This window comes from Lathyrus oleraceus, chromosome 3 (genome assembly GCF_024323335.1).
Source record: "Lathyrus oleraceus cultivar Zhongwan6 chromosome 3, CAAS_Psat_ZW6_1.0, whole genome shotgun sequence".
Lineage (NCBI taxonomy): Eukaryota > Viridiplantae > Streptophyta > Magnoliopsida > Fabales > Fabaceae > Lathyrus > Lathyrus oleraceus.
The window spans coordinates 371,436,517-371,508,605 of record NC_066581.1 but is presented as its reverse complement, the minus strand read 5'-3'; the positions used below and the strand labels follow the sequence as shown (position 1 = coordinate 371,508,605).

The window sequence follows — 72,089 nt, the reverse complement described above, 5'->3', positions numbered from 1 at the left end:
GCCCTTTTCACACTTGTTGTAAAAGATTGTTATTTGTTATGACATAAACATTGTGCAAACATGATTGGGATGATGAGACAAGAATATACAATTTTTATTGGGTTTGAACGGATAAACCCGCTGCCTACGTACCTTCCATCAAAGGTAAGGATCAAAACGCCGTAGTTCGGCTAAAAGATTTCCGAAAGTTAGTTGGGTTCAATTTTAAACACAAACCCTAAGGTCTTACGTTATCCACAGGAGAAAACTCAACCTTATACAAACAACAACGTCCACCATGTGAGAACAGCTTCAACTTGCCAGGGAGGGGTTAACCCTATAATAGGCAAGGAAGACTTACAATTCAATCACTAAAGACAGAAGGTGAGATTAACATCAACCACTAAGATAAATCAAACCTCTAGCTCATGTATGAAAAGATTAACAATGGACAAAGCCAAAACAAGTGAATGAGTGAAGTTAATTGATTGTGATTATGAAAATGGAGTCAAAGTATGATTAAGATTAATTCAAAGAAGTATTATGAAATGAAGTTTGAAAAAGTCAAGGACTTGGGGTCCAGGTTTTTGGTTTGAAAAGCATGAAAATGTCTGCACAATATCTATCTCAAGTTTGAAAGTAAAGTGTGAAAAGGTTTAGGACATAATGGGGATGAATGGATGAAGATGGATTGTAAAACTTCTCAGGAGGTTCACTTCTTGAGATCATATAGAAGATGATTCAAGGGTGTCCTTTGGAATAGGCAATGAGCAATAATAATGTAAGCAAGCAAATGATACCGGATGCCACTCAATGGTCTTACTCCAATCTCACAAACAAAAAGCGGATACCGGATACCAATAAATGGATTTACACCAGTCTCCTAAAACAGAAATGGATATCAGAGGCCACTCAATGGTCTTACACTAATCTCCTCAAAAGAAAACAAGAATGAAATATGGAAATCAACTGCCAATCTATCTGGACTTAGGTTAACTCCACATATGATCATAGGAAAACAAATGCCAACTTACGGGACTTACAATTGCATCCTCTCATAAACAAAGAAAGCAAAACATGGATGTCAGATGCCAATCAGTCTGGGCTTACTCTGACATACACAGTATGATCCTAGGAAAACAAATGCCAACTTGTGGGACTTACAATTGCATCCTCATATACAAACAAAGCAACAAGCAAAGATAAGATGAGTGGCCAATGTGATGGTCTTATACTCACTTCCATATCATAGGAACAAATGCCAAAGCAATGGACTTACAATTGTCCTCAATGGGTAAACAACAATGACAATGTCACACAGACAAAAGAGATGATCATGCATTAATGGCAATTGATGATGATAAATTCATAACATACAAGCAAACAGGTGCATATGAAGCAATCAATCAATCAATGAGAATCAAACAGCACACTCTATAGCCAAACAAGGAGGCTCACATAAGAGGGTTAGGCACTAAGGCCAACTGGAATAGGGTCAAAGATTTGCTCTTAACCTTGCCATTGAGAGGCTAAGGTGAAGCAGATGAAAGGAGATGAGGGGTGTGCCTCATTGCTCTTATCCCTGATCAGGGAGAGCATATCAGAAAGTGTGGGAGCTCAGAAAGATGGAGCTCTCTCCACATTATTGACTCGATAGATCTTGGGTTTTGATCTCAATGCTACAACCATGTGATGGGAGCAAGGAGAAGACTCACTGAATAGTAGGGGATAGGCTACTTATCCCTTTGATCTACCAATTGCCTTACTTGAAGGACTTTTCCTGCTTGGGACAATTTTAAACACACACAAGCATTGCCTCTTAAGGAGGACTTCAAACAGTTTGCCCGGCCAAATAACAGGCCGGGTCTCCAGACTACATGAAGAAAAAGGAATTATACCTCAAGCAAGTTGCTAAATAGCAAAGCAAAGCAAGTTCAAAGAACTTAAGCAACTAAGGGTACCTGAAATAGTCAAACTAATCAGTACACATTTCAACAGTCAAAACAAAAGGAATTGGGAAACAACAGTCAACACAGAGAGACCAATGTGCAAAGCACAATACTCAAACTATATGAATCACACCACCTACAAAACAAAGGTTAGCACATGATATGTAATCAAACTCAATCAAATTTGTATGATCTTTGAGGCATTGTTGCTTAACCTGAAACATGAACTCAATCATAAGTCCAAAAGACCACTAGGACAAGCCTAGGGTCAAAAACAAATGGGAAAGTCAAAACAGCAAATGAAAGTCAACCAAAGTCAAGTTCAAACATTCAAGAAGCAAACACAATTGGATTCATATTCATATCATGCATCATCATCATTTCACAAACCAAAGAAGGCAAGGCATAGCAAATGAAAGCACAAAGAAGTCAACAGAATGACTTGCATCAAAAGTCAACCCAAACATTTTCAAAAATCATAAAATAATTCATACTCAATCCTAACATCTAGCATGGTAAGCATGTAAAATTTCATCACAATTGGACAAGTGGAAGGCAGTCAATGAAAATCATGAAGTCAAAGCAAATTTGAATATGCTCAATGAAGTCAACAGCAAGGCTTAGCTCAAAACCAAACACAATCAATTCCAAAAATTATCAAACAATTCAGGGTCAATCACAATCCATAACATGGCATGCATACCAAATTTCAACTCAATTGGATCATGGGAAGATGGTCAATTAAAATCAGGAAGTCAAACAAGTTTCAAGCATGCACAAAAAGGTCAAACATACATGTGTCATCTTCAAAAAATCATAACTAAATGAAAACAGATGAGAAATGGATGGGATTAACACCAATGCAAAGCTCAAGATGTCTAGTATGCACATGTAAAGTTTCATGATCATCCAATAAGATATGAGAATTTCACAAAGGATTTGGCAAGATGTGTCACACAAAGTCAACAATTGACTAGGCAGAGAAGAAAAATCTCAAACAAATAGGAAATGGCATAATTAATTCCAGGAAAATTCACACATAAACTAGACATATGAGAGATGATTCATGCAAAATTTCACATTAATTGGAAGTCAGGAAGCATGTTAACAAAAATCATGAAATTGCATAACATTGGTGTGACACAAATTGTCACACCCTACTTCAAAAATTCATATCTCAACAACCACATATGATAAATTCAAAAACTCTACATCAAAACAAGCATGAATGAGTGTAGAATAACCACAAAAAATTTCAGAATCATTGGATACATCATCATTATTTCACAAAAGAAATGGCAAAAGGTACAAAATGTGCATACATGTCAAGAAACCTAGAGCCATTAAAAATCCAGCCAACCAAAAATTCAGCAAAAATCATGATAAAATAGTAGACATTCATGTGATCATGATGGAAAAAATTTCATGAAATTTGGATGTGAAATGCACGAGTTATGAATTTTGTAAGTTGAGGAATGAATTTGGAATAAAATGAACAAGATAACATGTTGATTGGTCAAAGTGGTTGACCGAGTGGCACAATGGTAATTCCTGCAGTCACTTATCAAAACACAGCGTTTCAGACCACGAAATAAAATGTTGTGATTGGCTAGTGGCTTAATGAAACAGTGATTAGGGCATGCAAAACACACTTACATACAGCAAAACATGTTTCTGGGAAATTTCTAGGGTTTTAGCACATAGTATTCATCATCATCAACCAACCAAAATCGTGAATTTCAAACATGCCCAGAAACATCCATCAAGCATACCATTCGAACAAGTGAAACAAGCACACGCATAATCCAACATTCATCATCATTAATTCGAGCTCACAAAAGAGTAATCAACAAAAACAAGTTTGAACATAGAACTTCAAAGTCAGATTTCTCTTAACACAGTTAATCATTTTCCATGGTTCAAGGTTCATTGGAATCAGCATCAAAGGATCTATCCTAAATATAGCATAACTTGGTAAATGGTGAGACTCGAACACTTACTTGATTTTGAAGAAAAGAGTGGAGCAGTTGTTATTTGTATGTTTCAAGCTCCAACAGATCCTCCTTAGGCTTTGGTATGATGGATACTTGAGGTAGATTAGCTCAGCAAGGCCTGGAAACGTTCAACTCAAGAATTGCCATTGTTGTGCTTGGAAGAAAACAGAACGATATGCTGCAGCACAGTTGAGGTTTGGTGCTCGAAAACACTTCCAACTGATGTCCAAATGAAGAAACAATGAAGATGGCTCGTGGTGTTTTGGGAGTTTTGTGCAGAAAAATGTAAATCGTGAAATTGCAAGTTGAGAGAAAATGAAGGTTTTCTGTTTTGTAAAGGCTGCTGCTAGGTTTTGTTTTGACAGAAAATTCCCTTATATATGTCTGTTTAGCATTGTTAATGAAGTGCTTAAACATAATTAACACAAATGAAGCCAAATGCCAAAATTGCTAAGTTTGACACAAGTTGCACATGGAGGTGTGGTCCTGCACGATTCTGGGCCTTGGCAAGTTGCAAATACCATATAAAACAGATCCCAAATGGCCAAAGTGAGTAAAAGTGTTAAATTCAAAAAGTCAACTTTGGTCCACACTTGAAATTAATAAAGTCAAGTCCAAAAATGGCATTTTGCATGGTGAGGTTTTGGTAAAAGATGAATGCATTTTTGGAAAGAGGGGAACAAATGGAGCTTGTAGGAAAAAACCCCACTAAAATTGGCCTTGTGGTTCATGAGATATGGCTCTTTGAAGTTCACAAATTTTGAAATTGAATTGATCATATCTTGCAAACCATACATGGGAATTGAGAGTTCTTGGACTTTTTGAAAATGGGAGAACAAGATCTTCAACTTTCATGTTGGGCAAAAATCCATTTGAAGCTTGTATCATGATGTAAGTTTGGGATCAAGAAGTTTCCATTTTTGGCAGTTAAAATTACAGGTCCAGTTTCTATTTTTGGAAATTTTCTGTTTGGCTTCAAATTCTTCAATGATGTTGATTGCCATGATATATGAGGCCTATTGAGACATTAATAAGCTCTCTCAAACCAAATCCATCCATCAAAATCATAAAATCAACCACAGTTGACCAACTTTGACTTTCTAGGGTTTCTGACTGATTGTGCATGGACTGATGACCTCTGAACCTCCAAACCTTGACTTAAACATTTCAAATGGACCTCAATATCATGTGAACTTGTGGGACAAACCCTAGGGCCTTTGCTCCTTGAGAAACACCCTTGCTTGCTTCTTGACTGATCTCCTGATCAGTTTGACCTAATTTCTTGCTTGCTTGCTCTTGAGGCAACTGGGGACAATGCAATGCTATGCCATGGATCATGATATGCTATGACTTAATATGAAAATGTATGTACAATGATAGGTCAAAATTTGAGGTGCTACAAGGGGGAACTACATCGCCCTGATCCTCGTTCCAGACGAGGTATGTAGGCAGGAGACCGTGCGAGGTCTCTCCGGGCACCTTTTTTCTTTTTGTGTGTGTTTACTTGTTATCTGATTGTGTGTTTGGTTCGGATGCTGACGTAAGTCCAGTGATTGGCGGTCGGGCTCCCCGTTTGTCTCCTTGTGTGCGTTTTGGTTCGGATGCTGACGTAAGTCCAGTGATTGGCAGTCGGGCTCCACGTTTGCCTCCTTGTGTATGTTCTGGTTCGGATGCTGATGTAAGTCCAGGGATTGGCATTCAGGCTCCATGTTTGCCGGTGTGTTTATTTGCTTGTTTGGCGTGCGTGAGCCGAACTACGGCAACTCTGATTCTCGTTCCAGACGAGATACGTAGGCATAGGATGCGACGTCCTATCGAGCTCTCTCCCCCTTAACCCCACCTGTGTTGTCTTCGGTGCGTGTGTATGTGGTGTTTTAGCAACCTTTTCTTTTCTTAGAACGTGGATCCCGTCGAGTACGACGGACGTGAGGGGTGCTAATACCTTCCCCTTGCGTAACCGACTCCCTTACCCTTTCTCTTTGGTCGCGAGACCATGCTTTTTCCAGGTTTCTCTGAGCGTTTCCTTTCCCTATCTTGGGATAAATAACGCGCAGTGGCGGCTCTGTGTTGTTTTTGTTTCAGCCTCGCCGGTTGTTTTTTCGCGGATGCGACAGCTGGCGACTCTGCTGGGGATATTAACGGATGTAGACCTGTGCTGGTCCATCTTCCCTAAGCGAGTCTTTCCTAGCGTTCTAGGATAGTTTAGGTTGCTTGTGCTTTATTTATTGCATTTATTATTCTAACAGTGTATATATTTGCATAAATACTTGCATGCATCATACTATTACGTTGCCGTCCTCTGTGCAGGTGGTTCCTCTGTTTGGGGTGGGTGTTCTGAGTGGGGCTAAAAGCCAGGCCCGAGTATACACCTAGGATTAGCGTGGTCTCACGTTCCTCATTTGCTATATTAGTATGATGTTGCAACGTGACATACCACAAGCCGGACGAGGTTCATTTGATAGTGCTTTCCATTGTGGAATATTTCACTTTGGTTGAGTTACTTCATCTGAGCTATTGACTCCGGTGACCGATCATTTCCCGGATCTTTGGTTTAGACGATCTTAAGGGAGCTACAATGGCACACCCGAAAGGGCAAACCCATTGAGTATCTCCGCCCGATTGTCAAGACTATTATCCGCCTTAGGGTGACCTGATTAGAATTTACCTGTGAGGGGAGGGTGATTCTTTCAGATGCATGTTCAGATGGTGACTCAGATGGTGACTTTTTGTTCCGTGGATCAGAGTCATATTTATAAGTCGGATTTATGGCCATTTATTTCCAAGACGCCGGAGTGCCGTCCGCGGTATTTATCAGTGGGGATCCGTTTATTTTAGGATTCCCCGGGCCGATTTTATCAGTGGGGATCCGTTTATTTCAGGATTCCCCGGGCCGATTCAGATGGTTATGGGTATCTACTCAGAGACTGATGATGATGATGTATCTGTCTTCCGTTTATTTCGGAACCCTTGATTCGGATTTGGGGTCGCATATTCCTTCAGATGATTGTGATCGGTTCAGAAATCAGGGTTGTGGTTCAGTGCAATAGATGATCAGATGACTTGGAGGATGGCACAATGCATTGCATTCATTCATCAGCATCATTAACATTGCATTTACCTGCATCTAACACATGTTTATCCATATGCAGGGACCCCTTTTGATCGAGATCCTGGTTGAGAGACTTTCTGTTCAGATATGAGGACCGGTCTGAAAGACAACGTTGCCTACAGTTTCTTCAACCCAGAGATTGACGAGTTGAGAGATATGATAGCATTGATTACACCCGACCATGTGGGGATGTTCAGAGAGTCATACGGTAGTATCCTAAAGATGGTTTTCAGACTCACTAATAGTGACAGAAGTGCCATTCATACACTTCTCCAGTTCTATGACCCGGGGCTGAGATGCTTTGTATTTCCAGATTATCTGTTGGGACCTCTGATGGAGGACTATGCTAGCATTCTGGGTATGCAGATCCTCGATCAGATTCCTTTCTGTGCTATTAGGAGAGAGCCTGATGTCCTTGGGATTTCCCGTGCTCTTTATTTGAGTCCGGAAATGACCAAGGAGGGTTTGAAAGAGAAAGGAAAATTACCGGGTTTTCATTTGAGTTTCTTGGAGGCTAAAACCAAGGAACATGCTGTAGTGGGTAATTGGAAGACGGTTTGTGCCTTGATTGCTGTGAGTATTTATGGTGTTATCTTGTTTCCTAATCAGAAGAGCTTTGTGGACCATAATGCTATCAGGTTGTTCATGCAGAGAAACCCTATTCCTACTCTGATCGGAGATGTCTATTACTCGATTCATAACCGGAATGAGAAGAGGCGTGGGGGATTGATCCGATGCTGTGCTCAGTTGCTATTCAGATGGTTTATGGGGTATTTGCCTTCCAGAGGTGCTTTTGCTCATCTTGATCCTTCGGTCAAGTGGTCCTTCAGGTTGATGGGTTTGCGGGCTGATGACATAGCATGGACTCATAATGGTTTGGCTGGACGGGATTTCATATACAGTTGTGGGAGATTCCCCAATGTGCCTCTCATAGGGGTTCAGGGTTGCATTAACTACAACCCGACACTTCTTAGGAGACAAATGGGGTTTGCTATGGAGGTTCCTCCTCTCGAGCGAGAGATTCAGGAGTCCTTTTACTTCTCAGCTGAGGGTGATCAGGCCAAGTTGGTGCAGGTGTTTGGGGCATGGCGTAACATCCAGAGGAAAGGAAAGGTTCCTTTTGGCAAGGTCAACAGCCGATCTTTTCCTCCATTTGATGATTGGTTGCGGAAGAGGATAGAGCTCACACTTCTACCATTTCCGGGAGGTGATCTTGGGCGTCCTATGATTGAGGGTCCGACTTCCACCGTTAGTATGGAACAGTTCCTTGAGATGAAGAGAGCCAGAGATCAGTTGCTTACAGAGAAAGCGGAATTGGAGATGACTGTTGCTCGGGTTCAGATGGCCAACCAGGAGATCAAAGTAAAGATGGAAGATCAAGACAAGCGACATGCCTTGGAAGCAAAGCGCTTTGAGATGGATACTTCCTATTATGGGAAGGTCAGCCAAGCCTTAGCGTCATCTACCAGAGAGCACGACATCACTAAGGAGAAGCTAGCCAGAGCTGCAAAGGTCATTGAGGATGAGAAGAGGAGGCAAATCCTTGTCAAAGATCAGAGGGATGACAGAGTCAGAGTTCTCATTACTGAGTGGGAAGCCAAGCTGAAGGTTAAGGAGGCGGAGAATTTGAAGATCATCGCTGAGAGGGATCATTACATGGCCGAGAGAGACCACTACTTCAGGCAGATGAAGATTCACCAGAAGGAAGTAGGGAGATTACAGCAGGAGAACACCGAGCTCAGGTTCGCCGCAGAGTTCGCAAGGATGGGTGATGATATAGGGCCGTCTGTAGGACCCTCATCAGGCTAGCCTTTCATTTGTGTGGATTACCGTTAGGCTTGTTGACAGAATTCAGTTGCTTGTATTTCTTTCCCGATTCTGGGGATTTATATCAGCTGATGTATGACTATGGCACTTATTGTGCATTTTTCTATGTGATGTTTGTTTTCATTCATTGATCGATCTTCAAGCTTTATTTGCTTTTCTGTATGCTCTCGCACTGCACACACATGGTTGGGGGTGTTTTTGCTAAATCATATATCTCTGATCTGTATGATGAATCAAATGCTGAATATCAGAATATTGCTGCCAGGTTATTATTTGTCTCGATGAAGCCAGGATCAAGAGACAAAGTATTCCTCATGTGGATAAACACTACATTCATGCATAATCATAATAACTTGTGTTTTATTTTGCAGGTATTGGTTTCTGACGTGCTTGGTTGTTTCAGGAATTGTTGCTCGTGAACGTAGAGTCATTCCCCTGCACGCAACACGTCCTCACAGATACTTCCCCAGGCTCAACAAACTCAGGCCAATGGAGCCACATAAAGCCGACATCCTCGAACTGAAAGAGATGATGAGAGAGTTGTTCAAAGTCGTGCAGGGGATTGCCTTGGGGCAGAAGGTAATTGCTGAGAGGGTGGGGAAGATTGAGAAATGGCTGGTAACGGAGAAGATTCAGGAAGAGGCTCTGTCGTCTGCGGTAAAGAAGACCCCTGACAATGGTCCTCTCAAGAAGGAAGTTGAAGCAGGTGGTGTGAAGGCCAAAAGAGAACGTGGTAAGGATCGTTATCACCCATATGCTGATACGGCAACGATCCCTACTAGTAGTCAATCTGTACCACAGCGGCAACCACCACCTCTACAGAGGACACAAAGAACTGGGGGCCAAGTGAGAAGGAGGACGACAGACCGTCATTTCAATAAGCCTCATGTGACTTACGCCTCTCTGTTTAAAAGGTTGAAAGATCTTGGGTTGGTGCAACCGAGGACATTGGTTCCAGGGAAACCGGATCAGAGGGTTGCTAGTTACGATGAGAATGTCAGGTGTGAGTTCCATGCTGGGGCACCGGGACACCATGTTGAGGATTGCAAAGCTTTTAAGCATGTGGTCCAGGACTTGGTGGATTCTAAGACAATCAGCTTTGCACCGACGACAAATGATAGTGCTAACCCCGTGACAAGGCTTGGTCTTGTAAAAGTGGAAATGATGTCGAAGGACAAGAAGGGGATAGAGGTGACTGAGAAGGATCAGTTAAAAATGCCAGTGTCTGTGGCCCTAAGACGTCCGACGAGAAATGGAGATTCCCCTTGTGTTGATGATCGTTGTGCAACCATCGCTAAACATGGGGGTGTAGTAATTGGGGAATCGGTCCAGAGAATGATGGAAGCAGAAATGGACGATATAAGATGTAAAGCACCCAGTCGGGCAGTTGAAACCGTCAGGGTGGAGAATGCCATTGGTGTTGAGAAAGAGAAAAAGCCGTCCATTTCTTCTTACAAGCAGGCATTGGAAGTGGTGAGAAATGGGGGGATCCCAGGCTAGGGACAGATCATAGGCATTGTGGTAAAGGCGGATATGTTTGGGATTGGCTATCAGCCAAATCAAGACTCGTCTGAGCAAAACAGAGGACGTCGTCCGATGTTTACATTCATCAGTGCGGGAATGCTAGACTCATGTCACACCGGTGCGGTGAGTAAAGAAACTGACAGTGACTGGGAGATTGATCAATGGATAAGATCGTGCGTACCAGGCAACTGGAATGCCTAAAAAGATCAACACGGTCACTCATCCTGAAGAGTAATAATTTCTGTTTTCAGTTTTTATCTGCATGAAAGCCATACGTGTTGCCCGACACGTAATGGTTCATTGTAAGGGCCACCTCATGTTTACATTTGCAACATTTCTGCATCATTAATAAATGGATGTTTTTCAGTCAAAAAGCGGTGTTCCCTGTTTTTCATTTATTTTTGCAGTTTAAAAATGACTAAAAATGGCAATGTTTGTTTTCATTTTCCCCTTTTTTGATTTGTCTCGTCTCAACTTTAAAAATAATTCTCCGGATCTCGTTGATAACGATTTGGTTACACCTCATATGACTTCGACAATCCGATCTATCATGCCGAAGAAGAAGGCGAAGAAGACTGTGATCTGCTGGAATTAGTCAGGGTGTTAAACAAGAGGAGAAGGTGATTCAGCCGCATGAAGAGTGGGTTGAGATCGTTATTCCAAGCACCGCCGAGGTCAGGAAGGAAGTAAAAATTAGGGCCGCTTCAGAGGCAAGTCAAGAGCAGAATGATAGTCCTGTTGAAAGAGCCTGTGGATACCTTCGCCTGGTCATGTCAGGATATGCCAGGGGCGGATACTGGTGTCGTTGTGCACAGGCTACTATGGAGAGAAGATTGTCCTCTAGAGAAGCAGAATGCCAGTGACGCGTATCAAAATGGCTTTGTTTCATGATATGATTCATCGTGAAATCGAATGCTATGACATGATAGCAAAGTCCCAAACAGAAGAGGGGCATCTGGCAGATCTGGCCAAGCTATTTGACAGGTTGAGATAATTCAAACTGAGGTTGAATTCAGATAAGTGCACTATCAGAGTGCAGTCCGGTAAGATGTTAGGGTTCATTGTAAGAGAGGAATCGAGGTCGATCCTGCAAAAAAAAAACATAAAACATAAAACAAACAAAAAAAAAACAAAAAAAAAAAGAGGAGAAATGCCTGAACCGAGAATAAAGAAAGAGGTTCGTGGTCTCTTAAGCAGATGGAACTACATGTCATGGTTCACATCTCACCTAACAGCCACGTGGGAACCCATTCAAGAAAAAAAGCAAACGGTCAGGCAAAATATTGATTGCCAAGGGGCATATTGAAAAATAAAAGAATAAGTTGCAGGAACTTCTGATTCTGATACCTCTTATGGAAAAAGACTGTTAATCTGGTACTTGACAGCCTTCGAGGGGTCTACGAGGTGTATTGGGTCAGCATGACGAGTCTTGTCGAAAAGAGCATGCAATTTACCTTAGCAAAAAGTTTATCGACTGTGAAACAGTACATTCACTGTTCGAGAAAACTTGATGTACTTTGGCATAGGCTGCTCGCCGACTGAGACAGTATATGCTGATTCATACCACTTTGTGGATTTCGAGATGGATCTGATCAGGTAGATTTTTGAAGAGCCAGCAGTGACCGGACGGGTTGCAAAAAGAGCAAAAGAATGTTGACTGATTTGTGATACTCTCAGAAAGCAATAAAGGGGTGTATTGTCTGATTACATCGCCCAGCAACTCGTGGAGGATTATCAACCGATGAAGTTTGAGTTCCCTGATGAGGACATCTCGAGGTGCTCTAATCGAAAGATTGAGAGTAATCGATCCCGGAGGAGGGGCCTGACCCTGAATCCGAACGGATTCTGATGTCTGATGGGGAGGTTAAGGTGAATGAGCTTTTGTTGCCCGGATAACGTTTGCATGCACCGACGGTGTGATTGTGCATAAAATGGTGGTAACCTACAGAGGTTGGCATGAGATGTTGCCGTTTGCATTGCATGGGTATCGGACATCGGTGCGTACATCTACTGGGGCAACGCCTTTCTCATTGGCATATGGAATGGAGGCTGTATTACCTGTTGAAGTTCAGATTCCCTCTTTGAGAGTCCTGAGGGACGCGAAATTGCAAGAGGCGGAATGGGTAAGGACCCGGTACGAAGAGTTGAGCCTGATTGAGGAAAAGAGGCTAGCAGCCATCTGTCATGGGCAGTTATACCAACAAAGGATAAAGCGTGCTTTTGACAGGAAGGTGCGACCTCGGGTATATCACGTAGGTGATATGGTACTGAAAAGGATCCTTCCTCCTCAAAACGATCGAAGGGGCAAATGGACACCCAATTATGAAGGTCCATTCGTGGTCAAGAAGGTTTTCTCTGGTGGAGCCTTGTTGTTAACGACCATGGATGGCGAGGATTTTCCATCCCCTGTGAATGCGGACGCAGTTAAAAAATACTTCGTATAAAGAGACCCGCTGGACGAAAAGAATAAAATAGTCTAGGCAAAAATGGGCATCCTGGCGAACCAAAAACAGAAAGAAAGGTTCGGGCAAAAATTAGGGATAAAAGAAAAAACTGTACACCCGGCAAGTCGAAAACCTGAAAAGGCGACTTGGGCAAAAAAGGGTATCCCGGTGGACTGAAAACCCGAGAGGGCGGTCCAGGCAAAAGAGGGATTGAAACGAACAATTGCGTCCAGCATGATCGTTTGCGCTTTGGTTAAAGCATCATGGATAATACCCGGTAGGGATCAATCGGAATCGTCTTGTTCAGAAGGCAGAAAGCACGGAGAGTCTGAGGACATATGGGGTGTAACCGAGTTGGAACTCGATGAGATCACGGGTTTCACATTGCCATTAGGATAGATTTTTCCTTTTGTGCGCAATTACCTCTTTTCAGGAATTGCTTCCTTTGTATTGCTCATTTGAGCCACACCTTTTCCATCAATAAAATGCATGTTCAGTCAAATAATTTTGTTTTTTGTTTTCATTACTGCTTTGATTGCAAAAACATCCAATTATTTTTGATAAAGAATCTTGCATTTTAATACAAACAGGTCCCTTCCAATGCATGTTTATAAGATTGAAAGCTTGAAATCTTATTCAGAAGGTTGAGTGACTCAAGTGTTGAAATCTTGACACGCCTGGGGCACGGTTTTATCTAACGATCTGTTTTGCAGGAACTGTTGGATATTTTCACTCACTTGCAGGTTGTGATGTGGAAGCTGTTGGAAAACAAATCCCCAGGGAGTCCAATCAGGGACGAATGAATATGAAGGGATGACGAAGGGACGTTGAGACGTACGACGATCCCTGAATGATATCAAGAAGACTCTTCAAAATCGGAAGATTGGAAAGTCTGTAGAAATTCCCCGAAGGGTTCGCTCAGGGACGAATGAAAGCGATGAGAAGACGACGAGAGACGTCCGACGACCTTTGGAATTAATCAAGAAGACTCTTCAAAGTCGGAAGATTGAAAAGTATGTATAAGTCCCCATGAGTACGCTTTCCGTCGAGAGCGGCGCGACCTTGGAATACAAGATGATGGAGCAGAAAAGGTCCAGACGAGTCTGGGAGTTCTCAAAAGTGGAAAGCTGATGCGGGATTGGGAGGTGGATACCGTGGTTCGATGAGTCGAGGGGTGTTCTGTATCGACTTCTCTCATTTCCCCAGCGAGATCCCCAAGCAGAATTAGAGGACCAAATCCCTGGCAGATCCAAGGTCTGTGACTTCCCCAGCCGAGTCAGGATGGTTATCCCCGGCAAGTTTAGAACGGTGTTTCCTCAGCAGCCAGGCCTGAAGGTTGCTATTCCCCGAGTGGAGCGGGTTTCAATGAAATATATCTCCAGCAGTGTTCATCCTACCAGTGGATTGAACGAGTTTCCGTAGTAGACGGATATCTGCATCCCCAGCAGTGTATTCTACCTATGGATCGGATGGGTCGTTCCCAGCAGAGTAGCACTCATTTCCCCTAGCAGGGTTTGGATGGTTATCCCCAGCAGGTGTCAGATCGATGTTTCCCCAGTCGCCAGGCCTGGAGGTTGCTGTTTCCCAGCAGAGCTATCTGTGAGCATTTCCCCGGTGAAGTCGGCAGGTATCTGTGAGGGTTCCCCAAAGCAGGTTCGGGATTGATATCCTCAGCAAGTCGAAGATTGTTGTATCCCCACAGAGTGTTGGTGGTTATTATCCCCAGCAGTTTCCCGAGCGGATTGAGTGCAAAGGAGGTTCTTCCCCAGCAAGGGTTACCTTTTCCCAGCAGCAGTGCTATTCCCCAGCAGGGTGGTGATCGGAGTATTGTCGAGTTCCTTTCAGCAGGGTGTCTCGAGCTCCCCAGACGAGTCCCTTGAGGGGGATGCTTTTTATGCATTCTTCATGTAGAATAAGCATAGCATGTTGCATAGAAAATTAAATCGCGTAGCATTTCCATAATTATGGAGCATTAGGCAGAAAAAGTCATGCATCATTGCAAGCATAGGCTAGTCTCAAGCTGTGGATACCGTTTGAGAGGTGGTTTCGCCCGAATTTGGAAGGAAGATGTTACTCTGATGGGTTTAGCATCATGATGTCAGATCAGCAATATTCCCCAGTAGTGCAATACTGGAGGACACTTTTCCGTCAGACGAAGATGGAAATGTTACGCGATCAGCGCGACTCGAGCCGTGGTTACCGCTTGGGGTTTGGTTTCGACAGAAGTTGGAAGGTGTTACTCCGAGGAGTTCAGCATCGGGATTTTGGAGCAGCAGTATTTCCCAGTCATCAGTAAGTGTCTGGTCAAGCTTTGTTTGGTGTCAGTAAACATCTTCATTCGATGTCCAGTAAACATCGAGTTATTTCCCAGTCATTGTTTAATGTCTGGTCGATCATTGTTTGATGCCTGTCAACATCATTGTTTGATGCCTGTAAACATCATTGTTCGATGTCCTGTAAACATCATTGTTTGATGCCTGTAAACATCATTGTTTGATGCCTGTAAACATCATTGTTTGATGCCTGTAAACATCATTGTTTGATGCCTGTAAACATCATTGTTTGATGTCCTGTCAACATCATTGTTTGATGCCTGTAAACATCATTGTTCAATGTCCTGTCAACATCATTGTTTGATGCCTGTCAACATCATTGTTTGATGCCTGTAAACATCATTGTTTGATGCCTGTAAACATCATTGTTTGATGCCTGTCAACATCATTGTTCGATGTCTGGTAAACATCATTGTTCGATGCCTGTAAACATCGAGTTTTCTCCCAGTCATTATTTAATGTTTGGTCGAGTTTTCTTTGATGTCCTGTAAAACATCATCGTTCGATGTCCAGTAAACGTCGAGTTTCTTCCCGGTCATCAGTCAGTGTCTGGTTGAAGGTGTACCCTCTGATATGTCGCCATCAGAGTGGTGATTGGTGTTATTTCCGACGATTGCCAGCGGAGTTATCACAAGGAAAGAAGATTCGGGGTTCAAATGCAGTGATCTGGGATCATTTGCGCGAAAGAAAAAATTTGGGGTTCAAGAAAAGCATAAAAAGAAGAGAGAATAATAATCCCGAGCGGATGGGGTGTTCAGACCATAGTTATCCCTGCGTTACCATTTATTTTGGTATCCAGGTCGACGTTTTTGTTTCGGTATTCAGGCCGACTTTCTCCGTTCCAGACGGATTTTTGTTTCAGAGATTGTTTCTTCGCCGATTCTGACAGGCGTTGTTAATTATTATCCCATCAGAGTGCAAATTGTTTGTCTGTTCTTGGTATTCAATCACTCTTCATCCTGATCATCTGAAAGCCGAGGCTATTCATATCGACAGGTTCACAGTGGATTGAATAGGGGCAGCTGTAACACCTCAAAATTTGCCCTCCTCTCTTGGGACTAGCTAACATATTACATATCATTTTTAGGTCATTAGGCATTGCATATTGCATATCATGTGGTTACATTGTGCAAAGTCATCCTCTCAAGTCTTGATCAGGAGATGGAGAGGTCATGATGCAAGCTAGGGTTTCATTGGACTGGTCATTAATCATCTGAGGATGTGGAGGTCTAAATTAGGGTTTTGTGGTTCTCAAGGAGATTGGTCTTTATCTTGATTGAAATGATTCATCATCTTCATCATGGTTTGTCATCATCAAGTGTTGAAGCATATTCCTTGGGATTAGGGTTTTGACCACTGGTCAACCCTAATCAATTGCATTGGGCCAATCAGGGCATAGCAAGGAGATGGGGTCTATGATGGATATGGGGATCATTTTATGATTATATGGAGCTTATTAAGGCTAGGGTTTCATCCTTGAGCCATTTCATCAGAAGATTGGGGCTCAGATTGATCAGTGCATGGCCAGATTCATCTATCAATTGAAAAAGTCAACTGTGGTCAACTGTGCTTGATTTTATGGATTTGGAGGTGGGAGAGAGTTGGATACACTTCATTCATGTCGGAACAAGTGTTATTTGACATGTCAAAGCTCAAGAATGAAGAAAATCAAGTCAGGACAAAAATTGCCAAAAATAGAAAGTGACTTGTAATGGAAGTTTCCAAAAATGGAAAGTTTTTTACCACAAAATTACATGTCCAAGAAAGCTTCAAATGAAAATTTGTTCAACATGAAAGTTGTAGATCTTGTTCTTACCTTTCCAAAAAGTCCAAGAACTTGAAATTTCCATGTATGGTTGACAAGTTATGGTCCATTCAATTTCAAAAAAGACCTATAATCAAAGTGGCATAACTTTCACATGGAGTGTCCAAATTGAGTGATCCTTTTATGAGCAAACTCCATTTAACATGCACTTTCATGGTGCATAATCAAAATTCATCAAAAATGGTCAATGCAAAAGGTTATTTTTCAAGTGCACAATTAAAAATCCAAAGGCAAAATGGTCCAACTTGAGAAATAATGGGAATTTTGGAATGGGAGTTTTTGCAACACCTCACATATGCCAATTAGAGATGGTTTCAACTGTCATAACATTTCAAGGTGCAATATTTGGCTAAGTCATTTTGGAACTTCACTTGAAAATGCATTTTTTGGCATAGCATATGGAAAATGAGAATGACAAAGCCAATCAACATGGAACCAAAGCCAACACATCACAAATGATAATTGGAAGATGTCTGAGCTGTCATACAGCTGTCACAGAGCCCTATGTGAAATACCAATTTTGCCCTTGCCTTAAGAAAATTGCATTAAGCTAATCACTTTCATTTTTGGTTAATGGATGATTAACAAAGTGATTAAGTGGAAGTATAAGAGCTTAATTGTAACTGAATTTGGATCATAATCACAATTCACAAAAGCTTGTAACTGTTTTTCCCTCCAATTCTCCAAATTCATCAAGAAGCTTCAAGAACCAAATTCAACCAAACTCCTTCAATTCTTCATCAATTCGAGTGATTCTTTTTGCTTTGTGCTCTATGAACATGGATCTTCAACTGTTTTGAGGAAGCATCACCATAACCTCACGAATCAGGATTGTTCATCTTTGGTTCAACAATGGCAATTTGCGATTTCTTCCAATAGAAGCATCCTCGAGCTAACCTAACATCTCCAGTCAACTTCCTGAAGCTTCTCTTGCATCTGTTTTGGATCATTGCGCGCCAAGGCTTCAAGAATCATCACTGCCATTGCAAGGTGCATAAATCTCGAACCTCATGATTCTTTAAATTTCCATATGCGTTCTGTAGAGTGTTCCATGTAGATGATTGTGATGTGTTCAGTTTTTGAAATGATTAATGAATGAATGAGATATCGTGATTTTTTGTTGTGATGTCAAAACCTAAATCGCTCGATCCGGATTATGTAGTGAGAATTAGGCAATTTAGATTACGTATCCATGATCATGGCACTTAGACCTTTCCAATGGTTACCTGCTTGCAAATTTTGGTAAAGTTTCGTAGATTTGGATTTCTGGAAAATTGATGGAAGACGATGATGAATTTCTGGAAAAACTTCTCGTTTGATCCATTGAGCGCCTGGTTTTTTTTAAAATTGTTGTTTGCCGCCAAATCCGGCGAATAGGAGCGAGACACTGAATAAGTGAAACGCCTGCGTTTTGGCATGGCTGGTGTTATTTACGAATGTGCCACTGAAGCTTAATAAATCAATTTAATTCATCTCCAAATTAAATAATTATTTCACATAATTCATTTAACTTATAAAATTCATAAAAAATTAATTATTAATCCAAAATTAGTGAGAGTTTTTTTGTTGGATCCCAAATTCTCTCTAGTTTTTTATAGGCATGATACCATAAGTTGTGCATGGAGAAATTTTGACCTTGCCTATTGATCTTTGACATGTGTGCATATTTTGTATGTTTTGCCATTTTTAACATGAAATGCTCACACTTGTAAATAAATGAATGAAAATTTTTGTGCTTATTCTGGACATGCTGATGTTGATTTTCATGTAAAGTTTATGATTTTTGGATACTTGGTGATGGAGATATGATTTTTTGAAGTAAGGTGTGACAATTTGTGTCACACCTAGCTAGGTCAACTTTCTGAATTTATTTGCATGGCCTAGGATTGTTGAATTGCTCTAATTTTTTGCACGAATGATCAGTGATGTGTCAAGATAACATGTGATTTTTGCTGGAATTTTTGATGGAGTTTTCAATTTGATTGATAATTTTCTTCACTGTATGCTCATTTGGTGACATTGTGTGATACATGTTGGTATATCTTCTGTGAAATTCTCATATGGTTTTGGATGAATGTGAAATTTGGTATGCTGGTTATAGACACATTGTAGGACATCATGCTTTTGGTCCCATTCATTTCTTAATTGTTTTCACTGTTTTATGAATTTTTGAAGTGGATGCTTGCTTGAATGTCTTGAATTGGCTTGAATAATTGTGTCTGGATTTCTTGATTTTCATTGACCTACTTTCTTTTGTCCAATTGAGCTGAAAATTGACATGCTACTTGTTGATTGTGTCCTGTTTAGGTGTGAATTATTTGAGGATTTTTGGAATTGTTTTGGTATGCTTTTGAGTGAAATAGTTCTGTTTGGTCTTTTGGTGTTGCAAATTGCATGTTTGATGTTAAATTGTGCATGAAATGAATATGGTGAAGGATATGAGCATGGGACCAATTGCATTTGCTTTTGAATTGTTTTAATTTGATTTTGGATTGGTTTTGCTTGCTGTTTAGATTTTTTTTTCTCCCTTTTGGACCCTAGGCTTGGCCTAGTGGTCTAGTTTCTCACATTTGGTTTGACTTTTCAGGTTAAAAGTGCAAAAGGCTTAAGAAGGAAATTGAAAAGTGAAAATTGAATTTGTTTGATGTTGTCCACTAATTTGACTTTGTTTTGTAGGTTGTGAAGCTTGAGCTTGGGCTTATAGCTTGCACTTACGTGCATTAACTTGTGTTGCTTTGTACAGATTAACTGATTAACATTTGCTGTTTACTGTTTGTTTGTCTGAGTACTGATGATACTTGATTGATTTCAGGTACATTTAGTCGCTTACAGTTCTTTAAGAACTTGCTTGCTGCTGCTTGGTTTTTAAACCAGTTGAGGTAGGACTTCTATTCTTCATGTAGTCTGGAAGACCTGGCCTGTTACTTGGCCAGGCAACTGTCTGAAGTCCTCCTTAAGAGGCGATGTTTGTGGTTGTTTACATTTGTGCCCAAGCAGGTAAAGACCTCTATGAGGCAATTGGTGGATCAAAGGGATATGCAATCTATCCCCCACTATTCTGTTGAGTCGTCCCTCTGCTCACACGGCTGTGTGTTGATGCATTGGGACACAAACCCAAGATCTTGTGTTGTTGCACAATCGAGTCAGAGTCTTTGAGCGTAGAAGGGTCCCTCCATTCTGGACCCACGCTCCTTTGTCTGAAGCTCTCCCTGGTCAGGGATAAGAGCTGTGAAGTCTAATCTTCACTCACCTCTCATCTGCTTCACCTTAGCCCCGCAATGGCAAGGTTAAGAGCGAACACTACCCATGTACAGATGACTTGCTTCGGCAGTCAAACCCTTTGTTTGAGCCTCACTTGATTGGCTATAGTGTGTGCTTTGTGAATATTTGTTTGCTCTGTTTGCTTGTATGCTTGTATGCTTGCTTTCTTCCTGGATAGGATTAGCTTGCAGTTGTGCAAGTAGGTAGAAACCTCAATGTAGGGCAATGATGCATGACAACACTAGGCTCGAGTCCAGCTCCCTGGTAGTGTGTCTTCCCTTGGTTTCTGGCTAGATTTTCTTTCCCTTTAAGGGGGAACTACATCGCCCTAATTCTCGTTCCAGACGAGGTATGTAGGCAGGAGACCGTGCGAGGTCTCTCCGGGCACCTTTTTTCTTTTTGTGTGTGTTTACTTGTTATCTGATTGTCTGTTTGGTTCGGATGCTGACGTAAGTCCAGTGATTGGCGGTCGGGCTCCCCGTTTGTCTCCTTGTGTGCGTTTTGGTTCGGATGCTGACGTAAGTCCAGTGATTGGCAGTCGGGCTCCACGTTTGCCTCCTTGTGTGTGTTCTGGTTCGGATGCTGATGTAAGTCCAGGGATTGGCATTCAGGCTCCATGTTTGTCGGTGTGTTTATTTGCTTGTTTGGCGTGCGTGAGCCGAACTACGGCAGCTCTGATTCTCGTTCCAGACGAGATACGTAGGCATAGGATACGACGTCCTATCGAGCTCTCTCCCCCTTAACCCCACCTGTGTTGTCTTCGGTGCGTGTGTATGTGGTGTTTTAGCAACCTTTTCTTTTCTTAGAACGTGGATCCCGTCGAGTACGACGGACGTGAGGGGTGCTAATACCTTCCCCTTGTGTAACCGACTCCCTTACCCTTTCTCTTTGGTCGCGAGACCATGCTTTTTCCAGGTTTCTCTGAGCGTTTCCTTTCCCTATCTTGGGATAAATAACGCGCAGTGGCGGCTCTGTGTTGTTTTTGTTTCAGCCCGCCGGTTGTTTTTTCGCGGATGCGACAGATCCCTCCAAACATTTGAGTTGGGAATGAGTGATGGATCTGAAAAGATAGTCAAAAGCATAGCCTTCACGTCAAACATTGAAGAGAAAGAGGAAGAAAGTGGTCAAGATACTGATGAAGATCTGGCAAATGATGTAGCATTATTAGGGAGACAGTTCAACAAACTCCTGAAAAAGATGGATGTAAGGTCAAAGTCTAATGTCAAGAACAACTCATTTGACATCAGTAGGTCCAATGATGCTGGAAGAAGAACAAAATCTGATGAAACGTCCAAACAAGGAAAAGGAGTTCAGTGCCATGAATGTGATGGGTATGGACACATTAGAGCTGATTGTGGGACCTACCTCAAGAAACAAAAGAAGAGTCTTGCTGCTACTTGGTCTGATGAAAGTGAAACAGAAGGAGAGTCTGCCAATCTTGTGGCTGCCTTGACTGAAAGATGGGGTTCTGATGAAGACTCAAGTGATGATGAAGTAACCTTTGATGAGTTAGCCACTACCTACAGAAAGTTATGTTACATAAGTGAAGAAGTGTGTCAACAAGTGGAAAATCAGAAGAAATTGATAACACAACTAGAGGATGAGAAGACAGAACACTTGGAAACCATCTCTAAGTTGAAGATTGAAGCAGTGTTCTTGAACTCTAAACTGGATGAGATGACAAAGTATGTCATAATGCTGAACAGTGGATTTGACACCTTAGACAAAATCCTCTAGACTGGAAAAATGGCAGGAGACAAGTCTGGCCTTGGGTTCAATGAATCCACTCCTGAGTGTAGTCACACTGGTAGCAAACCAAAGATGTCACATCATGTGTCACAACATCATAAGGAAAGACAACATAAAGGAAAACACCAAAGATAGAGATGTCATTACTGTGGAAAATTTGGCCACATAAAACCATTCTGCTTTAAGTTGTATGGCTACCCTAGTCCTTCTCATCATCAACCTAGACCCAAACACCACATCTCTGTCAATAGAAAATAGTGGGTTCCTAAGACTGGTGCTACTAACCTGATAGCTCACACTTCCTTCAGAGTTTCAGCCAAAGAAGACTGGTATTTTGACAGTGGATGCTCCAGACACATGACTGGAAGCAAAAACATGCTAATTGACATTCATTCTCATGCCACCAGCTATGTAACCTTTGGTGATGGAGCAAAGGGTGAAATCAAGGGGATTGGAAAGCTAAATTGCCCTGGAGTCCCTAACCTTGACAATGTGCTACTTGTTAAAGGATTGACTGCAAACCTAATCAGCATCAGTCAACTGTGTGACCAAGGTCTAAATGTAAACTTCACAAAAACTGAATGTCTGATTACTAATAAAGAAAATGAAGTGATCACGAAAGGAGTCAAGTCTAAGGACAACTGCTATATGTGGAGTTCTCAAGAAATTGGTTATTCATCAATGTGTACTCTAGCCAAAGAAGAAGAAATGAAGTTATGGCATCAAAAACTTGGCCATTTGCATCTTAAAGGAATGAAGAGGATTATATCTGTTAAAGCTGTCAGAGGAATCCCAAACTTAAAGATTGATGAAGGAAGAGTTTATGGGGAGTGTCAGATTGGAAAGCAGACAAAGATGTCACATCAGAAGATCAAACATGACACGACATCCAGAGTGTTGGAACTTCTCCACATGGACTTCATGGGACCTATGCAGGTAGAAAGTCTTGATGGGAAAAAGTATGCTTATGTGGTGGTGGATGACTTCTCCAGATACACCTGGGTAAATTTTATAACAGAAAAATCTGTTGTATTTGAGGTATTCAAAGATCTTTTCCTAAGACTTCAAAGAGAAAAAGAAAGTCAGGTTATCAGAATCAGAAGTGATCATGGGAAAGAATTTGAGAACAGTAAATTTGTTGGATTCTATTCACCTAAAGGAATTAGTCATGAGTTCTCATCTCCCATTACCCCTCAGCGAAATGGTGTGGTAGAAAGGAAAAATAGAACTCTCCAAGAATCTGCCAGAGCTATGATTCATGCTAAGAAATTGCCCTACCACTTCTGGGCTGAAGCTATGAACACAACCTATTATGTTCACAATAGAGTAACCTTGAAGAAAGGGACTCCAACTACTTTATATGAAGTCTGGAAAGGAAGAAGACCTATTGTCAAATACTTCCATGTGTTTGGTAGTAAATGTTATATGTTGACTGATCGTGAACAAAGAAGGAAGATGGATCCCAAGAGTGATGAAGGAATATTTTTGGGTTACTCAACAAACAGCAGAGCATTTAGGGTCTTTAATTCCAGAACAAAAGCAATGATGGAATCTATCAATGTTGTTGTTGATGATCAACAGACTGATGTCATAGACGATGCTGAGACATCTCTAAATGATGCCCCAGCTGATTTCCTAGACAAAATTAATGAGAGTGAACCCACTCAAGCTGAACCTGAAGCTGACAAAATTAATAAGGGACCCTCTATCAGAATTCAGAAGGATCATCCTAAAGATCTCATTATAGGAGACCCGGAAAAAGGGGTCACCACTAGATCAAGGGAAGTGATCTCACATGGTTGTTTTATGTCCAAGATTAAGCCCAAAAATGTCAAAGAAAGAGTTAGGCAAATTCAAGAGAAATGAAGTATGGGAATTGGTTCCAAGACCTGAAGGAGTAAATGTTATTGGAACAAAGTGGGTTTACAAGAATAAATCTAATGAGTAAGGGGTGGTTACTAAAAATAAAGCAAGATTGGTAGCACAAGGATACACTCAAGTTGAAGGAATTGACTTTGATGAAACATTTGCCCTTGTAGCTCGCCTGGAGTCCATTAGACTACTGCTCGAAGTAGCATGTATTCTGAAGTTTAAATTGTTCCAAATGGATGTAAAAAGTGCCTTCTTGAATGGTTACTTAAATGAGGAAGTGTATGTTGAACAACCTAAAGGGTTTACAGACCCAAATCTTCCAAAGCATGTGTATAAGTTGAGGAAAGCCCTCTATGGTTTGAAACAAGCTCCTAGGGCTTGGTATGATAGACTCACAATGTTTCTTATTGATAGTGGATACAGGAAGGGAGGCATTGATAAGACCTTATTTGTCAAAAATGAAGTAGGAAAACTCATGGTGGCTCAGATATATGTGGATGATATTGTGTTTGGTGGGATGTCAAATAAGATGGTGGAACATTTTGTTAAACAAATGCAGTCTAAATTTGAAATTAGCCTTGTTGGAGAACTAACCTATTTTCTTGGGCTACAAGTCAAGCAGATGGAGGATTCTATCTTTCTATCTCAAAGCAAATATGCCAAAAATATTGTCAAGAAATTTGGCATGGAGAATGCAAGTCACAAAAGGACACATGCTCCTACTCATCTGAAAGTCTCTAAAGATGAAGATGGTGTTAGTATAAATCAAAGTCTCTACAGAAGCATGATAGGGAGTCTGCTATATCTCACAGCATGCAGACCTGACATTGCTTTTGTTGTAGGTGTATGTGCTAGATATCAAGCTGAACCAAAAGTGAGTCACATAAACCAAGTGAAAAGGATCCTGAAATATGTCAATGGCACTAGTGACTATGGGATGTTGTACACTCATGGATTTGGATATGTGTTGATTGGATATTGTGATGCTGATTAGGCTGGAAGTGCTGATGATAGGAAAAGCACATCAGGAGGATGCTTCTTCTTGGGGAACAACTTAATATCATGGTTTAGTAAGAAACAAAATTGTGTGTCTTTGTCCACTGCTGAAGCTGAATACATAGCAATAGGAAGTAGTTGTTCTCAACTGGTATGGATGAAACAGATGCTGACTAAATACAATGTCACGCAAGATGTCATGACATTGTACTGTGACAACCTGAGTGCTATAAATATTTCTAAGAATCCTATTCAGCGCAGTAGGACAAAACATATTGATATCCATCATCATTTTATTAGAGAACTAGTGGAAAATAAAATTATAGCCCTAGAGCATGTTGCTACTGAAATACAGTTAGCTGATATTTTTACAAAGGCCTTGGATGCAAATCAATTTGAATTTCTAAGAGGGAAATTAGGGATTTGTATTTATGAGAATTTGTAGCAATTAATTTGGAGTGGAAAAGGTAATAAAATTATTGTCTGCTTTCTTAAAATAAAGTCTCCCATTTATGGTAAATCATCACCTAGTATTAGAAATTCCATTTATTACCTTTTCACACGCAACCTCTACTCAAACATTTCCAACTTCCTGCGTCTTCCTCAAACTCCTCTGCTAGGGAAATTGAAACCTTTCCACAAAAACAACAAGATGTCACAACATCAAACACCATCTGGTTCACAAATTCCTAAGCCTACTCACAAGGATAGAACGCCTTCAATGTACTTTCTTGATGAAGATATTTTAGACGTGATTCCCCTGTCTGTCATTCCAGGCGAAGCTCCTGACTCAAACCATCCCATGGATGCATCTGCCACTGCATGCCCTACTCAAGGTAACAGCTCTAGTATCCCTTCTAGCTCTACTCATGCCACTAGTTCTAAGGATGACATGCATCACATTGATCGTGTCATAAGAAACCTAGTCACTAGAATCCTCAATGAAGGACATTCTGTAAAGGGAGTTTCTACTCCTTTATCAAGAAGTGACCCCTCTCCTGAGGTTGGACCTCATAATGAGAAGGATGATGATTCCTCTAGGTCTGAAAAGGATATGGCTGCTGAAGGTTTGTGTTCTTTAGGGCAAAATATGTCTGGTAAGAAATATGTGGCATCACCTACTGCCAATGCTTCACAGTCTAAGAAGCATGATTCTGCAAACAAGGTGATTGACCTAGAAGATGATAGTTCGGATGATCAAGATGATAGCTTGCTTCATCACTTGAAGCCTAGTGTGGCTAAAAGGATGAAGACTAGAAAAGATAGGTATGTGGCTGAAATGATGTCAGCCAAAACTGCTAAGAAGACTACTGGTGTAGGCCCCTCAAAATCTTGGAGCAAAGTTGATGTGAAGAAGAGGAAAGTGAGAGAAATTTATGAGTCAGATGAAGATGTTGAAGAAAATGTCCTTGACATCTCCACTGTCAAAAGGACAACTGTTAGGAAGTCTCCTATAAAAGTTGTTGTACACATAGACAATATTTCTTTCCATCTTGAAGATGGAGCGGCAAAATCGAAGTTTGTGATCCAAAGAATCGTGGTTGTGGAGAGAGAGTTAGGCAAGGATGTTATTGAGGTCAAAGAGGTCATGGACCTAATTAAAAATGTTGGATTAATGAAGACTATGGCTGGGTTATCTCAGTGCTATGAAGGATTGGTTAAGGAATTTGTTGTCAACATTCCTGAAGACATTGCTGATAAAAACAGCAAGGAATTTTGTAAAGTGTTTGTAAGAGGGAAGTGTATCACATTTTCTCCAACTGTGATTAACAAGTTTTTAAGAAGAGGAACTGAAGGTGCATGTGAACTGGAAGCCACAGACAATGAGGTCTGTAGGGAAATTATAGCAAGACGCGTGAAGGAGTGGCCTAGTAAGAAGCATCTCCCTGCTGGGAAGCCGACTGTGAAATATGCCATATTGCACAAGATAGGGTCTGCAAATTGGGTGCCTACCAACCACATTTCCACAATTTCAAATGCCCTTGGAAGGTTCATCTTTGCTGTTGGAACCAAGCTAAAATTTGATTATGGTAGATTTATGTTTGAACAAATTGCCAAACATGCTTCTACAAATGCAGTAAAGCTACCCATGGCTTTTCCCTCAATGATTTGTGGGATTATCCTGAGCCAACACCCTGGAATTCTGAGTACAAATGATCTTCCTAATAGAAGAATACCTCCTCTATCAGTTCACTACAAATTGTTTGAAGGCAGTCATGTCGAAGACATTGTCATGACATCTGCTGTGAAAAAGTCAACCTCAAAAGGTGGTCTTATTGCTGAGCTGTAAGAAACTTGTAAAGAACTGGATACATGGATAAGGGTAGCAATAGTCAGGAAAGAAGCTTTGGAGGCTCTGATTACAAGCTTGGAGCAAGCTGAAAGAGAGAATGTTGGATAGGCCAAGGAAGCAGAAGCCCAAACCTCGAGTGCGAGGTCTGAAACTAAAGATGAAACAAGTGGCAGTTTTGGTTCTGATGCTGATGAAGATGCAAGTTCAAGCTCCTCTGACTAGCTTTTTGTTGAAGTTGTCCCTCACTCTTCTGATGGGTTGATGTGATGGTTGTTCTATTTTTTTGGCAGTTATGTTCTGCTGCTTTAATATGTATTTTTCCGGTTTGATGGATTTTATCTCAGCTTGTGTAAAGCTGTGTATATTCTTGGATCTGTAACACTTAACAATCTACTTTGACATTTTGTGTGACATTCTGTTTGTTTGACTAAATAGACATTTATTTTGTCTCTTTGGTCTCTTTTGGCTAAAAAGAGGGAGAAGTAGCTAAAGTAGCTATGATATACTATATACAGATGATGTTACAGATGATGTTGGAGATAATCTGTTTATTACAGGTGATGTTGAAGGTGTTGTTAGAGGGAGAAGTGTTCTGTCTGTATTGAGCAGACTAGTGCTAGATGGAGGGGAAGGTGAAGCACAAGCGCCTGTGTGTTTAATATGTGTTTATTAGTTGCTATTTTAGCTAGTAATGTGTGTTTTATTACTTCTGCTGTTGAAGTGATACTGTGATTATTCTCTTGTGAAACAAATGATCTGATGTATGTTTTAACCAAAATTTGTCAAATGGGAAGTTTGTTGGTTCTATGTGTTGGCATCAATTTTGGTAAAAACCTAGAGTTTTCACAAGTTGTCACAAGTGTTGTCTTGACATGAGATATCAGGTTTCTGCAGGGTGTTTAAATATGGTTGTGCAAGACTTAGCTGAGATGTCAGACCCGATGTCAAGACATGTGTATACAGAACATTAATCTGAATGTTATGTATTTTGTGATTGCGCTTTTCATGCAAATTTGTGTGTGATTGATGTGGAGATTGAACGCGTCATTCAAGCAGTAATTAAAACCAAATTGATTTATTTTCCAATAAGATATGATCAGTTGTTAAGAAGATACGAATGGAAAATAGTTTTAGGGTTTTATGATGTCCAAACCCAGTTAAAAGCTTCTATATAAAGGGCACGGAAAACCTGGTTTTAACACACAAGAAAACGAACGAAATAGTGAGAGAGAATAAGGGTTTTAGTCTTGTGTGTGCTTGTGTATTGTGAGTCATTCATTCATCCTATTGATGATTGAATTGGACTGACTTTTGTGTTGTAATTTGTCCACTCTAAGCTTTGAAGCATGAATGTGTATTTACTTGGTTGAAGCTTTTAAGCAAGATCAAGTATATGTTCTTGAAGAGTGTCTTCTTTCTTTGTAATATTTGTTTCTACATCATTGTTGTAATTGAGGGGGAGTGAGTAGGATCTCTTATCTAAGAGTTCTTAGATAGAAGTCACACGAGTAGAGATTAGGTGAAAAGACTGTAACTTGAAGTTGTTTACTGAGAGTCTTTGAACTAATTCTGTTTAGTAGATTTCCTTCCTAGCTTGGTAGCCCCCAGACGTAGGTGAGTTTGCACTGAACTGGGTTAGCAATTGATTGTGTCACTTGCACTATTGTTCTTTATCTTTTATCCTATTTATATTATTCAAATATTAGTATCGTGACATTACCTTCGACATCTCATATCTGATTGTAAAATCAATTAGAGAAATTTCAATTTAATTCTTAATTAATTTTTCCGATTTAGATTAATTAATTTTGGTTTGATCGATTCTAAAACAATTGATTTAAATATTAGTTTTTTAATTGATTTTTAATGAACCAATTAGAAACCATATCCAAAACACATTTTCATCATGTAAATAACCAAATCCCATTTAATAATTCACAAAACAATTATCCATTCACAAAAGCATAAAAAAAAACAATTTACAATACAAAATCCATCTCATGTCCATTTTCAATCCCATATCCATGTCCATTTTTATCAATGTCCATATCCAAACCATATCCAAAAGTCCATTGTGATAACCCAATATACATTTACTAAAAAAACCAATTCAATTTAAATCCAAAACCAATCAATGTCCAATATTACATCAAAATAAAACAGAAGTACAGCAGGCAATTAGAAGAAGAAAATTTTACTTCGTACCCCTACGTTTAGCCCCATACCCCTACAAATCTTCAAAAATACCAATTCTACCCTTAACTGATTTTAACCAATTTACCATTTCATTTTTACCATTCAGTTGAAACTTTCAAAAATTACACATTTCACCCTCGCACCGGAACTCCTGGAAAAAGACTTCCGGTATGTATTTTTTCCAAACCTGAAGACTTAACAAAAGACATCCGGAACACACAAAGTAATGAACCGGAAGTGTTCTTGAAAGAGTTCCGGTTCTTTAAGAAAAAAGTCACGTTCTAGAACACTTCTTGAAAGAGTTCCAGTAAACAAAATGGCACATACCGGAACTCCTTGAAGAAGTCTTCCGGTTTGCTTTTCTTTTTCTTTTCTTTTTTAAATTTATTGTGCTGGAATGAAAAATCTTCCCCAAATATGTGTAGATACTTCTGATGCATTTATAACGACTGAAAGGTTTGGTACACGAGAAGAGGTGATGATCATATGGATTAAAGAGGTTAGAATTGATAATAAAGTAACTGTTATTATCAATCTTTTAGATACTGAAATAGGAAAGAGAGAGAGAGAGAAGTAACGAATTAATATTTGATTGTGATAAAGGTGGGAAACACAAGAGTACTGATAGTGGTACCCAAAGTGCGTCCAAGAAATGTGGATGCCCATTTAAAATTAGGTTGACTCCGGCGAAAGATGGGTCTGGTTGGAAGATTGATATAAAATGTGGGTTACATAATCATGGTTTACCTAATAGATTAGAAGGTCATTCCTTTATTGGTAGGTTGACCACATATGAGAAGCAACATGTCGCTGATTTGACAAAGAGACATGTACCACCTAGACACATATTGCTTTCCTTGCAAGACCGAGATCCTGAGAATGTCACTCGGATTACGCAAGTATACAAGCATAAGAGTGTGATACAAAAAGAGATAAGAGGTCATAGAAGTGAGATACAACATTTGTTTAAACTTATTGAGGATGTAGGCTATGTCTATTGGAGTAGAAAAAATGATGACTTGGAAGTTGTGAGAGAAATATTTTGGGCCCATCCTGATTCAGTTAAGTTGTTAAATGTTTTTCCGATTGTGTTAGTTATGGATAGCACCTACAAGACAAACAGATATAGACAACCTTTGTTTGAAATTGTTGGCATGACATCAACCGAGTTGACTTTTGTTGTTGCATTTGCGTATATGGAGTCTGTGCAGACGGAGAATTTTTGTTGGGTATTGGAGAAACTAAAAGAGTTGTTTGTGAAGAAAGACTTGTGTCCACAAGTGATTTTGACAGATAGAGATCTTGCTTTGATGAAAGCAATTGAAATTGTGTTTCCCAAGTCAATTAATTTACTATGTAGATTTCACATTAACAAAAACGTTGGTGCCAAATGCAAACAACATGTGGTGAATGACCTGCAAAAGACGATAGCCACGTTATAGATGGAAGTTGTTTGGGCTAGTGATGAGGTTGAGTATGGTCAATGGTTGCATCAACTTGAGCAAGCATGTGTTGATTATAGTGGATTTATGAATTATGTGAAAGACACATGGTTGACTCCACATAGACATAGATTTGTTGGAGCATGGATTAATCGAGTGCTACATTTGGGTAACACAACGACTCATCAAACTGACGCCATGTTTTATGATCCTCAAATGGACGCCATATGACGTCGGCAGGTGTCAGCTCGTCCAAAATAGGTTGTAAATCATCAACCTTCAGGACTCCTTGCCTATACGACCATCTCATCGCTCGAGGAAGACCACAATTATCAGCTGGTTTCCAACACTTAATAAACAAAATTAAATTATATACATGTAAGAGAGTAGGATATCCACCAAGCTGTTTGCAACTGAACATGGGCGCATCTCCAAGATATCTGTATAGGGTAACTAGTGCAGTTGCTCCCCAACTATATCCTAAACATCTATCTAAGTCCGTAAACAGTAAGAGATATCGTGCCTCTACAAGTGTAAATGTCTTATTGGCAAAAATGGTGGAACCCACCAACATCAACAAATATGTTATGGTCGCATATGCCCAGCTGGAAGCAACTCTATGTTGTACGAATAAATCGTATAATTACTCCAACTTATAATAAGAACCCCTGCAACTATGAACATGTGATTGTGTCTCACCCTGTGACACTCCTAAGTAGTCAACAGCAAGTTCAACAGCTACCTCTGTAGTCCTCAGGATGTCACGGAAGAGGTAGTTGTTGAACTTGCTGTTGACTACTTAGGAGTGTCACAGGGTGAGCCACAGTCACATGTTCATAGATGCAGGGGTTTGTATTATAAGTTGAAGTGATTATACGATTTATTCGTACAGCATAAAGCTGCTTCCAGTTGGGCATATGCGACAAAAGCATATTTGTTGATGTTGGTGGGTTCCACCATTTTTGCCAATAAGACCTTTATATTTGTAGAGGCACGATACCTCCTACTGTTTACGGACTTAGATAGATGTTCAGGATATAATTGGGGAGCAGTTGCACTAGTTACCCTATACAGATATCTTGGAGATGCGTCCATGTTCAGTTGCAAACAGTTCGGTGGATATCTTACTCTCCTACCGGTATATAATTTAATTTTGTTTATTAAGTGTTGGATTCATTTTATAAAATATGTTAACTTAATTTATTTTATTTATTATGTTTGTATTTTGTAACAGTGCTGGATTCACGAGTACTTTCCAACTGTTGAAAAAGAAGGGAGAATTGGAAATCAACTGATAATTGTGGTCTTCCTCGAGTGATGAGATGGTCGTATAGGCAAGGAGTCCTGAAGGTTGATGATTTACGACCTATTTTGGACAAGCTGACACCTGTCGACGTCATATGGCGTCCATTTGAGGATCATTGAGCATGACGTCAGTTTCATGAGTCGTTACCAATTAGCCATTGTGTTACCCAAATATAGCACTCGATTAACCAATGCTCCAACAAATCTATGTCTATGTGGAGTCAACCATGTGTCTTTCACATAATTCATAAATCCACTATAATCAACACATGCTTGCTCAAGTTGATGCAACCGTTGACCATACTCAACCTCATCACTAGCCCAAACAACTTCCATCCATAACGTGGCTATCGTCTTTTGCAGGTCATTCACCACATGTTGTTTGCATTTGGCACCAACGTTTTTGTTAATGTGAAATCTACATAGTAAATTAATCGACCTGAGAAACACAATTTCAATTGCTTTCATCAAAGCAAGATCTCTATCTGTCAAAATCACTTGTGGACACAAGTCTTTCTTCACAAAACTCTTTTAGTTTCTCCAATACCCAACAAAAATTCTATGTCTGCTCAGACTCCATATACGCAAATGCAACAACAAAAGTCAACTCGATTGATGTCATGCTAACAATTTCAAACAAAGATTGTCTATATTTGTTTGTCTTGTAAATGCTATCCATAACTAACACAATCGGAAAAACATTCAACAACTTAACTGAATCAGGATGGGCCCAAAATATTTCTCTCACAACTTCCGAGTCATCCTTTTTTCTACTCCAATAAACATAGCCTACATTCTCAATAAACTTAAACAAATGTTATATCTCACTTCTAAGACCTCTTATCTCTTTTTGTATCACACTCTTATGCTTGTATACTTGCGTAATCCGAGTGACATTCTCAGGATCTCGGTCTTGAAGGAAAGCAATATGTGTCTAGGTAGTACATGTCTCTTTGTCAAATCAGCGATATGTTGCTTCTCATCTGTGGTTAACCTACCAATAAAGGAATGGCATTCTAATCTATTAGGTAAACCATGATTATGTAACCCACATTTTATATCAATCTTCCAACCAGACCCATCTTTCGCCGGAGTCGACCTGATTTTAAATGGACATCCACAATTACACTTGCTATTTTCCCATCAAGTTTTGATGGGAAAATAGCAAGTGTACTATTTTTCTCATTGTAGTAATAAAAGGGAAATTCCCCGTTTGTCGATCTCAAGGACTGCTTGACGATACAGAGTTTATAGATTGTTTCAATTAGACAAAAAGCCTTTGGTTTTTGTGTTGTGAGTAATTATACTATCAATTGCAAATAAATAAAACAAATAAAATGGTTGAACGAGAGACAAATTAGAGTAGATTGCTAGGGTTCGGTGAATGAAATTTCCTGCAACAGATATAATTTATGAAGGCTTGGACAATAATCTTGTCCAATTGATTCCGGTCCTCAAGGGTATCTATTCCTAATTCCTTAGTGAAAAGACATTTGATTATGTAACCTAATTACTATGTCCATAAATAATTAAGTTCATACTCAAGCATTCGAATATCAAGAATTACCGGTCAGATAGAATATCCCTAGTCCTAGGTGATTTTTACTATCCAAAGTTCTTATACAGATCAATAAATAATTGTTGTCCAGCTTAAATTATTCATATTAATCATCATTCGTTGGTCCGACGAATAAAGCATAAAGAACGGTAATATGAATAAATCAATTGAGAGGAAGAAATAGTCAATGCATTCATAAACATAAAATCTGTCACATTCAGAATCAGGGTCACCCCCCCTAGCAATTGGGGGTTTAGCTACTCATAATAGAAATAAAAACAAAGATAAAAATTGTTGTCATTACAGAATTTCTTGAAAAATCAATCTTCAATAGTCAAAAAACTCTTGAACATATGAATCCTCCGATAATCCTTGAGTCTTCAGCTCTCAAAACGCTTCTTTTTTCTCCAAAATTGTCCCACCCCAGCAAAATCGTGTTCTCCCGTGTAAATAGCTACGCAGCTGGGCTTTTCCGGATTCTGGGCTTCATACGCGTATTGCGCTGCACGTTACGCGTATTGCGCTGTTTCATACGCGTATTGCACGTAAGACAGCATCCGTTACGCGTATTGCTAACTCCCGTATGCGTATCACCAGAAGCTTGTCTTTTTGCTTGATTTTCCACCCCTCTGGTCCTTTGCGTATGCTACGCGTAATAGGAAGGTCCATACGCGTATCATGTAAGGCAATACGCGTATGGACAGCAGGTTCTCCAAGAATTAATTTTTTCTTCTGTTTTCTTGCTCTGACTCAATTTCGTATCTGACGTTTGATTCCCTGAGCTTCCAAACTAGTTTTTGACCTGCTAACATACCCAAAAGTGTAAAATATCCTCAAGAAACTCATAAGTAACAACACACTCTATATTATAGAATTGAGCTTATATCTAACTAAAAATGCTTAAGTTTACGCAGTTTACCTGACTTATTTATGGTTAAATAGTGAAATACCTAGCATAAATGGTGACTGATCACAACCACAAACTTAGCTTGTTGCTTGTCCTCAAGTAACATTCTATCACCATCATAGATCATGTCACCCCAAACTTACTGTAAAACAGTTCTTGCCACAATACTGCTAAAATCTTTCGCACTGGACCTCTTGATGTTTTCTCAGGTTTTCTGATTTTTCCACATAACCAACGAGCCAGAAACTCTTTCCCTCAGAGATATCACTTTACCTGTCAGCTCATATCACACTCTCACCAAGTCTCTCTGGGTTAAAGTATTATCATGCTCAAATCACAGTATGCAATATCAAATCAGAAGTTTGAATAAATTCTCTCATCCTATCAACATGTACAATCACACACACTTTTTGAGTTCTTTTGGGTTGTAACGGGGCTTTGGTTTAGGTAGGGTATGAAATTGGAACAAAGGTTTTTGGTTTAGAGTACATGAAATCATTCTCTCACTACGTTTCTTTCCTATTATTCCTGTTGGGTTTTGTATTCCTCTTTTCCTTTTATCTATAGTGAATGTAGCATTTTTCAAAAGCTGTTCTTTTATTGTTTTTCGCTTTTCTCTTTCTTTTTTTTTCTTTTCGGATCACAAGCTTTTGCTTTTTTATTTATTTATTTATTATTATTTTTTTACTACATTCACTTACTGCAAAGCTACCCCAAACTTAAAGGTTGCTATTCCAACAACAACCCCAAACTTAGATAGAAACGTAGAGCTGAAATTAATCCTCACATACTCTGAACAGGGTAGGATAGTTACAAGGTCATGGATTGAGAAGAGCGGGTATATCAGAAACAAATGAATAACAGGCTCAACAGGGTTAAACAATGGATAATAATAATAATAGATGGGATGACTAGAAAGGCTCTAGGTGATAAACAAAATCATGCCTCAGTGTGTGTATTCATACAACTAATAATAAAAAGAACATACGCAAACCATGATTGATAAAGACATACCTGATATCTCTCATATGATGATAAGTGTTTGGCTTTTTCTGATCTCACAATGACGGGTTAAGCTGACTTGTTCTATCATACCTCTGAGTTCAAAGCTCATGTGCTCTTGGTTCTGATGTTAATCTTAACCAATGCGTCCAATCATACACAACAGCATCTACAGTCAAGGGGACTGATTGAGAGGACAACCAAGTATTTGGTGTAAGTAATCAGGACAACCACTAGCCAGACACAGTCACATATCTAACGAAATAAACAGGAAAATGTATGTAAACAAAATCAAATTCATTAGATTAAGACAACCCATAATAGGTGATTACATCAAGGCAAAAGAAAATAAAAACCGAATAAACCAAAAAGAAAAATACACAAAGAAAAACCAAAAGTACAAAAACATAACATAATCAAAGTCAATCACCCAGTCCACCGTCCTGCATATGAGTATCAAAGTCAATCTCCTCTGTAGGATCCAACTGAGTGTGCCCCCGTGCGAAGGCAGAGATAGGCGTCAATGTCTCCGTGTGGCCTGAAGGAGTATGCTGCTGCTGAGGTGGTGTCTGGTGTGGTGGTTGTTGCGGCTGCTGCGGAATCTCTCCCCCTATCTGAACTGGCTGGTTCCACCAAGGAAAGGTGAACTGTCCAAAGTGAGGTGCTGGAGGAGGTCCGGAGAATCTCTCTCTAAAGCGTTGTGCCTCCTCCCAAAGATCTGTCTGATGGGTAAGAACTCTCCCTAACAGTCGATACTGAAAACAGAACTCCTGCATAACACAAAATTGTGACATCTGCATCCGGTACTCCCTAGAGTTCTCATCAATCGGAGAAGGCTGAGGGGGCTGTGTCTCCGTAGCAGCCGGCTGAGCATCCTGACGCGGAGCACTGGTGCTGGCCTCCCTGTCATGTGGTCGCCGCAGAGGTCGGGGCGGATCATCTGTGGTCGTCCTCTCCTTCATCCAATGGGAGTTCAGCGGTGCAGCAGGTCGCAACATATCTGAATCTTGAAAATCCGGAACACCAGCTTTTTTGCACAGCAAATAAATCACAGTCGCATGGCCTAATGATTTTTTTGGTGACTGGGCAATCTCATCCATATCAGCAGCAATTATCCGTCCAATATTCACCTGTTTCTTCTACAGGATCTGATAAAGAAGTAGGGCACGCTCCGAGATCAATTCAGAACCGCCCCGATTAGTGCTTAAATTGTGATGAATAAAGTATGCCATGGCCTTAGGGATCGGAGCTAAATCAACAACCATAATCTTTGCCGGAGAGATCTTCTAAGTAGGTGCCCAATCACGACCCGGCCTAGCCATTGAATCTTTTATTTCATTGTATGGCCAGGTGCTTTTGTCAGAACGTTTTGCTTCGGCAAAAGGACAAACAGAATCATAGAATTTACACTTCAACACACTGTTAATAGTTTTCCAATCATATTTTATAACCTTGCCTCTTACCCATGAAACGAATGCTTCATTCTCTGTTGGGTCTTCTTCATCAGAGGTAACCCGTTGTGCATTAGCATAGAATTCTCATATCAGATCCAGCGAAACAGTTTGGATTTTATCATTGAAATGGATTAACTTCTGCTTTTTAAGAAGATTAGTAACCTCTGGAAATGTTTCATTCTGATGCACCCAGTGTTTCTCTTCGACCATATTTCGAGGTTTGATTTGGTCATATCTGGCTTCATGGTATGTGGTGCGGAATATTCTGACCTCTTCTGGAGATTGAGACATTGTACGGACCTGTAAACTGAGTGAAAGAGAAGAAACAGAGAGAAATCACAGCAATACACAAAAACACGTAACGAGAGCAATGATAAAATGAAGCCCAGTACGGAAAAAATTATATAAACAGACCCACAAACTGATACGCGTACGTTACGCAGCCCATACGCATATTTAGCTCCCTTACGCGTATCATACGCTGCTTAAACTAGTGAAAATTTGATTCGCGTAACAGATCACGTATCGGAGCCTGATACGCGTATTACATGGAGCCTTACGCGTATCATACGCGTTTCACCAGAGGAGCGCTATTTTGCAATCCAATACGCGTATCATGAAGTCCATACGCGTATTGGCAGTCCAGTGTGATTTTTTTTTCTCCATTCTTTCTAAATCCACCTTTTAGCGAACGACTAACCACGATGATACCTGACTCAAATGACATGAACAAATGCTAAATAAAACTAAAATTCAAATTTCAACTGACTCGACAAAATTAAAATAACAAAAAATTTCAAACCTCCCTTGGGTTGCCTCCCAAGCAGCGCTTCGTTTAACGTCGCATGGCTCCGGACACAAAATGTCATTTCATGGTGCAGGAAGGAATTGTGCTAGAACACAAAATTTCCCACAAAGGAATTGAAGTGGACAAAGCCAAAGTGGAGGTGATAGCTAACCTCCCACCTCTGGTGAATGAAAAAGGGATAAGGAGTTTTTTGGGTCATGCAGGTTTTTATCGCAGGTTTATCAGAGACTTCTCAAAAGTTGCCAAACCATTGACAAAAACTGCGTGGTAGCTTTCGAGACTTTAAAGAGTAAGTTGATCAGTGCACTTGTTGTAATTGCCCCCGATTGGTCCTTTCCTTTCAAAATAATGTGTGATGCAAGTGACCTTGTTGTGGGGGTTGTCCTAGGACAGAGAAAGGACAAATTATTGCATGTGATTTATTATGCTAGTCATGTCCTTAACCCGGCCCAAATGAATTATGCAACTACCGAAAAGGAGTTGTTGGTCGTGGTTTATGCATTTGACAAATTTAGATCATATTTGCTTGGCTCAAAAGTTATTGTGTATACTGATCATGCTACTTCAAAGTATTTGTTTGCTAAGCAGGAATCAAAGCCAAGACTTTTGAGATGGATCCTCCTCCTTCAAGAGTTTGATTTGGAAATCAAAGATAAAAGGGGTGCGAGAACACGGTCGCGGACCACTTATCTCGCATGTCCCCAATCAAAGAAACTGAGGAGGAACATCTTATTCAGGACACATTCGCTGATGAGAAAATACTTGTTGTTCAGGATATACCATGGTTTGCTGACTATGCTAACTATGTGGTAGGTGGGGTTATACCTGATGACTTTAATTCTCACCAAAAGAAAAAGTTTCTTTATGATTGCAAGTTATACCTATGGGATGATCCATTCCTCTATAAAAAGGGAGTGGGTGGTTTGATCAGAAAATGTGTTCCAGAAAGAGAGCAAGCCGACATTCTAAAAGCTTGTCATAATTCAGAGTATGGTGGACACTTCAGTGGAGATAGAACTACAGCAAAAGTCCTCCAATCGGGTTTGTATTGGCCCACGCTATTCAAGGATGCAAATTCTATAGTCCGAGAATGTGATAGGTGCCAACGAATAGGTAACATTACAAAGCGGAATCAGATGCCGCAAAACTCCATGCTAGAAGTGGAGCTGTTTGATGTTTGGGGTATTGATTTTATGGGACCGTTTCCACCATCATTTGGTAAAAATTACATATTGGTTGCGGTCGATTATGTGTCAAAGTGGGTAGAGGCTGTGGCATTACCAACAAATGATGCTAAAGTGGTGGTGAATTTCTTGAGGCATAACATTTTCTCCAGGTTTGGGGTACCACGGGCTTTAATTAGTGACCAAGGTACGCATTTTATAAATAAACTAATGGAGAATTTGTTGAAAAAGTATAATGTCAAACATAAGATAGCCACACCGTATCACCCCCAGACGAGTGGGCAAGTGGAAGTGTCTAACCGCCAAATAAAGTAGATCTTAGAAAAGACGGTAAGTGCTTCTCGGAAAGATTGGTCAGTAAAGTTGGATGATGCATTGTGGGCATACAGGACTGCATTTAAAACACCTATAGGTATGTCCCCTATCAACTAGTTTACGGTAAGGCTTGTCATTTACCACTCGAACTCGAGCACAGAGCCTTTTGGGTCTCCAAATTCCTTAACTGTGATCTTTTCAAAGCTGGTGAGTCCCGAATTCTTCAACTTCATGAGTTGGAAGAGTTCAGGAATCAAGCTTATGAAAATGCCAAAATTTACAAGGAACAAACAAAAAAATGGCATGATCAAAAGATCCAGAAGAGGGAATTTCGGGAGGGACAGCTCATATTGTTGTTTAATTCCAGGTTGAAGCTATTCCAAGGTAAATTGAGGTCAAGATGGTCCGGACCGTTCGTCATTAACAAAGTACTTCCTCATGGAGAAATAGAGCTTAAAAATGAGAAGAATGGCGACACCTTCAAGGTTAATGGTCAGAGGTTGAAACCATATAATCTCGGTGAAGGGGGACCAATTGAAACTGTTAAACTCATCTGAGTATGAGGTGTCCCGTCGAGCCATGCGACGTTAAACGAAGCGCTGCTTGGGAGACAATCCAAGGGAGGTTTGAAATTTTTTGTTATTTTAATTCTGTCGAGTCAGTTGAAATTTGAATTTTAGTTTTATTTAGCATTTATTCATGTCATTTGAGTCAGGTATCATCGTGGTTAGTCGTTCACTAAAAGGTGGATTTAGAAAGAATGGAGAAAAAAAAATCGCACTGGACTGCCAATACGCGTATGGACTTCATGATACGCGTATTGGATTGCAAAATAGCGCTCCTCTGGTGAAACGTGTAAGGCTCTATGTAATACGCGTATCATGCTCCGATACGTGATCTATTACGCGAATCAAAATTTTCACTGGTTTAAGCAGCGTATGATACGCGTAAGGGAGCTAAATACGCGTATGGGCTGCGTAATGTACGCGTATCAGTTTGTGGGTCTGTTTATATAATTTTTTCCGTACTGGGCTTCATTTTATCATTGCTCTCGTTACGTGTTTTTGCGTATTGCTGTGATTTCTCTCTGTTTCTTCTCTTTCACTCAGTTTACAGGTCCGTACAATGTCTCAATCTCCAGAAGAGGTCAGAATATTCCGCACCACATACCATGAAGCCAGATATGACCAAATCAAAACTCGAAATATGGTCGAAGAGAAACACTGGGTGTATCAGAATGAAACGTTTCCAGAGGTTACTAATCTTCTTAAAAAGCAGAAGTTAATCCATTTCAATGACAAAATCCAAACGGTTTCGCTGGATCTGATATGGGAATTCTATGCTAATGCACAACGGGTTACCTCTGATGAAGAAGACCCAACAGAGAATGAAGCATTCGTTTCATGGGTAAGAGGCAAGGTTATAAAATATGATTGGAAAACTATTAACAGTGTGTTGAAGTGTAAATTCTATGATTCTGTTTGTCCTTTTGCCGAAGCAAAACGTTCTGACAAAAGCACCTGGCCATACAATGAAAAAAAAGATTCAATGGCTAGGCCGGGTCGTGATTGGGCACCTACTTCGAAGATCTCTCCGACAAAGATTATGGTTGTTGATTTAGCTTCGATCCCTAAGGCCATGGCATACTTTATTCATCACAATTTAAGCACTAATCGGGGCGGTTCTGAATTGATCTCGGAGCGTGCCCTACTTCTTTATTAGATCCTGCAGAAGAAACAGGTGAATATTGGACGGATAATTGCTGCTGATATGGATGAGATTGCCCAGTCGCCAAAAAAATCATTAGGCCATGCGACTGTGATTTATTTGCTGTGCAAAAAAGCTGGTGTTCCGGATTTTCAAGATTCAGATATGTTGCGACCTGCTGCACCGTTGAACTCCCATTGGATGAAGGAGAGGACGACCACAGATGATCCGCCCCGACCTCTGCGGCGACCACATGACAGGGAGGCCAACACCAGTGCTCCGCGTCAGGATGCTCAGCCGGCTGCTACGGAGACACAGCCCCCTCAGCCTCCTCCGATTGATGAGAACTCTAGGGAGTACCGAATGCATATGTCACAATTTTGTGTTATGCAGGAGTTCTGTTTTCAGTATGGACTGTCAGGGAGAGTTCTTACCCATCAGACAGATCTTTGGGAGGAGGCACAGCGCTTTAGAGAGAGATTCTCCGGACCTCCTCCAGCACCTCACTTTGGACAGTTCACCTTTCCTTGGTGGAACCAGCCAGTTCATATAGGGGGAGAGATTCTGCAGCAGCCGCAGCAGCCATCACACCAGACACCACCTCAGCAGCAGCATACTCCTTCAGGCCACACGGAGACATTGACGCCTATCTCTGCCTTCGCACGGGGGCACACTTAGTTGGATCCTACAGAGGAGATTGACTTTGATACTCATATGTAGGACGGTGGACTGGGTGATTGACTTTGATTATGTTATGTTTTTGTACTTTTGGTTTTTCTTTGTGTATTTTTCTTTTTGGTTTATTCAGTTTTTATTTTCTTTTGTCTTAATGTAATTACCTATTATGGGTTGTCTTAATCTAATGAATTTGATTTTGTTTACATACATTTTCCTGTTTATTTCGTTAGATATGTGACTGTGTCTGGCTAGTGGTTGTCCTGTTATGGGTTGTCTTAATCTAATGAATTTGATTTTGTTTACATACATTTTCCTGTTTATTTCGTTAGATATGTGACTGTGTATGGCTAGTGGTTGTCCTGATTACTTACACCAAATACTTGGTTGTCCTCTCAATCAGTCCCCTTGACTGTAGATGCTGTTGTGTATGATTGGACGCATTGGTTAAGATTAACATCAGAACCAAGAGCACATGAGCTTTGAACTCAGAGGTATGATAGAACAAGTCAGCTTAACCCGTCATTGTGAGATCAGAAAAAGCCAAACACTTATCATCATATGAGAGATATCAGGTATGTCTTTATCAATCATGGTTTGCGTATGTTCTTTTTATTATTAGTTGTATGAATACACACACTGAGGCATGATTTTGTTTATCACCTAGAGCCTTTCTAGTCATCCCATCTATTATTATTATTATCCATTGTTTAACCCTGTTGAGCCTGTTATTCATTTGTTTCTGATATACCCGCTCTTCTCAATCCATGACCTTGTAACTATCCTACCCTGTTCAGAGTATGTGAGGATTAATTTCAGCTCTACGTTTCTATCTAAGTTTGGGGTTGTTGTTGGAATAGCAACCTTTAAGTTTGGGGTAGCTTTGCAGTAAGTGAATGTAGTAAAAAAATAATAATAAATAAATAAATAAAAAAGCAAAAGCTTGTGATCCGAAAAGAAAAAAAAAAGAAAGAGAAAAGCGAAAAACAATAAAAGAACAGCTTTTGAAAAATGCTACATTCACTATAGATAAAAGGAAAAGAGGAATACAAAACCCAACAGGAATAATAGGAAAGAAACGTAGTGAGAGAATGATTTCAGGTACTCTAAACCAAAAACCTTTGTTCCAATTTCATACCCTACCTAAACCAAAGCCCCGTTACAATCCAAAAGACCTCAAAAAGTGTGTGTGATTGTACATGTTGATAGGATGAGAGAATTTATTCAAACTTCTGATTTGATATTGCATACTGTGATTTGAGCATGATAACACTTTAACCCAGAGAGACTTGGTGAGAGTGTGATATGAGCTTACAGGTAAAGTGATATCTCTGAGGGAAAGAGTTTCTGGCTCGTTGGTTATGTGGAAAAATCAGAAAACCTGAGAAAACATCAAGAGGTCCAGTGCGAAAGATTTCAGCAGTATTGTGGCAAGAACTGTTTTACAGTAAGTTTGGGGTGACATGATCTATGATGGTGATAGAATGTTACTTGAGGACAAGCAACAAGCTAAGTTTGGGGTTGTGATCAATCACCATTTATGCTAGGTATTTCACTATTTAACCGTAAATAAGTCAGGTCAAAAACTAGTTTGGAAGCTCAGGGAATCAAACGTCAGATGCGAAATTGAGCCAGAGCAAGAAAACAGAAGAAAAAATCAATTCTTTGAGAACCTGCTGTCCATACGCGTATTGCCTTACATGATACGCGTATGGACCTTCCCATTACGCGTAGCATACGCAACGGACCAGAGGGGTGGAAAATCAAGCAAAAAGACAAGTTTTTGGTGATACACGTACGGGAGTTAGCAATACGCGTAAAGGATGATGTTTTACGTGCAATACGCGTATGAAGTAGCGCAATACACGTAACGTGCAGCGCAATACGCGTATGAAGCCCAGAATCCGGAAAAACCCAGCTGCATAGCTATTTACACGGGAGAACGCAATTTTGCTGAGGTGGGACAATTTTGGAGAAAAAAGAAGCGTTTTGAGAGCTAGAGACTCAAGGATTATCGGAGGATTCATATATTCAAAAGTTTTTTGACTATTGAAGATTGATTTCTCAAGAAATTCTGTAATGACAACAATTTTTATCTTTGTTTTTATTTCTATTATGAGTAGCTAAACCCCCCATTGCTAGGGGGTGACCCTGATTCTGAATGTGACAGATTGTATGTTTATGAATGCATTGACTATTTCTTCCTCTCAATTGATTTGTTCATATTACCGTTCTTTATGCTTTATTCGTCGGACCAACGAATGATGATTAATATGAATAGTTTAAGCTGGACAGCAATTATTTATTGATCTGTATAAGAACTTTGGATAGTAAAAATCACCTAGGACTAAGGATATTCTATCTGATCGATAATTTTTGATATTCGAATGCTTAAGTATGAACTTAATTATTTATGGACATAGTAATTAGGTTACATAATCAAATGTCTTTTCACTAAGGAATTAGGAATAGATACCCTTGAGGACCAAAATCAATTGGAAAAGATTATTGTCCAAACCTTCATAAATTATATCTGTTGCAGGAAGTTGTATTCACCGAACTCTAGCAATCTACTCTAATTGGACGTACTTTGGGTACCACTATCAATACTTTGGGTACCACTATCAATACTCTTGTGTTTCTTACCTTTATCATAACCAAATATTAATTTGTTACTTCTCACTCTCTTCCCTGTTTTAGTAAACGCATTAGAAGTATTTACACATATTTTAGTAAGATTTTTCATTCCTGCACAATTAAAAAAAAATTATAAAAAAAAAAAAAAAACTGGAACACTTCTTGAAAGAGTTCTGAAACACATAATACACAAATCGGAAGACTTCTTCAAAGAGTTCCAATTTGTGTCACTTTGTTTATCGAAACTCTTTCAAAAAGTGTTCCGAAACGTGACTTTTTTCTTAAAAAACCGGAACTCTTTCGAAAAGACATCCGATTCATTACTTTTGTGTGTTCTGGATGTTTTTTTCCAGGAGTTCCGGTACGAGGGTGAAATGTATAATTTTTGAAATTTTCAACTGAATATAAAAAATGAAATGGTAAATTGATTAAAACCAATTAAGGATAGAATTGGAATTTTTGAAGAATAATAGGGATATGAGGCTAAACATAGCGATACGATGTAAAATTTTCCACCAGGTAGAACAACAAACATATCAAACGCATGCTGCAACATGAAGTGTAGGAAACGAGATTCACACACAATCCATAACAGATAACAGAAATTCACCGAACCAAAATGCAGTGAACGACAAGCTGCAGTGTAAACGGCAATGCAACGTGAAACGCAGGTCTAAGATAATTGAAGTAACAATTTGTTTTGGAAAAATAAATTCACTGATTAACAGAATTTTAACGGAGATTAAACCACTCTGACTGATTGTAAATTAACAGAATTTTAACCGAGATCAAACCTCACTAACTGATTGCAAATTGAAAAATAACTAACTAACCAACCTAAATCTAATAGAGTTTTGGATCCGCAACTAACTTACACTTATGAAATTTAATAGAGTTTCACTCTGTTAAATCGAAAAGCCTATATAAACACGTTTCCACTGCAGTTTTCAGGATGAACGTTCACTCTTCAAAAAACTCTCAAATCCACGTTCTCTCTCGATTCTTGCCACATTACGATTCGATTCATTACACCAACTTCTATATCGTCAATCATCCTCATAAGCGCAAGCCACGGAGAAGAAGAAAAAGAAGACGGAACTGAAACGCGGGAATGAAGAAGTTGGTACCTGTTCACGTCGATGCAGCGATTCACCGGTTCTGAAGTCGTGTTCTTCGCCTCTTTCGTACATAGACTCCATCGGTGAGGATGAAGGTGTGAACCAATCTCGAATCCGTGGACCACGTGCGATGAATGTCGATTGAAGACTCATGATATCGCTCACCGACTGGCAGTGCGAGCAATTTTATCTGGTCGTGGTGTGATTTCGCGCCGTGATTGAGATCAGGACGGTGAAACCAGGGCCGACCGTGTATCCTTCCGTTTGCGCCGCATAAGCCAGTTGAAGAAGAAAGAAATTCCGTTCATGCTTAAAAGCTTGAGGGATTTGGACCGGTGCTGACCCGGTTGCCGCTACCCTGGGCCGAGTACGAATCGGGCCTAAGGCCCAACATCTTAAGCCATAATTCTTGGTTCCATTTTCTGACGGGTGTGTAATTCCAATTAATTGATAGTATTGGTTATAATTAGGAAATAATCTCAATAAATTGACTTGACTAATTTTAGATTCTTTGTTGAGTTAATTAAAATTTTAGGAATTTTAATAAATATTAATTGGAATTCTAGAAATTAGGGGATTTTAATTAAAATATCTCTAGGTTGCATTATTAGGATAAGTTTTTATTAGAAATTAGAGATAGAAAATTAGATTAATTAGGTTAGGATTAGTCTAATTGGGTTCTATTAGATATTAGGATTAGATTTAGGTTTATTAATCTTGATTAGAAATATTAAAATTGACTAGTTAATATATTTTTTTAGAATTTTATTCTAATTGGATATTAGTGTAACTAGACCTAATTAAATTATGGAATGTATTAGTTTAGTAGGTTCAATTAGTTTCTTTTAGGAAATTAAAATTGTTTAGATTTGCTAAAGTTAATTCATTTTAATTTTTGGCATGATTAGAAATTTAATTCAATGTTAATAACTTGCATAATGATTATTTTGTCCTTAGGGCCTAAAATCTTGATTTTTTGTACATGCTCCCTTAGCTTAGGGTTTTTAACTAAAATCTTGATTTTTTGTACATGCTACATTAGCTTAGGGCTTTTAATTAGAAATTCCTAATTTAATGCATGTTCCCTTAGCCTAGGATTTTAATTAGAATTGTCTAATATCACTTAGTTAATTTAATAGTATTATTATATATAATTCAACTATTATTTTAATCCCACTGATTAGCGTTGACCAAATGACACTTTGGTCAACCAAATCCTTTGTAATCATGTTGTAAGCCCCTAGCCTATTTCAAGTGATCAAAAGACCCTTGATCACTTGATATGGCAAGTTCATTGTGCTCAAGTTATTGTGGATATACTGTCTGAAGCTCAAGACCTCAAGGTTCGAATACAAGATCAAGACTTCAAGTCAACATCAAATCAAGCATAACTAGTAAAATGGACTACTTCTCAAGCACAACAAAGGTGTCAACACTTGGTAAACACGATTCAAATTGTATGAAATAAGCCTTAAGTAATAGGGAATGACGAGACGGAGTCTCTCCTATCCTCGTCTAGAGTGACTTTGTGTATGGGGCGTAGGCCCCAAATATTCAAAGCATTCGCCCTTATTCATAGACTTTAGTATAATATGAATCGATTAAACTACTAAGTCTTCTTCATGCAAATAAACATCAACACAAGGATCAACAATTAAGATTCTTCACCAACAACTTGCCAGTTAAGAGAAGTATCATGCGCTACGAGCCTTAAGTAGTAAGGAATGATGAGATGGAGTTTATCCTATCCTTGTCTAGAGCGACTTTGCGTATGGGGCATAGGCTCTAAATATTCAAAGCGTTTGCCCTTATTTATAGACTTTAGTGTGATTCCTATCAATCGATTTTCAAGTCTATTCATAATTCATCATCCATTCTAATCATTTCAATCCATCATTCTATCACATTCTTTTGCCTCCTTAATCACCTTTTCTTTCAGCCGTAGTGGGCTGAACTACGAAAGCTCTGATTTCCTTATTGCACTATACGGATACATAGGCAGGAGAATTAAGATTCTTTGTGAGCTATCTTATTTATCAATCTACTCTATCTATCGATCAATCTTTCAACCCCTAATAGTGGAGCATCTTTGGCTATCAGCAATTTGTGGTTGTACACCCTCTTCTAATCTATCCTTTGTCGTGTAAGGTGTTAAACCTTAACACTATTCTTTGCCTTGTGAGGTATTAAACCTTGGCTATTTGATTTTAATCTTCGCCTTGAGAGTCGTAGACTCTGGCATCTAACTTTCTTTGCCTTGTGAGGTATTAAACCTTGACTATTCGATTTTAATCTTCGCCTTGAGAGTCGTAGACTCTGGAATCTAACATTCTTTGCCTTGTGAGGTGTTAAACCTTGGCTATTCAATTCAAATCTTCTCCTTGGGAGTTGTAGACTCTGGGACTTGACATTTTTTGCCTTGTGAGGTGTTAAACCTTGGCTATTCTGTTCGATTATTCGCCTTAAGAGTCATGGACTCTAGCATGTCTATCTCTTTTACCTTGTGAGGTGTTAAACCTTGGTTATTTGATTCAATTCTCAGCCTTAAGAGTCATAGACTCTGGCACTTGATTCTCTTTGCCTTGTAAGGTGTTAAACCTTGGAAATTCAGTTTATTGACATCATCAATTTTAGACTCTAGTATTGATACCTTACCTTGAAGGTCATGAACCTTGGCACTCCTTTTCAGCCTTGAAGGGTATTGAACCATGGAAAATCAATTTGTCAATCTCCTCTTGCCTCATCAATCATCTTACTTTCAGCCGTAGTAGGTTGAACTACGATTGCTCTGATTTTCTCATTGCACAACGAGAATACGTAGGCACGAGGGTTTGAATCCTCCGCGAGCATACTTATTTATTATTCTTTCTTCCGCCTTAGGGCGCCATTCATATCTTTCACGATCCATTATCTACCTTCGATCATAAATCGTTCACCCAGTGATGTATTGTTTCTTTGAAACCGAAACACATTTTTCTTTGGAATATCCATATATACCCTTTTAGGACCATATAGTGATGAATCCGCATTTGTACCTAGAATTGTCTGGCTTTTCCCCAGACATTTAATTCCTTCTTTTTTGGCTCAACCATATAGTGATACAGTGTTGTAGGCCCTCACTTGTGGTTTGTGCCACCTTCCCTCTATGGTATAAATCCCATCTCTCTTATGGATTCCAATACACTTTCACCTTTCGGTTTCAAATGATACTCCTTCAGTCACTTGTCCCCAACTATTTGATTATGTGACTTCGGTCACTTCATTCCGTTCATCTCTATGATACATTCATATTCTACCTTCATTCACTTCATGTGATATACCAGTTACCTTTGAGCCAAATACAATATCTCTTTATGCTCCATCTTGTACCTCTTTGTGAACCAAGAGTTGTTTGTGCTATGAAACCAAACACTTAATTCAATCTTTTTTCGGTTGTTCCAATCCAGTGTTGTAGGCCCTCACTTATTGGTTCATACCCGTTTTACTCTTGGGTTCATACTTTCACCCTTGTTGGAGTTCAAAACACAATTCTTTGGTTCAGACCATACTTTGATCATCATTCTTTTCATCTCCCACTACTAGTTCTTTGAACTATGGAGCTTTGAATTCCTCATTTCACGATGAGAATACATAGGCATGAGGGCCCCAATCCTCACCGAGCACTTTATCTATTTCTTTCTTTTCCTCATTTCCTTTTGCGAGTAATCTTAGATATCACACCTATTCGAGTGATAAAAATCAAAATGGTCCCCATGGAGTACCGTGGATGTTTGGGGTGTTAATACGTTCCCCTTGCATAACCGACTTCCTTACCCAGTATATCTCTTATCTCTTTCCCCCGGGTTTTATCGATGTTTTCCCTTTCCTTCGAGAATAAATAAAGTTCGATGGCGACCCTGTTGTATGTTCGAGCGTGCGATACGTTCGGGTATATTTTCGCTAGCTTCAGCATCATATCATGGAAAATGAAATTCTGGTATCAGATATGAGATGTCGAAGGTAATGTCACAACACTAATATCTGAACAATACAAACAGGATAAAAGATAAAGAACAGTAATGCAAGAGACACAAGCAATTGTTAACCCAGTTCGGTGCAAACTCACCTACGTCTGGGTGCTACCAAGCCAGGAAGGAAATCCACTAAACAGAATCAGTTCTAAGACTCTCAGTAAACAACTTCAAGTTATAGACTTTTCACCTAATCTCTACCCGTGTGACTTCTACCTAAGAACTCTTAGATATGAGATCCTACTCATTCCCCCTCAATCACAGCAATGATATAAAACAAGAATTACAATGAAAAGAAGACACTCTTCAAAGACACATACTTGATCTTACTTAAAAGCTTTAATCAAGTAAACACACACTCATGCTTCAAAGCTTAGAGTGGACAGGTCACAACTCAAAAACCAGACCAATTCAATCATTTATGGATGAATTGAATGGCTTACAATTCACACGACCACACAAGACTAAAACCCTTATTCTCTCTCAATATTTCATTCGTTATTTCTTGTGTATAAAACCAGGTTTTCCATGTCCTTTATATAGAAGCATTTGGTTGGGCTTGGACATCATAAACCCTAAAACTATTTTCCATTCATATCTTCTCATGACAGTTGATTATATCTCTTTGGAAAATAAGTCAATCTAGTTGTAATTACTGATTGATAGCGTGTTCAATATCTCATTAGTCATACATAGATTAGCATTAAAAACGCAATCACATAATACATAACATTCAGACTGAATGTTCTGTATACAGATGCCATGACATCGGGTCTGACATCTCAGTAAAATCCTGCATAATCACATTTTAAACATCCTGCAGGTACATGTTATCTTATGTCAAGACAACACTTGTGACAACTTATGAACACTCTAGGTTTTACCAAAATTGCTGCCAACACATAGAACCAACAAACTCCCCCTTTGGCAAATTTTGGCTAAAACATATATTAGTCCATTTGTTCACAAGAGAAAAAAAACATAGCAGCAGAAGTAATAAACCACACATTTACTAGCTATAATAGCAACTAGTAAACACACATTAAACATGTATGTGCTTCTTCTCCCCCTAAGTCTGTTCAACACAAACATCTCCTTCAACAACACCTGTAACATCCATCACCCCATCTGACATCTCCTTCAATATCACTTGTACAACACAGAACATCATTATGTTCAACATCAGCTGACATCTGTTTATAGCCTAGCTACTTCATAACACATATTAACTGCAGCTCTCCTCTACAACTCTCCCTTTAGCTACTACTTCTCCCCCTTTTTAGTCAAAATAGACCAAAGAGACCAATGAGACAAAATATATGTCTATTAGTCCAACAAAGAATGTCACAAAGAATGTTATAACATATAGTATGTTAAAACATATTGTCAGGTGTTACAAAACCATAATTATACACAGCTATATAAGCTGAGATAAAAAGAAATCCAGAGAAATCACAAAGAACCCAAAAATTACATCAAGGCATCAAAATAAGACTGCAAAAAAAATCAAACATCAAGGCTTCCAGAACAGCACATCATCATAACAGGGGAACCATCTTCACCACAACTCAGTCAGAGGAGCTAGCGTCTTCATCGGCTTCAGATCCAGAACTGCCACTTGATTTATCTTGAGATTCAGACCTCTCACTTGAGGTGTGGGCATCTGTGTCCTTGGCTTGACCAACATTATCCATGTCTCCTTGCTCTAAGCTATTAATCAGAACCTCCAGAGCTTCTATCCTAGCTTTAGCCATCCTAAACCCAATCTCTAATTCCTTACGGATCTCTTTCAGTTCACCAATCAGGCCACCTTGAGAGGCTGGCTTCTTCATAGCAGATGTCATGACAATGTCATTGACATGACTGCTTTCGAATAACTTGTAATGAACTGACAATGGAGGTTTTCTTCTACTGGGGATATCACTTGTGCTCAGTATTCCAGGTTGCTGGCTTAGGATTATCCCATAAATTATTGAGGGAAAAGCAATGGGCAGCTTCATTGCATTTGTGGAATCATGTTTGACAATTTGTTCAAACATGAACCTTCCATAGTCAAAATTAAGCTTGGTTCCAATAGCAAATATGATCCTTCCAAGAGCATTAGAGATTCTAGAGATGTGGTTTGTTGGTACCTAGTTTGCTGACCCTATCTTATGCAAGATAACATATTTCACAGTTAATTTACCAGCAAAGATATGCTTTTTGCTTGGCCACTCCTTGACCTGTCCAACAGTTATTGTCCTACAGACCTCATTGTCTGTGGCCTCTAATTCAACAGCACCTTTTGTTCCTCTTCCTAGGAACTTATTGATCACAGTAGGAGAAAACTTCACACACTTTCCTCTAACAAACACCTTACAAAAATCTTTGATGTTCTTGTCAGCAATGTCCTCAGGGATGTTCACCATAAACTCTTTAACAAGACCTTCAAAACATTGAGATAACCCACTAACTGTTTTCATTAAACCAGCAGACTTGATCAAGTCCATGACCTCCTTAACTTCCACAACATCCTTTCCCAGTTCTCTTTCCACAACTACTCTCCTTTGGATTACAAATTTCCACTTGGTTGCACCATCTTCCAGATGGAAGGAAATGTTATCCAAATGCACAGCATCAACCTTAGCAGGAGATTTTCTAACAGTAGACTTTTTGATATGAGAGATGTCTGGGACATCGTCTTCAACATCATCCTCTGAATCAGAACTTTCTCTTACCTTTCTCTTCTTTACCTCCACTTTACTCCATGACTTTGAAGGGCCTATAGTAGTAGCCTTCTTACTAGTTTTGGTTGTCATCATCTCAGCCACAGACCTCCCATTTCTGGTCTTCATTCTCTTTGCAACACTTGGTTTCAAGTGATGAAGCAAGCTGTCATCTTCATCATCTGAGCTTTCTTCTTCCAAGTCAATCACCTTCTTACCAGAGTCATGCTTCTGAGAAGCATCTACAGATTTCTTACTATGCAAGGTTTGCCGTAAAGAACACAGTCCTTCTGCAGCAATATCTTTCTCAGACCTAGAGGAATCACCATCTTTCTCATTGTGAGGTTCAACCTCAGGAGAAGGGTCCTTTCTAGATAGAGGAGTAGACACTCCCTTTACCGAACATCCTTCATTTAGGATCCTCGTGACAAGATTTCTAATGACACGATCAGTATGATGCATGTCATCTTTAGAGGTAGGGTTATTAGAACTGTTACCTTGAGTATGTACAGCAGTGGAGGATGGGCCAGGAGCGTCGCATGGGATAACTGATAGGGGAATCACTTCCAAAATGTCCTCATGAAGAAAATCCATGGATGGTGTTCTTGCTTTGTGTGCAGGTTTAGAACTAGAAGATAAAGGATGTTATGACATCTTGTTGAGCTTGTGAAAGAATTTTTGTTGCCCTAACAGAGATGGTCGATAAAGTTTGAGGAAGATGGAAGTGGTTAAGCTGAGGTTGCGTGTGAAAATGCTATAGATGGTAGTTCCAATACTAGGTAATGATTTACCATAAATGGGGCACTTTCTTTTAAGTGGGCAGACAATATTTTTATTACCTTTTTCACTCCAAATTAATTGCTATAAATTCTCATGGATACAAATCCCTAATTCCCCTCTTAAACATTCAAATTGATTAGCATCCAAAGCCTTTATAAATATGTCATCTAATTGCATTTCAGTAGTAACATGCTCCAAGGCTATGATTTTCTCTTCCACTAGTTCTCTAATAAAGTGGTGACGAATATCAATGTGTTTTGTCCTGCTGTGCTGAATAGGATTCTTAGAAATATTTATAGCACTCAGGTTGTCACAGTACAATGTCATGACATCTTGTGTGACATTGTATTCAGTCAACATTTGTTTCATCCAAACCAGTTGAGAACAACTACTCCCAGCTGCTATGTATTCAGCTTCAGCAGTGGATAGGGACACACAATTTTGTTTCTTACTAAACCATGATATTAAGTTATTCCCCAAGAAGAAACATCCTCCTGATGTGCTTTTCCTATCATCAGCACTTCCAGCCCAGTTAACATCATAGTATCCAGTCAGCATAGATCCAGATCCATGAGTATACAACATCCCATAGTCACTGGTGCCATTGACATATTTCAGTATCCTTTTCACTTGGTTTATGTGACTGACTTTTGGTTCAGCTTGATATCTAGCACAAACACCTACAGCAAAAGCAATGTCAGGTCTGCTTGTTGTGAGACATAGCAGACTTCCTATCATGCTTCTGTAGAGACTTTGATCTACACTAACACCATTTTCATCTTTGGAGACTTTCAGATGCGTAGGAGCAGGTGTTCTTTTATGACTTGCATTCTCCATGCCAAACTTCTTAACAATGTTTTTGGCATATTTGCTTTGAGATAGAAAGATAGAATCTCCCATCTGCTTGACTTGTAGCCCAAGAAAATAGGTCAGCTCTCCAACAAGGCTCATTTCAAATTCATACTGCACTTGTTTAACAAAATGTTCGACCATCTGATCTGACATCCCACCAAACACAATATCATCCACATATATTTGAGCCACCATGAGTTTTCCTCCTTCATTCTTAACAAATAGGGTTTTGTCAATACCTATCTTCCTGTATCCATTGTTAGTGAGGAACACTGTGAGTCTATCATACCAAGCCCTAGGAGCTTGTTTCAAACCATAGAGGGCTTTACTCAACTTGTACATATGCTTTGGAAGATTTGGATATGTGAATCCTTTAGGTTGTTCAACATATACTTCCTCATTTAAGTAGCCATTCAAGAAGGCACTTTTTACATCCATTTGGAACAGTTGGAACTTCAGAATACATGCCACTCCAAGCAATAGTCTAATGGACTCAAGGCGAGCTACAAGGGTAAATGTTTCATCAAAGTCAACTCCTTCAACTTGAGTATATCCTTGTGCTACTAATCTTGCTTTATTTTTAGTAACCACCCCTTGTTCATCAGATTTATTCTTATACACCCACTTTGTTCCTATGACATTTATTCCTTTAGCTCTTGGAACCAGTTCCCATACTTCATTTCTCTTGAATTGGCCTAACTCCTCTTGCATGGCATTGATCCAGAACTCATCAGTCAAGGCTTCCTTGACATTCCTAGGCTCAATCTTGGACACAAAACAGCCATGTGAGATCACTTCCCTTGATCTAGTTGTGACCCCTTTATTTGGGTCTCCTATAATGAGATCTTTGGGATGATCCTTCTGAACTCTGATGGAGGGTCCCTTGTTGATTTTTTCAACTTCAGGTTCAACTTGAGGAGGTTCACTCTCATTATTTTTGTCTGGTAAATCAGCCGGGGCATCATTTAGAGATGTCTCAACATCGTCTGTGACATCAGTCTGTTGATCATCAACCACACCATTGATAGATTCCATCATTACTTTAGTTCTGGAATTAAAGACTCTATATGCTCTACTGTTTATTGAGTAGCCCAGAAATATTCTTTCATCACTTTTGGGATCCATCTTCCTTCTTTGTTCACGATCAGTTAAGATATAACATTTACTACCAAACACATGGAAGTATTTGACTATAGGTCTTCTCCCTTTCCAGACTTCATATAAGGTAGTAGGCGTCCCTTTCTTCAAGGTTACTCTGTTGTGAACATAGCAGGTTGTGTTCATAGCTTAGCCCAGAAGTGGTAGGGCAATTTCTTTGCATGAATCATAGCTCTGGCTGATTCTTGGAGAGTTCTATTTTTCCTTTCTACCATACCATTTTGTTGGGGAGTAGATGAGAACTCATGACTAATTCCTTCTGATGCACAGAATCCATCAAATTTTTTGTTCTCAAATTCCTTCCCATGATCACTTCTGATTTTGATAACTTGACTTTCTTTTTCTTTTTGGAGTCTTAGACAAAGATCTTTGAAGACTTCAAATACATCAGATTTTTCTCTTATAAAATTGACCCAGGTGTATCTGGAGAAGTCATCCACTACTACATAAGCATACTTCTTCCCACCAAGACTTTCCACCTGCATGGGTCCCATCAAAACCATATGGAGAAATTCCAGCACTCTGGAAGTGGTGTCATGTCTGAGCTTCTGATGTGACATCTTTGTCTGTTTTCTAATCTGACATTCTCCACAAACTCTTCCTTCATCAATCTTCAAGTTGCGAATTCCTCTAACAGCTTCAACAGATATAATCCTATTCATACCTTTCAGATGCAGATGGCCCAATCTTTGATGCCATATCTTCACTTCTTCTTCTTTAGCTAAAGTACACATGGAAGAATAACCAATTTCTTGAGAACTCCACATGTAGCAGTTGTCCTTAGACCTGACTCCTTTCATGATCACTTCATTTTCTTTATTAGTAATCAAACATTCAATTTTAGTGAAGTTTACAGTTAGACCTTGGTCACACAGTTAACTGATACTTATTAGATTTGCAGTCAATCCCTTAACAAGTAGGACATTGTCAAGGTTAGGGACTCCAGGGCAGTTAAGCTTACCAATCCCCTTGATTTCACCCTTTGCTCCATCACCAAAGGTTACATAGCTGGTGGCATAAGGATGAAGGCCAGTTAGCAGGTTTTTGTTTCCAGTCATGTGTCTGGAGCACCCATTGTCAAAATACCAGTCTTCTTTGGCTGAAACTCTGAAGGAAGTGTGAGCTATCAGGTTTGTAACAACAGTCCTAGGAACCCATTGTTTTCTGTTGATAGGTATGTGATGTTTGGGTCTAGGTTGATGATGAGAAGGACTAGGATAGCCATATAACTTATAGCAGAAAGGTTTTATGTGGCCAAATTTTCCACAGTAATGACATCTCCATCTTTGATGTTTCCCTTTCTGCTGTCTTCCTTTATGATGTTGTGACATATGATGTGACATATTTGGTTTGCTACTAGTGTGACTGCACTCAGGTTTGGATTTTGGTTTGCTACCAGTGTGACTGCAATCAGGTTTGGATTCATTGAACCCAATGCCAGACTTGTCTCATGTCATTTGTCCAGTCTGGAGAATTTTGTCTAAGGTGTCAGATCCATTGTTTAGCATTCTGACCTACTTTGTCATCTCATCCAGTTTGGAATTCAAGAACATTGCTTCAGTCTTTAACTTAGAGATGGTTTCCAAGTGTTCTACCTTCTCATTCTCCAGTTGTGTTATCACTTTCTTCTGACTTTCAACTTGTTGACACACTTCTTCACTTTTGTGACACAACTTTCTGTAGGTAGTGGCTAACTCATCAAAGGTTACTTCATCATCACTTGAGTCTTCATCAGAATCCCATCTTCCAGTCAATGCAGTCACAAGATTTGCAGACTCTTCTGTTTCACTTTCATCAGACCAAGTAGCAGCAAGACTCTTCTTCTGTTTCTTGAGGTAGGTTCCACATTCAGCTCTAATGTGTCCATACCCATCACATTCATGGCACTAAACTCCTTTTCCTTCTTTGGTCTTTTCATGAGATCTTGTTCTTCTTCCAGCATTATTGGACTTACTGATGTCAGATGAGATGTTCTTGACATTAGACTTAGACCTTACATCCATCTTTTTCAGAAGTCTGTTGAACTGTCTTCCCAGTAATGTTACATCATTTGCCAGATCATCATCAATATCTTTACCACTTTCTTCCTCTTTCTCTTCAGTGTTTGACATGAAGGTTATGCTTTTGACTTTCTTTTCAGATCCATCGCGCATTCCCATCTCAAATGTTTGTAGGGATCCAATTAGCTCATCAACTCTCATATTGGAAATGTCTTGAGACTCTTCTATGGCTATCACTTTCATGGCAAATCTCTTATGAAGTGACCTGAGTATTTTCCTCACTAGTTTTTCATCTGACTTCTCACCCAAGGCTCCTGAGGCATTAGCAATTTCAAGGATATTCATATGAAATTCATGAATATTTTCATCTTCTTTCGTCCTTAAGTTTTCAAACTTGGTAGTGAGCAGCTGCAGTCTAGACATCTTTACTCTAGAGGTGCCTTCATGAGTGGTTTTGAGAATGTTCCAAGCATCTTTAGCCACCTCACAGTTGTTTACCAATATGAAGATATTCTTATCTACTCCATTGAATATAGAATTCAATTCTTTAGAGTTCCCAAGGGCTAGATCCTCCTCCTCCTTGGTCCATTGTTCCTCAGCCTTCTTATCAGTTGTAGCTTCTCCATCCTTAGTAATAACTGGATGTTCCCAGCCTGTTAAAACAGCCTTCCAAGCCTTATTATCCAAAGATTTTAGGAAGGCTACCATTTGAGGTTTCCAGTAGTCATAGTTGGATCCATCCAGAATAAGTGGTCTGTGAACAGATCCTCCATCTCTCTCCATAGTACCAGAAAGTAACATCCCTATATCTCACCCAGAACCATAGCAGGATGCCTGCTCTGATACCAATTGAAATTCTGTTATCAGATATGAGATGTCGAACGTAATGTCACGACACTAATATCTGAACAATACAAACAGGATAAAAGATAAAGAACAGTAATGCAAGATACACAAGCAATTATTAACCCAGTTCGGTGCAAACTCACCAACGTCTAGGGGCTACCAAGCCAGGAAGGAAATCCACTAAACAGAATCAGTTCTAAGACTCTGAGTAAACAACTTCAAGTTACAGTCTTTTCACCTAATCTCTACCTGTGTGACTTCTACCTAAGAACTCTTAGATATGAGATCCTACTCACTCCCCCTCAATCACAACAGTGATATAAAACAAGAATTACAATGAAAAGAAGACATTTTTCAAAGGCACATACTTGATCTTACTTAAAAGCTTCAATCAAGTAAACACACACTCGTGCTTCAAAGCTTAGAGTGGACAGATTACAACTCAAAAATCAGACCAATTCAATCATCTATGGATGAATTGAATGGCTTACAATTCACACGACCACACAAGACTAAAACCCTTATTCTCTCTCAATATTCCGTTCGTTATTTCTTGTGTATAAAATCAGGTTTTCCATGTCCTTTATATAGAAGCATTTGGCCGGGCTTGGACATCATAAACCCTAAAACTATTTTCCATTCATATCTTCTCATGATAGTTGATTATATCTCTTTGGAAAATAAGTCAATCTAGTTGTAATTACTGATTGATAGCGCGTTTAATCATCTCATCAATCATACATAGATTAGCATTAAAAATGCAATCACATAATACATAACATTCAGACTGAATGTTTTGTATACAGATGTCATGACATCGGGTCTGACATCTCAGTAAAATCCTGCATAATCACATTTTAAACATCCTGCAAGTACATGTTATCTTATGTCAAGACAACACTTGTGACAACTTGTGAACACTCTAGGTTTTACCAAAATTGCTGCTAACACATAGAACCAATAGAAAAGAGTGGTCATAGCTCTCTGGTACGTTGCACCAGCATTTTTCAAGCAGAAAGGCATCACTCTATAGCAGAATGTTCCCCAAGGCGTAATGAATATGGTCTTCTCCATATATTCGGGTGCCATCTTAATCTGATTATATCTGGAAAATCCGTCCATAAAAGAAAAGAATTTGAACTTAGTTGTATTGTCTACCAACATATCAATGTGTGGTAGAGGAAAATCATCTTTTGGACTGGCTTTATTCAAATCTCTATAATAACACACATGCGGACTTTTCTGTCCTTCTTAGGAACAGGCGCAATATTATCCACCCATTGCAGATATTCGGAGGTAACAAGGAAACCAACATCGATCTGCTTCTGCACTTCCTCCTTGATCTTTATTGCCATGTCGAGATGAGTTCTTCTTAATTTCTGCTTGACTGAAGGGCATTATGGCTTCAGTGGCAGACTATGCTCCACAATATTAGTATCAAGACCTGGAATATCTTGATAATACCAAGAAAATACATCGGAATATTCTCGAAGAAGCTCAACCAACCCCTTCTTAACATCTGGATGAAGTTGTGACCCAATCTTGACTTCCTTGACATCATCTTCGAAACCCAAGTTGACCAACTCAATATGCTCTTCAAACGGATGAATGGTTCTTTCCCCGTGCTCAAGCAAACGGGACAACTCATCAGACACATCTTTATCATCATTCTCTTCCCCATCTTCAAACACAGGGAAGTCAAAGTTTGGAGAGGGAGTAAGATCATTATATTCAATAGGTTTGAGGAACAACCTGCATAATGATTTGATATTTTGGTTTTAGAAATATGAAGTGTAAACAAATATTATGCAGGTATGGAAAAAATTATTGCTTATTTGTGTTTTTTGGTGATTACCATTTTCAGAAAAAGAAAAGAGTAAAAACAACATAAAATATGGATGAATAAAATTGTATTTTATTGATGATAAATTTGAAAATGCCCAACAACGTTTCACTTCTCCCTTAGGCATAGGAGAAGTATTTTTCTTTAATAATAAGACAAATTACTTTGAACGGTGAACAACGATAGGAACATCAACAGCAACCCAATTCTTGCAAGTTTGTCTGTGTGTCATAAAGTTGGCACAAGCTTCTTCATCTTCGTCTTCATCTTCTATGATTGAAGCTTAATGTTGTTCATCTTTGTGAATGAACTCTCCACTGTGGAAATTGATTGCATAACCTTGGCATCGCCTTTAAACGGTCCTTGCTGAAATCCTAAACCAACTTTGTTCTTGTTCTTTATGATTTATACGACACGACCCCACTTGTCTGTGCCACAAGCCTGAACAACTTCTTACGCATCCTTCAGAGAAGACATGGATGCCTCAATTTTCTGAACTTCACTAGTTATTCGTAATGCTTGGAATGTAGTTCCAATCTTTTCTTCAGCTTCAACATATGTAAAGGATGACAAATGGCTAACCAACAACTCTTTCTCTCATCCCACAACAACGAGCTTACCATTTTTAACAAATTTGAGTTTCTAATGTAGCGTCGACATGACAGAACCAACCTCATGAATCCACGGCCTTCCCAACAAACAACTATAGGTTGGGTGAATATCCATTACTTGAAAAGTAACCTGGAAGTCACTCAGACCTATCTTGACTGGAAGGTCCACTTCACCAATGACATTTTTACGGGAACTGTCAAACGCTTTCACAACCATGCATGTGCCTCATGGGTGTGCCCTGATATGATAATCTTACCAAAGTAGATTTGGGTAAATCATTTAACGACGAACTCGTATCTACCAACACATTGGACTGAATATCTTCTTTATAATTCATGGATATATGGAGGGCCAAGTTGTGATTTTTGCCTTCCTCAGGAAGCTCTTCATCACATAAACTCAAATTATTGCATGAAGTGATATTGGCGATAATATGATCAAACTCATCAACCGTGACATCTTGCTCCATATATGCTTGCTCAAGCACCTTATACAACGCCTCTCGGTGTGCCTCAGAGTTCATCAATAATGACAAGACACAAATCTTGGATGGTGTTTGGAGCAACTGATCTACAACATTAAAATCTCTCTTCTTAATTAATCAAAGAACCTCATCATCATCATCATCCTTAACCTTCAACCCACTGGATTCACCAGACTGACATGTTGGAGCGTTAATAAGATTAACCACAGGAACCTCCTCCTTCTTACCAATCATAACATCTTCCACAACCTTCATGGAAACTGGACCAAATACACGACCGCTATGGGTCACCTTAACAACATCTGCAATGCTCACTACTGAATTTGTTTCAGGAAGAGGAACCTCTTGCCCCTTCTCAATCATAGTAGAATTATATTTATAAGGTACAACTTTATCGGATGCATACGGGACGGGGCCCGCTAACCGTATTACCAACGGTAATACCGATCTATTATCACTTCTTTTGCTGCTGTCAAATTGGATTATTACTCTCTCCGGAGTCTTGAATACATGCACAATTACATTCACATCATTACCCACATCTCTGGATTTTTGAATTTGAATAACACCTTTATCTATCAACTTTTGAATGTCCCTCTTGACAATCATACATCCTCGTGGATTAACACTGCAAATAGGACAATCATCATGGTCATGTTCACAATCACTAATCAAGCACAAAGTTCTATCCATCTCCACCAAAGACCTTTGAATATGACGAACATCAAACACCCTAAAATTACCAGGACAACCATCTACCATGTTCATAGAAGAATTGCCATAGGAGGGCAAAGGATTAGCTTTGACATTTTGTGTGCGGTCCTCGAAGGACCCCATACCACTCTTAATCAACTTTTGGACCTCATACTTCAAAGGATAACAATTCTTGATGTCATGGCCAGGTGCCCCTTAATGAAAAGCGCAATGGAAATCAGGTGTGTACCATCATGGCAAAGGTTCAGGTGTATGTGGAGGATTCCTTGGCTGGATCAAATTCTTAACAACAAGAGAAGGATACAGTTTTGCATATGTCATCATAATAGGATCAAAAGTGACATTCTTCCTCTCAAAATTATTATGTTGATTGTTGTAATTGTTTTGATTGTTGTGGGTATGTTGTTGGTGTTGGTGTTATTATTGAACTGGTACTGATTGAATTATTGAATTGTTGGAAAATACTGGAATATCTAATAATACTTGATGATGATGATGATTGGATTATGGTTTTCACCTTATCAACACCCAAGTTCCATTGATATTGATGAGACTGATCGGATCAACCGAGAATCAAAGGGTTTGTTGTGAGTCACGAGCATGGAGTCAGATTAAGAACCACCCCAAAGTAGTGTACAATGGATAAAAACCTGTAGATCATGTTCTAAAAAGTTCCCATAGTCGTGATCCCATCTATCGAATACTATAGGTTAGGATGACTGACTCATCAATCCATAGTATTCTCAAGAGAAACTTGTCTGAGTGTAGAATTGCGTAACAACGGTTATCAAGTCTACACTTGAACAATATTTGCACTACGTCCTAAATAGGCCAAGTTGGGTTAAATGTTCTACGGTATTCAACTTCTCAGACCCCCAAATCAGAGAAAGTAATGCTTATCCACGACGTACTCGTGTGACATCAGTAACTCCAAAGGGGTCTCCACTGAGTGGGGGATCTCATGTCAACTTTTTTAGGACTACTCCTTCAAAACCAACATGACTATACCATCCTCCTATCTAGGATTGCACTCAAGTTCGGGTTAGAACTTATCTCACCACATAGAGATCACCAAGCACAACAGACATAAAATATCCCACATACAATATATACAAATAAACAAACATCAATAATCAACAAATATAATACACACAAAAAGTAGGCTAAACCTACAAAGGACTACTCCCCAGCAGAGTCGCCATTTTTTTCTATAGCGGTAAATTCGTGACCATTGAGTTATTGATTAGCTCAACGTCAATAAAACTAGAGTCACCACCGCACTTTTAATATTTCCAAAGGAAAAGGGAAAAGTACGAACAAAACCCAAAGATAAGAAGTTTTCAAATCAAAATTAATAAAATATCAGAGATTATAGGTAAGGGGGTTGGTTACACAAAGGGAAGGTATTAGCACCCGAAGTGTTTTAGGTACTCCTAGGGGGCTCTTTTTGTGTGTAAGTGTTTTAGTTAAAAAAGATGTTTGCTAAAAAAATAGAATGAAGGGGTGAGAAAAGAATACATTAATTAGATTTTTGTGTTTAACAAGACCTTCGGTCTTATGCCTACATACCAACATAAAAATGAGGGATCAAAACCTCGTAATTCGTGGTAAAAATTTCAAAGAAATGTGTGGATTGATTTTAAAAAAAGCTTAAATATCTTTTGTTATCAAAGGGAGAATATTCAACCAAACATCCACCGATAATGAAGGCTTTTCAACATTTAAGAGGGAGGGCTTCAACTTGGATTCAATCAATAAGTATGCCACTGACCCCTAAGAAATGGAAAGACTTACAATCAATATATCATGGAACGGGACAATTATATCTCAACCAAAGATAACTCAAATATAAATTCTCTCTTTTTGAAAAGTTTAAAAGAAAGAGGCACAAAATGGCCAAAGGGATTAGATGAGGTTGTTAGTTATTTTTGTCATTTTGAAAATAAAGTCAATATGATTAAGTTTATTCACAAATTTGACTTAAGAAAATGTTTTGAAAATCAATGGCATAAGGCCAAGGTGTTCTACTCATTAAAACAAGTCTAAGTTGAAAACACAAACAAATAAGTTTTTGAAATGAGGGAGAGATTTTGAAATTTAATAAGTAAGAGGAGATTAAGGGACTGTCCTAGAAAAAAATCTAAAAGTTTAGAGTTGAAAAGATCTAACCAATGGGAAGCATCTACAAGACAAGAATGTCAGATAAAAACCCATTTCCTTTGGACTTTTAAGCAAGCATAACCATCCAAACAATTAATATGAAGACCAATGGTATCAAATAAAGATAACCAAACATCCAAGCAAGCACTCCAAAAGCAAGCAGTCTTCAATGTCTTTTACATGTATCAGATGAAATATCCTTGAAACATCTCAAAGAGAAAGCATCAGATAATCATAGTAAGATCAAATATCCTTGGAATATCATAAATAATAACTTTTCTCTTGGAATCATTTTCATATGACAAATATTGTAGGAGATAGAGTGTATGGAACCCTATATTTGACCAATTGACTTTTGTGGTCAACCTTCTTGATCCAACTTGCAAACTTGAAGTTCTTTTGCTCTTTGGAGGCTCGTGGAGGATCATATATGCTTAAGATGATGTTCAATGAAGTATCACATAATATCTTTGATCAAATGTTGAAGAAACTTGTTGAGGAAGGCACACAAGATACCCAAATAAATTAGGGCTTCATTGACAAACAAGCTTTAAACTCTTGATGAATTCTTGATCAAAATAACATGGGGATCCATATACGATGTTTTAAACTTAATTTTACCTTTTCTAGCTTGATACCTTGCACTGAGGGTCTCAAACCCTAGTTATGAGCTTGATGGGGCATAGGTGGATGCACACACTACCTACAAAAGAAACAAAACTACACTAGACATATTTTTGGTATTTTAGTTAGTAAGCAAAGAAAAACAAAGTATGATACAATCACAAATGTTTGGTGATCTCTCCCAATGCAAACCCAATGAATGGTAGGAGATGAGGATACCAAGTTGTGATCCCAATGCCAATGCAACTATGATGAGATGGCATGAGGGATCTTAGGGTCAAAATTGGGGTCTTATAAATACGATGGTGTATTTCTCCATGTATTTTCGGACCTTCTTTGTTACTAACTCGTCTAAAAGGATATAGTTTATTGCCAAGTAGTGTATTATTGGCATCATCCAGCTCGTGGGTTGAGCGACTTCAATGGTGTTGATTTCTCCTGCCTTGATGTTGGGGCTAGGTTATGTCCTAACTTTTTGGCACTAGCAAGTTTTGAGAGGATATCTAGGCACATATGTTATATGAAATGTTTTAAAATGTTTACATAGCTCACTTAAATTTTTGAGATACTTGACTAATTGAGCTTCCTTTGTTGGATACTCCCTAGAGACCTGATTCACAATCAGATACAAGTTGCTCCTGGATGACTCGAAGTGCCTATTTATATGGAGAGATCCATGTCGACAATGAGGGCTTCATATTCAACTTGGTTGTTGCTATTTTTTTACTCGAACCTCAGGGACTGTTATATGAGAAAGTCGTCTAGGCCCTCCAACAACATTCTAGCATCACTTTCGTTTAGGTATGAAGCGTCATTCATTGACATTATCCATATATGAAAGATCTCCTCACCCACTAGTGAATTGAATTTTGCCAAGAAGTCGGTTAACACTTGCAACTTAAAACTTCCCTTGGGTATGTATTGGATATCTTACTCGAATAGTTCAACTGACCAGGATATCATTTTTTCTACAAGGTATGGCTTCTTTAGGACTTGGCGAATGGAATAGTTAGTGTTTACCATTACACGATGTCCTTGGAAGCATGTTCTTAGTTTTCTTGTAATTATCAAGACCTCTAGAGAATGTCTTTCAACTTTATGGTACCTTGCTTATGCGCATTTGAACGCCTTGCTCATGAGATAGATCGACTATTTAGTTTTATCCTTCTCCTGGACGAGCACGAAGCTCATCTTTTGATTGATAACTCATAGGTAAAAATAAAAGGGGTGCGTTTGGTTCTAGGTGCGTTAGTATGGGTGGTGTCCCTAAGAAAACCATTAGCTTAGTGAATGCCTTCTCACACTCACTTGTCCATTCGAACTTATCCTTATTTTTTAAAGTGGAAAAGAAGTGGAATGCTTTTTCACCTTCACAGAAAAGAAAATGAGCTACATCGGCTAAGCATCGTGTTAGTTGTTGAACCTCCTTGACGCTAGAAGGGCTTGAAGGTGGAAAGAAATACAAGAAATGGGGGGTTTGAATTGGGTTTCTAAAAACAAAATCTTTTTCAAAACCAACTCAATTAAGCAAAAACACACACACACACAAAAAAAAATAACAAAGTTATTTTTATACTGGTTCGCTGTTAATGAAGCTACCTCTAGCCCACCCTACCAAGGTGATTTCGCCTTCTCAAGAAGAACTTAATCCACTATAATCAAAACCTGATTACAGACACCATAAAGATAAATTATCCTTGTCTTCTTGAGTTTATCTGACTAAAAACTAGTCACTCAAGGAAAACCACTCAAACATATTTGATATTTACAAGTCGTGTTTACAAAGAATGCTTCTAAGAAAGCAGATTAACACAAGTTAATACAATGAATATTTCTCACACAATAACGAGTAAAAACTCTTGTGTGTTTACAAAACTATACACATAAATAATATGATTTCAACAAGAGCGCGTGTAGTAGCGTTATCAAAGCATTAACAACTTCTTCAAATCTTCAAGTTTCCTTTATATAGGTGTATAAAAGAACCATTGGAGGATAGAATTAGAATAGTGAATTGCAGTTGTCTCTTTCATAACAATTTTCATATGAGAGGCAAAATGGTACAATAGTAATGTCTTAAGCCTACAAAATCAGGGTAGTGGAGGAAAGGGTGATCTTGTACTGTGTATTATTTTCCTGACGCAAAACCTTTTGATCTTATCTTCTAATATTCATAGACTTTTGATGAAATGATATTGAAGCATGCTTAGAATAATCAAGATACAAATTGACAGAATCTTCATAACCTTGGTCTTCAAAGTCTTGACATAGTTTTTTAAGACCCCAATTTTGACCCTAAGATCCCTCATGCTATCTCATCATATGCATTAGCATTGGGATCACACCTTGACATCCTCCTCGCCCCTTATTCATTGGGTTTGTATTGGGAGAGATCACCAAGCACTTTTGATTGTATCATATTTCATTTTTCTTTATTTTACTAACCAAAATACCAAAAATATGGCATTGTATAGTTTAACTCTTTTGTAGGTAGTGCACATGCTCACCTATGCTCTATCAAGCTCATATCTAGGGTTTGAGACCCTAAATGCAAGGAGCTCAATCAAGAAATGATTTACTATGTGTCATACCCCGATTTTGGCCCTGAAATTTTTTCCCATTCGTCATTCATTTATTCAAGGTTTGGAAATTCCCTCCATATTTCTCCATTCATATTCATTCTTCCATTTATTCAAGATTAGAAAATTCCTTACATATTCCGTCTTTCATATTCATATTTTCTATTTCACATTTTTTTCGTTTTTTTTTCACATTCACAATTTGCATTCATGTTTATTCATTTGTATTGGAAAATTTCCCATTTCATATTCAAAAATCGCACATTCATATTTCAATTACGTCATTCATTCATTTACATGCATGATCTTAAAGTATCTTACATGAATATTTGGAAGCTAAAACTCAAGGAACTTTTGATAGTATTCCAACCTTGGACAAGCTTCATGCTTTGGGCGGAGGAGGTTATATAGCCGATATTATTCTCATAGATTTAGAGAAGATAAAAAAGGTTATCCATGTTAAAGGAACTAGTTGTGGCATTAGTTAAAGGATTAAACTCAAGTCCAGCTGCAATAATTAAGAAGATTACTGGTTTTGGTGTTAGTGTAATTATGGAGGGTACTGTTTCGCAAACTAGCCCGACATGGGTTTATGAATTCTCGCACAGTTTACAACATCACTGGCAGCGGCTCATTTAATAAATAACAAAGAGGCTAGTTATGTTTTGGAAAGATATGGATCAAGATTTATGGATGACTACCAAGACATAATAACCAAAAAAAAGCTTGGCCTTCCAAAGTATAATAAATGGCTGATTGGAGTTTCTTACTAACATGGCTGTTGACAAATTGATCATACAAAATTCTTTCAGACACTCTCAAATATTAAAGCAGACACAAGTATTCCGGATGTTACAACAATAATGGATACAAATGGACTTTGTCTCAATAACTACCGACCATGATTCTGTTATACAATTCGCCTTAATGCAAGTATTTCCCGACGCCCGCCACCGTTTCTGCAAGTGGCACATCTTTAAGCAGTGGAGAGAAGTTGTCTCACATTTCCTCCACTTGGACAAGTTGATGGAGTTGAAGTTCAGCATGAATCTTTGGGCGGTTATATTTCGTCCTACAGCAAGCAGATAGAAGTTCATGCTGCCGAGGTTTCGTTTGGTGCTACTGCCCAAGGCGTTGCATCAATACTGTGTGCCCATGGTCCAGAAGTTGAAAGGAGAATTTGCACCATTTGGGAAGCTGCTTATGGTCTGATTCCTATTAAATCCTCAGTTGTTGATCTTCCAGAAATAATAGTTGTAGCAAGTCCACACACATGAAGCCTGCAAGAAAAACCCAAACAGCAAACATCAGAATATGGTTGATGCACCGGTCCAAAGGGCAAAACCAATAAAGTTGAATCAAATTCACCATAGCAGCAATGGCTATTTGTCCATGATTTAACCACCAAGAGTTTGGTTAATCCCATAGCAGGCCAAGTTCAAGAGATTCAAAACTCAAACAAACTCAAACCGGCAGTGCATTGGATGCTGCTGAACACCTTGCTCGTGAAACCGAACTTCCAACTATCCAACAAATTTCACCAAAATTACAACCTGTGACCTGCCAAAGAACAAATCAGCAGAGGATAAGAGATATCAAAGAACAATTATAGAAAAACACGCATCATAATAAAAAAATAGAAAGCGAGAGACACAGAATGGTAATGATGGTGTTGATAAACAAGAAGGCAATGATGAAGTTAGCTTTGATGTTTTCTGTTGGGCTTCACCGCAACTGTTGTTGATGCTCGTTTCAACTCAGATTTCTTCATCATTCAACTGCTCTCCAATAGGTGTTGGCATGTTCCCAAATTCCAAGTTGATTAGTCATGAAGGATGCCAAAGCTGGGTTTCCACCACACCAACACACCAAGACAGAACAAATTTGCAATCTTGAGCCAAGTCAAAACATGAAGCAACCTGCAAAATAACGGCTTGCATGAGATTACCAAAGATCCTGCAAAGAACTATCAAGGTTGATAAATTAGAAAAATTCGAGGAAGCATAGTTGTTTTGAGTTTAGATCATTTGGAAGCACCAAATCATGAAGGTCGGAATGCAGTTTGAATATAAGTTGTGCTTACTTCATGGCGGGGATAGTTGTGAGCATCCAAAAGAGTTCATATTCAACCAGAACTTACAGCAAGTACACACAAAACCTACAACATTGAGTAACACACGGTTAATTAAGGCATAATTAAAACAATCCTCCTTTCAACAGGTTGTTAATTGTATATGGAAGCATCCTGATGCGTCGAAAGTGTATTTTACCTGTGATATCCTGGGTCAGGAAGACATCCTTATTCAAGTATCCCAAACCTTTGGAGCAAAGATATATGTTGATAAAGCCCAAAATCCAGAATGTTTCGAGAATCTATGGAGCTCAATTATGTTAAGAAATACTGTTTTAACTCTAAAGCCGGTCTCAATAACTCTGTGTTGAAGCTTGGATTTGACTGTGGAAACTTCTGGCAATGTTGATGAATTTGTCAAACCAATTGTTATCTTGTGCCAGCCTTGTGGAAAAACTAAATCACCTATCAAGCTGTACAGTGATGCGAAAGCACCGGAAGAGTTGGCTCTTCCGAATAATCGCTCGCCTGTCACGTTATTTGGAAGGGCAAGGCTTGGTCTCCAAGATGTCGGCTTTTTTCACGAGTACCACGCAATATTTTACCAGTTATTGTCCCTTTGCAAACAGATTCAAGTGATGCAAGACCAGAATGTTTAGATGCTGTTGCTGAAGTGAAACGGGAGTGATCACAGAAACAAATGCCGAAAGAGCTCTGGAGGAACTACGTGCTTATCAAGATGGTGTGGCAATTGTCCTACGAAGTGGTGAGAGCAGCTCGGTCGAAAAAGAGCTTAAAACTACAACAGCAGCAAAGAGAAGAAACCGGGTGAGAGCAATATCCTGCCAAAAACAACAACAAACAATGTCAAATTGTTACAAAATTAAGGAAACCTCATGGAAGAAGAAAACACCACATGTTGTGTCAGCACTCCTACATGGTACACAAAAAGTTCAGTGGAAGTTAGAGATGCAACTAATGGATCTGAAAGTAATTTTGGGAAAATTCTAAACTCACAATCTCCTCAGTTACCAACAAGTAATTTACCTGGTCCATAACCGATCACACCTACCATAACCTGAATTTGCTGTAGTTCCATTCATTCTATGGCTCCACAAACATAAACATGAGCCGAATGCAGAATTGTTGCATATGCTTCTCTTGGAGCATTTCCATTGTAAGCCAACTCTGCATTTCAATTCATTCTGTTTCAGTTTTATGACAAACATGATAATGGAACAGTACATGTGAATACAATATTGTTCAAGATGGAAAGTGAGTATTGCATACCTCTGCCTCTCATAGGAAGTGCAAGCTCACATGATCCAACTGGAAGCTGAACCTTTTCTCTCAAGTTTGGTCTGTACAACCATACATTTCCTTCACGTCCAACTAGTTCTTTGCAGGCAAACAGATTTGGTATCGGAAAACAGTCGGTAATGAAGAGCACATAAATAGGGTAATTGCCTTTGAAAGAGGTAGCAAGGCCATGCCGCTGCAAGCTGCAGGTGCAAACGAGCCACGTCTCTGGACCAAATCCCTCCACAACCCAAAACCTGAGCGGTAATCAGAACCGAAAATGCTTTTGGAATCTTCAATGTATTCACTGCAGTAAAACAAAATAACTGTCAAGCAGTAAGATTCCAAAAAGTTCCCAAATCGGAATTGAGACAAAAAGCGAAGAAGAAAGCTAAGTTCAGAATACCATTTCCGGATAATAGCATCAAATAGGACAAACTCGCTTTTGAGCAGAAAAAGCACTTCTGGAGTTTGCTTCTTTGAGCTTTTGAGTACCAAATCCAAGAACCCTAATCTGTGAGCATAAAAGGAGACGAGTTGGTGAGAGAAAAAAAACGCAATTAGGGGACGAAAAAGGGAGGCGACCATAAACGATAGAAACCCTAATCACCAAATCAAGGACAAACCTGTGAGCTTCATCGTTGCCGTGGTCACCGTCGGAGGTGAGCTCTCTTTTGCTTCAGCCTTTGATTTTTTGTACGATTCGGAAGCGATTAGGAGAAACGCGTGTTTGAGGGAGGATTATGATGAGAGAGACGTGAGTTGGAGAGAACGATTTTGTGAGTGAGGTTGAGAACTCGCGAGATTGTGAGAGACGCGAGGGTAAGATTGTGAGTGAGATTGGGAGAAGAAGAGCGAGAGAGCTAGACGATGAAGTCTGTTTTCTTTTCTTTTTTTCAATTTTTTTCTCTAATTTATTTTAGATAGAATAATCCATTTAAAAAAAACTATTAAAATCCATTTAATTTTCCTAGGTATTTAGTTAATAAATGTTTGTTTATATTTTCAATTTATTTCCTCCTTTTCAATTCACTTTCCCATTGTAAACCCAACAGCCGAACGGCTGGGTTTAATTAGGTTAGTCTAACCGTTTTTTATTAGTTTTTTTTTTAGTTTAATTCTAATTTTAATCCACTTTAGTTTATTTATCCAATCTAACATCAAAGTAACAACTAGTCATAAGTGGCCTGGTGGAGAGGGGTGGTTTCCATAGTCTCAAGAGGAGTGGGTTCAATACTCGTATGTAGCACTTTTTTTAGTATTTCATTTTCTTTTAGCATTTTATTTTTTTAGTATTTTATTGTCTTTTAGCATTTTGTTTCTTTTAATATTTTTTTATGTCCATGTTTCTTTATTAAATTCGTCATGCATGCAAAACCATTTTAAAACTATAAAAATCATTTCTTTTCTCGATTCAATATCGAGCCCATTTCCACACCCTTGTAAGTCGATTGCTTTTTTAAGCATCGCCATCAACCTCACATAGCTTGCTCTTGGGCTTTCTTACAATGAGCCGGTTCTCTTGCACTTACACTCATATTTCGCATCATTTGTTGTTTGGGCCCGATTTAATTATTTCATGATTTTTGAATCCCCATGTGACAAAATGTACCCCACTTCCCCAATGTGTATATAATTTTGTCTTTGTTTTATTTCTCTATTTTAGATACTAACACAAGATTAAAATTAACCATTTCTAAAAATACAAAAAATGACTCGATCCAACGTCGAGTATTTTCTCAATAAACAAATCAACTCATTTCTCCCTCCTATTCCATCCCATTTCAAAAAGCTTCATCAAACGCTTGATCCAACGTCAAGCCATTTTTCATAATCAAAAACTCAAAAAATACTAATCCATAATTAAGACCTTTTCAATAAAGATGGAA

General features: G+C 39.1%; 1 protein-coding gene across 3 annotated transcripts; it reads right to left on the bottom strand.

Annotated features, from left to right (window-relative positions):
* Positions 1 to 35,847: 35,847 nt before the first annotated feature.
* Positions 35,848 to 45,899, bottom strand: LOC127127780 (uncharacterized). 3 transcript variants are annotated; one of them, XM_051057058.1, is made up of 2 exons: positions 45,473 to 45,781; positions 35,848 to 37,326 (listed from the first exon to the last, which is right to left on the bottom strand). In XM_051057058.1, the coding sequence occupies exon 2, from the start codon at positions 36,663 to 36,665 to the stop codon at positions 35,988 to 35,990; it is 678 nt and encodes a 225-aa protein (XP_050913015.1). In that variant the 5' UTR covers positions 36,666 to 37,326; positions 45,473 to 45,781; the 3' UTR covers positions 35,848 to 35,987. The 3 variants fall into 3 exon arrangements, 1 of the variants encoding a protein (XP_050913015.1); XR_007805462.1 differs by lacking the exon at positions 35,848 to 37,326 and adding an exon at positions 44,077 to 44,456 and having other exon boundaries at positions 45,473 to 45,899; XR_007805461.1 differs by lacking the exon at positions 35,848 to 37,326 and adding an exon at positions 44,770 to 44,981 and having other exon boundaries at positions 45,473 to 45,899.
* Between the last annotated feature and the right edge of the window lie 26,190 nt (positions 45,900 to 72,089).

Coding starts and splice junctions, on each gene's coding strand:
- LOC127127780 (XM_051057058.1), bottom strand. CDS start 36,665: ATGGATGAGATTGCCCAGTCACCAAAAAAATCATTAGGCCATGCGACT.